This window comes from Leptosomus discolor, chromosome 1 (assembly GCF_034619465.1).
Source record: "Leptosomus discolor isolate bLepDis1 chromosome 1, bLepDis1.hap2, whole genome shotgun sequence".
Classification (NCBI taxonomy): Eukaryota; Metazoa; Chordata; class Aves; order Leptosomiformes; family Leptosomidae; genus Leptosomus; species Leptosomus discolor.
Genome location: NC_141391.1, coordinates 3,605,558 through 3,666,505, shown reverse-complemented (window position 1 = coordinate 3,666,505; position 60,948 = coordinate 3,605,558). Strand labels below are relative to the sequence as shown.

The following is a 60,948-nucleotide window of genomic DNA, read 5'->3' as shown; positions in this document are numbered from 1 at the left end:
TAATGGGACAGAGATGAATTCAAAGCTGAACTAGCACACACTTAAGGTAATTGTCAACCTGTAGTGTAAATGGGACATGGGGAGTAAAAAGTAGGGATAGAAAAGGGAGGCATGTAAATAATAAGTATAAAAAAATTAAAAAGTGCTTCTTGTGTTTATACAGTCACCCTGCGGTCTCCTGATGGATCACTGGCCAAACAAACTAGGAATTCACTTTCCACACACAAACAAGAACTCCTATAATGCTTCAGCATCTTAAGTGTCTTCTGCCAGTCACACCCTAGAACATCCTCCACGATGCACCTCCGTTGGACTAAAGAGAGAATGGAAGCTTGGTACAAAACGAACTAAATGGCACAGGTATCCCAAGCGTTTTGCTTCAAATAAAAATTGCAAAGGAGGCTGTGGAAAAGCAAGATAGAATAAAGCCCGAAATCAATCGTTACGTACTTTGTTAATTGTATAAAAGTGCAAGATTAAAGTAGTTCAGGTTAAGCATTCAGTTCACTATAGGCCACACAGACGCTTAGCTTGGCCATCGATGGCCTGGTTTTGTCATTCAGTTACTAACATTAGTTTAAACCACAGAAAGAACAACTGAATGAAAAACATAGGCAATCCACTTCAAAAACGGTTAGTTTTCTGTGACCAGCACGAAATATTAGTATCAACAGCTATACAGTATATACATAAAAATATTGTGTCTTATTCTTTAACAACTCAGAATAAAGCTGTACTAAACGTTATTTCCCTTAGTGTGTCAACTCTCTGCTCTGTTCCGGCCGGCCTAGTCACACAGAGAAGTCCTTTCATAGCAACGGTACTTGAATTGACCCATAACTTTTGACACTTCAGCCATAGTCACCGTTGAATCGCTTTATTCAGCCAGGCTAGGTGATTGCCATGTGACTGCCTAGGTGCCAGTCAAAGCTTCTTGGGTGGCTCCACAAGGAGAACAGGCCATATTCCAAAAATAAACTGTTAAAAAGAGAAATAGGAAGAGGGGAAAAATTTCCTGGAATATTACGTGTCTTAGAACAGAAACCAAACACTGTTAATCATCATTTCAACTGCATTTCCTGGGAGGTACGCAGAAATCAAAGCTAGCACCCTAACGGGCATAGTCAGTGAGCCCCAATGCAAGTTCAAAGCACAAGACATCTGAATGTTGCAGTGCATTGGACACAAAATGGGACACAAAATATTGCTGCCTTACCTTCACCTTTGGCCTGTGTTTCAGGAAAAGTGTCCTTGTGTATAAACTGAGGAAAAGGAGAAAAGTGTGCTTAAAAAATTTCACGTATAAGACAGCATAGGAAAGAATAATGACGTAGTAATCCCAGTTTTATTTTCCAACTAGAAAAGAATTGCTACTGTGATTGCACAGCTACCTATTCTGCCTAGATTTATGCAAAATAGGGGACGTTGGCCTACAGTCAATACCTCTATACTAGACTATCATTAACAAACTAATCTACCCTATCACCTACGTGGGGAGAAAGAGAGAAACCCAGAGAATTAAATTCTCTCTCCGCTACGGAAAAGACTAAACAGGGACTAGAGCGTGCCATTTGGAAGGATGAAATCAAATCAGTGTACCACAAAATGTATCAGATGTTAAGGGAGGGTGAGGAAGCCGCATAGCTCGATTCTGTATCTCATTGTTGTTCTTACACACACTCTCCCCTCTGTAGGTGTTCTACTGTGCGTGACCTCACTTTTTTTAAGCGGACATAGGTGATGCCAGTGTGTGGCTGAGAAAATACTTGGGAAACTACTGCAGGGAAAGCACGTGGTTCGTTGGGGTAAGACAGACAGATCAGGCATCTGCACATTCCCCAAGGGCTAAAGGATGCAAACCCAAATTATTTTCTCTGTGCAGCACGCTGGAAAAACCTTGCCTATGCTACCCAAACTGCCTGCATCAGCTTGCTTTCTGTAAGGAATGTTCTTCAAAAGACCATTGCAAGCCGTTTAGGGCAGCAGACAACGTGTCAGCCAAAAGGGAGCAGCTGACTTCCACACCCCATGACATGTTTTATATATGCTCAGAGAGGTACATAGAGATACACATGGATATATGTACATATAGGTACATATAAAAAAGCCATCAGAATAGCTACTGGAAATGCACTTATTATGTCAGATGTAGGAAAACTGATATGTAACCCAGTTTTCTCAGCTACATAGAATGTACCTGTTAAAGAGACATTCTCTTATGGTTAAGTGGTAAAACATTATTTCATCACATAATGAACTACAGAAATTCTTCCAGCTCCAGCTTAAAATCTGCTTTTGTTCCTGGTTCCACTAGATGGTGTTATAGAGCAAAAACAGAGACAAAAACCTGCCGGCTGCAGACCCGCTAACTTAGGTTCTCCTTCTAAACCTAATATCCTGCGCTTCTGGGAACAGCTCTGCTCCAAGCACTTCAGCCATCACCCTTCTGCTCTACAGCATGATACCTGCTAGTTTTCAGGAGAGGCAGAGCCTATCAAAAAGATTAGTTATGCTTCTAAAATTAAACATGTACTTCAGGATTGCTGCTCAAGAACAGAAAGGTTACGTTTTGAAACGAATACACCGCCAAATAGGTTTGCAGTTTAACCGCTACAGAGCTCCCACTTCTGAACTGCATTCTCCTGAAGAACCACGACTATTAAGAGATCAATGATTACATTTTGGAGAATAGAAATTTACAGAGGTTTTAGACCAGTTGCAAAGAGGAAAGAAAAACCCCCACCAGTTTAGTAAGAAGTAAATTTCCGGCTCTTCTGTCCGATACAGCATTGTGAAGTAAATCTGAACCTGGGAAAGCTCCTAAGACCGGTTTTATGAACCTATAGTTTAGAAAACATTTCCTACCTTAGCAGGATATGAAGGTACGAGCCCAGGCCTGTGAGAATATGCCACCATGCATGAAACTGTGTCACAGCTCCCACCACAGGAGGCATCTTCGCTCGTAGTGATCTGTAAGAAAGAAACGCCATGCAATGTTTTGGGTGGGTTTTTTTCAAGCTAAGCAATTTCAAATCACAGTGCTTGATTGCCACGCCACACATCACTGTTTCTGTATCTCAGGAATGTGCTTCATGAATGAGGTTTCACGCCGTCAGGCTTTCAGCAGGTGAGGAACAGCAGTTACATCTTATACTGCCAGTGTAGAAAGATACCAGCAAACTGGCTTTCTTACACACTTAAAGAAAGCGCACACTTCCTCATACAATGAGTGACCAGTTACTTCTGGACTCAAATCTCAGGAAATAATAGCATCCCCCAGTCCCAAATGATCATTCTGCTCCCCAAAACCCTGTGAACTACTGTCTGTAGGATGAAATGCTGAGTCTGAGAGAGAGGAAATAGGATCCATCAGACATCACCACTTTACAGCCGGCACTTGCACCACCTATTCTCCAGATCCATGGAAGCTTAGTTTGTCTTTCTCTGTAGTGCTCTGAAACACGGACAATATCAGTGTTTAGTGAGGAAGCAATGAAAGTAGAGGGTCTGAAATACTCTATCAATATGCTTTGTATTTTGCACAGCTACGAGGTGAGCTATTTGGGAAGAGGATGGAGATAAGGGAAAGAAAGGGAAGGAACTACATTGCCCTGATTTCTCCTGCTCACTAGGCTTCTGCAGGTAACGCCTATTTCGGTTGACGGTGAAGCAAATGTTTGCATCTGCTTGTCTTCTTTTTTGACTTTCATTTCACATTCAGGCAAAACAAAAAACGGAAAACAATGATTGCAGGTGTTAAGGAAGAAAAATCTGCAGCTTCTGGAATATTCATTTAATGCTTGATGTTGCAGTGTTCAGTCCCCCTGACGAAACGCTAATCCCTGAGCTACTGCTTAAGTTTCCAGAGCTGCTCAGTGACAAATATGAACACAGAGCTTTGATTCAGTCAGCCTGGGAAACGACATAGCGGAACATACAGAGCGCACCCCGGCACAGCCTCCGAGCCTCTGCACGGCAGAAAAATCTCAAAGCTCAAATTCGAAACTACATGGATCCAACCAGGGAAGCTGAGTGCTATAGATGGTTTTTTAAGTGCTTTTTGTTGTTGGGTTTTTTTTATTTTAAACAAGCTGCAGACTTAATGCAAAATGGAAAACCAAAGCCTGAACCAAAATACAATTTTGAACATTAAAACAAAAAAGAGCAGGTAGGTGGATGACTCACAAGTCAGGCCTTCAGAGAACAAAAAATTGCAAGGAACTGGAATATATTTTCTCCAAAGGCTTCAGTTACAATACCATCTGAAGAAATTCAAGGCTCTGCAGACATCTGATTAAAGCTAGTAAACAAGTGTATGCATTTTTTTCCAGCACCATAACGGAACAAGCACCACATGAAGTATGCTATCTTTTTTTTTTTCCCCTTTACAAAATAAGGGTGGGGAAAAAAGTACTTAGTCTAGGAACGAGCTCAAAAGCCCCACGGACCTGCAGCACTCAGCAGGCTTGGTGAACTGGGGGTTATGATCTCACCGGGGATGTGATGCAGCTGCAAAAATCAACCCTGATGCCAATAGTTGCAAAGTCACTGTCTACCCACCCACCTGTGTTGGCAAATAACTTTTCTACCCCATCTGTATCAAGCATGTTTTAGGGCTGAGGCACCACGTATTCTTTCAGTACACTTCTATTTTTTAAAAAAAGTTTCAAGAAAACTCTGTTGGAGTTAACTTTTAGTTGGCCTAACCGAATGCAGGGACTACAGAGCCAAAAGGGACAGCTGGGAAACACTAGACTCCTTTACAGCACACTGTGCTCTGATCCTGACAAAGCCACCTGCTAGGAGAACTCTGTATACGACAGATTCAGCGGCATAAGTGCATCAGACAGTCAAGAATGGATTTTGGGATGCTGGCATCAATCTTTCCATCTATTCCAGCTTGTGATGGAGCACAAGCATCACAAGGAAGCCAAGGAAAGGTGCCATGATGCAGCTGTCCAGTCCCAGAGGAACACCTATTAAGAGGACCACCTGCTGGACTGGTGTTCCTTCTGGCACAGACAGGGTATCTAGCCATATGATGAGATGGTGTGTTCCTACAAGCTTTGCCTGGAAGCCTTTTTTACCCCATTTGGCAACACATTAAACAGAGAGGAAGTCTTTCCTGGCCGCCTCTACAAGTGCTAAGCCAGAAGACTTCAGGCTAATAATGACAGCCAAGCACGGGGTATTGGCTCACAGCTACTGTTCTTTCTGAGACACTCAAGCAGCTGTTGTTTCTTGGTGACAGATACATTGCAATAGAGATTTCTTTAACCTGCAGAACTACTGCTTTTGACATTTTCCTGGGAAATGGCAAGAGCAGAAACAAACAAACAAACAAAAGGCAGGATGAAAAAAACCTCATTCAGATGAAATCAAGTGTGAATATCAGGCTTTAGTAAGCCACAGATCCTCAAAATTACTCCAGTGACATTACTTTCTCTCAATTTAAACTGAAGTTAAAGAGAAATATCAACTGTTTGAAAAAATAAATCTACTCATGGATAAAAAAACGTTAAAAAAAAACCCTATTGAGTCCTGAACCTAGTCATGAGCAAACTGGATAAAACCCTTGTGAACGTTTCGTAGGCAACATACCATACATACCATGAGATGGACTGAATATACACCACAGAAAAACAAAGCTTTATGCTGAAAGACTATTAAGAACTACCCAGGCAAAATGAAAGAACTCACCTCAATCTATCGCAGAAAATGTTGTCCACATTCCAGAGAAAAAATCCCATTAAAAATACAGTTAAAGATGTATAGCCTAGACCTCTAAGCCATGGGTATACCCTAGGGAGAGAGAGAAATAACGCAAAGTTTAGTTCAAGATTCCTCAAAGGCAGCTTGTAACATACATAAATACTATTACACACAAATAAACAGCTGCTTTTTTTTTTTTTTTTTTCCCCAAAAGGAAAAATATCAACTTCAAATCTCATCTATTTAAGTATTGTATTTTACCTCCTCCCCTCTCTCCTAAATTCACAGTCTCCGAGACTGGTCTTTTACATGTTTCACTTCTCTATTTTTACTGTTCCCCTAAATACTGGGAAACCTGAGGATGGCTAAAAGGTACTAATTCTTCAGCCCCATGTAAAAATCTTTCAGTTAAAAAATAGCCATGTTACAAATTAGAACTCTCCCAAAAGAGGCGTCTCTTTTCCAATACATGATGTCCCTATACTAGGAGACTTGTTTAAAGAAGGTCTTTCAAAACAACTGTAGTCTTTTGAGAACACAGACCACCGTGTCCAACAACTAACCAAATGAATGGGTTTAGAAAGTGGTAATTTCATGTTGGATTTTATCGTTGAGTTCTACTGGGGATAGAAAAACGCCCATTTCATTTTGAGAGGGACAAAAAAAATCCTTTTTAGGATATGGGAAATTCTTGCATCTGATTCTCAGTGTAAGTGCCTCATTAATAAGTTTACCCTCACTTTCTGCATTCAGGTTGGACCATGGAATTGTAAACTTCCTACAGGGAAGTTCATGGTGTTTGGTCTTTTCCCACTAATAAGTCCAAAAGCAAACCCAATTCCAACCCTAAAAGCCTGCCATGACACACTGTTCAAGTTATTTTTAAGCATTATGGAGGCACAGTTTAAATCCTGGGTTAAAATACGTTCCTGAGCTGCTGCTTCTCCACAGTGGATGTTTCAGAGCCATGAGCACTGGCAACCAAAATGTGCAAAACACGAAAGGTAGAGCTTCTTCCACGGGGCAAGCTAACCAGATGGAAGTTGTTAACAACAAGAGCACTGCCAATATAAACTAACACAATGATTATTTGTTTAGTCTAATAAATGCACGGAGCACCACGCAGTTCATGGCAGAGACTACACTGTAATATTCCCAAGTCAGTGCTCTAGAGACATAAGCAAGCCCAGGACATGAAAGAGCACTAAATGGTACATTACACATGCTGGTAATTAGGTAATTATAGCTAGAATTGTTCAGGGAATAAATGGTGCTGGTTTGTGAAGGAATGAGAGAGAGGCTGGCATCACTTATTCATAGGGAACATGTTTTGTGAACAGAGAACAACAATTGCCAAATTGTAATCTTGGGAAGGAAGCACACCCAAGGAAGAGATTAAAAGTGTGGGGGAAACAGGCAGGAACAGGAACCAATTATGAGGGTAGGAGGAGATACCAGCCTGGAAGGGATAACATGCTGTTCTTTGAGATTTTTTACTCTAAGCTCAGAGTGACTTCAAGCCCCGCACTAAGAAATATGAGTGACAGGAACCTAATATATATTAAGGAAGTAAGAAACAAACTAAGCAGAAATCAGGGTTGATACGTAAGTTGAAACAGGCTTGGACAAAAGCTAGCACTAGCAATGGAAAGACAGGAATATGTTTTAGCAATGCAGAGAAAGTAAATCCAAAAGTGTATTTGGGGGTGACTTCTACAGAAAAGAAAGGGTACCTTCAGTTTGGCACAGCTTCTCTAGCAGAATTAATTTAAAATTAGTAGTAGTTCAGTTAAAAGTTTAAACCTACTTCTCTCCCCATCCCAACGTTCTAACCAGTTTGCTTAACACAACCAAAAAGGGAAGCAAGGCTTTGTAGGGTTATGTTGCAATGATGTGATCCAGCTAATTAAGAAAATACACTCCAAAGCCCTAAAAAAAAATGAAGCAAAAAAGTAGGTGGAACTTCAGAGACAGGCTGTGCTGGAGGAAAATAATGAATGATACCCTGGGAGGGAGGATGGTGCCGTTATTGATAGTGACAGAAGACAATGAAATGCTTCAGAGCTAATGAGAATGCACAAGTGTGTGGAATCTGCAGAACTGGAAAGTTAGCAGCCCAAGGGTTTGTCGAGACAGAGAGAAAGAAATTTAATCTAAGGGACTAGAACTGTGCTAAATCCTTGTACAATAATGAAATCAAAGTGACCTGAACTTGATTCAACTTAGTTTCCCTTGGAAGTGAGTTAAGGTAACACCACCTAAGATCTCTAGGCTAGGATTAAAATTTCCATGTTCATGGGTTTGAAAAGTGCCTTTAAACTGATGATTGCTTCTAAAGCTGCACGCAACATGCTATCAGTTTTGAGTTCTTCTTGCTCAATAAAAGTCTGTGAACATGTACACTTGGTTTGTGAGGATTTCTTGGGGAAAGTCAAACCAAACTAACTGAAATTGCAACTGGAAGGTGATTCAATGACGCTACTTTAAATTCACACCTTTGTTAAAGTCTTCTTTGTGTTCCCGAACAGATACATGTGTAACTTGAAACAGTTTAACAAAAAGTATGTTTAGAATGAAGACAATAAAGGGAAATCAGTAATTTTCAGGGGCAATCCCCAAACACACCAGAACACCAACTACTCACATGAGAGAGACAGAAGAGGCAACCGCCTGAGACCCTGAGAGCTAAAGGTGTGTTTTACTCCAATACTGATTCAATCCCTTTTTCTTCACTTTTACCCACCAAGTACGTGCCCTGATGATTCTAATGCTTCTCAATGTCTCCTAACATTCCTAATACCCTTTTGTTTGTTATAAACAGTTTCTATTTGAATTTCCATAATGTATACCTAACTTTAACCAGTCAAAACTGTACGGAAAACTATCATTTAACCTTCTGTGTTACTATCTTTTACACCTGAATTTGAGATACTTGAGCAGGGAAGAGGAAAGGAAAATATTAACCAATGGTTCAGCCCTGCAGTCTTACTCTCACTTCTCTCCAAGTACCACCATTAGTTTGGACACTGGCAATAGATTTCACACGTTGCCCAGCGATATGAAGACAGAAATTCCATTCCCTTTGAAATCCCAGGCCAGCAGCTGAAGTCACTAGCAGAACACCTGGCAGTGAACACTGACTATAAGTGTAGAGATCTCAGTTTTGGTTTATGTTATTCCAGTGGCTTCAAAAAAAAACCACAAGGAGCGGAGCCGTTCCCTTTCAACCAAGCAGAGCACATCAGCTAGCGTTATGTACCTAGTTAAAGACATTTTGCTATTGCCAGTTTCTCATGTTAAGTCCACCGGAAAAAAAAGATGCAAATGCTAAGTTATAATCTTACTATGCTGAATTAAATGGTTACTTACCATAATACTATATAAACAGACCGTAGAACTATAATGGAAACTAGTGTTCCATACATGACCTGGAAGTAAAAACAGAGATAAAATTCAGCAGTTGGATTCGAGAGACTTTATAAAACACTACAGGATTAAAAAAAATTTGAAGCCTCTGTTGATTTTTATTTCTTAGTCTCAGGAAAATAGTATCCCCTCTAACGTCCTCTTCAGAAAGTCTTCTGTAAAAGTTTCAAATAAAAGTATGGTTATAAACCCTGCCCTTTATGCAGTTACAGGAAAAGTCAGTCATGTAAAACCGCTGTTTCACTTTTTTGAATGGGAAAGCAAACGCTAGATGGCACTCAGTCGGCATCCTGAAATCAAAATGGTAACTAACTCCTATCATCTCTTCTGTATCTGTGCATTTTAGCCCAGGATTGCGTAAGCATCAGCTAAAACTGTTTTTGAAAGCTATACTTCCAACACTGATTTAGTATTTTTTCCTGAAAGCAAACACGTGAATAGACTATGCACTATGCCCACACTGAGCACCAGTATAGAAGAAACTTTCCAGGAAGCATTTAAAACCAACTATTAACAGATTGTTGGGATTCAATCTAATTATACAGTGGGAAGGCTGAATGCTCTGAAAAGATCCATGAGCAAAATCTAGCTCACTGTAGGCTTGATGAATTTGAACGCAATCACCTGACTTACATAAAAAGTCAAAGCAACCATTTATTTTCTGCCTCGATCTTTAAACCACTCTTCCTTTTTTTTACTCACAAACTTAGGATCCACATAACACCATCTCCGAGACGCACAGACTAAAGAGGAGAAGAAATGTGGCGAGCCATGCCTGAAAAGCGATGCCTAAGCCACTGCAGCAGGATTTTCAGACACTGGTGGCACTAAATCACTCTCCGTGCTTTTTATTCTGAACGCTGTTTTCCTCCTGCCAAAAGGCAGTTTGTTCCAAGCAGTTGTGCCTCGCCCTTTGCCTCTCTCCAGTGGCCCACAAGCCCCTTACTGTTTTTTGCTTCCTTGTTCACTGACTTTCCTTTATCATTTTGCTTTTAGTTAAGTCCTATCTAATGCTGCCTTGTTTTACATGAAACAGAAAAAAGATAAACCTTTGCTGCCTGTTCTTAAAAACCACTAAACCTCACAGAGGTGTGTTTACAAACCAGCGTGCTTACCATGTTCTACTGACCGACTCATACCTCTCCTTATTTTAGACTACACTGTCTTCAAGGCAAGGACTACCTCCTACTCTGCTGTAACCATCCTGCAAGCATATGCATGTGTTTAGCTGTCTGACATAAAACAGATTGCTGTAATAAGGCAAAGTGAAACCTACCTTTCAAAAGTCCATAAAGGCAAATTTTCAAACTCCTTTTAGCTCTGAGGATGAGGTTAGTAGCACACACCACGTTATCAGTGCACGTACGCAGAGCAAGACAGACAACAGAGCCCTTATGTTTGGCAACAGGTAAAAGTAAGCTCCAATATTGACTATGCAAAGCCATTCAGCACAGCAGCTCTTTATTTGCATTCAGAGTGAGATCAAATAGCTGCAGTAACTAAACTACTACTACTGTGTGTTCTGCTCTGTAAAGCTAAACAAAGCAAAACTATTTGAAAGGCTAATTGGTTCTGGCTGGTACTTTATTCAAAACTGTTAGCTAATTCCTGTCCCCTTGCTGTGGTACAGCACATAAATCGGGGGAAAAACCAACAACAAAACAACCCACTAGACACAGCCTGAGTATCAAGTACTTAGCAGTCCCAAGGCAAAGGGGACTGCTCAGATGTGCTAGGTGCTTCATGCTGGTACAGTTCTTCATCACCGATGTTTTGCCTAAGAAGACCCCACCATATAACAAAGGCAGACTAAATTTAAAAGGTAGATGCCATTTTACTTCATCAGTGTCATTTAAAACAGTCTGTTTCATTTTCCTAATCAAATCCAGTCATTTGTTCTAAGAAAGAGATAGCACAGAGGCAGAAACTTATAGAAAGGCTCCTCTGGAACTCAAATCACAGTTTGATGCCCTTCCTTTGCTGATCTCCTCCTTCCTACAATTTCCATTGCTAAAATGCTGTTCTGCAGCAGAGACACAGGAAAAACCTACCCACGAAGAGAAAAGTCTATCGTACTCGTTAGGGCTGTGACAACCTTCACGCTTTCATCCAGTTTGCTCTTGGGTCCTTTGTACATGGAGTTAAATAGTGTCAGACTGTGCCTGGAGAAACATGGCTTACAGGCAGCCCAAAGCCCAGGTAAAACACAGGGTAAAAATGCTATTTTTTTTTGCAGTAGCTGCTAAAAGCAGGAAAGAGCAAAAGCTAAGGAAAGCTTTCTTTGAAGAGCCTCTGGCTTGGTATCTCCTAGTGAGCTGCTTAATGGCTTGCAGAAGAGGACAGTCTTAATGCAGGGAGGGAGAGGAAAAAAAAAAAAAATAAAAAGAACCTTGCAGTGACTAAAGAAAAATATGCCCACAGCTGACACTTCAATTTCTTGCCTTTTCCGCTCCCCCACACGAACAGGTTGTTAGCAGTAAAACACATTCGTGTTTAAAAGCCTGTGAAAAACTGGAACAACAAACTGTTCTGCTCTGCATGCTCCAGTCCTCCTCTTCACACGGAAGCATCGAGGAGGTATTGCTGTGATCTGCAGAGACTGTAGCTGCACGGCTCGCTACAGCTGTTTCTTACTAGAGGTCTATAAACTGAGCTACACAACTTAGTTTATGCTTCAGGAAGCAGCGCTTACTTTTACCCACTTACCACCCAGGGATTTACTATTTCATCATGCTAAAAATTTGTCAGGTACCCAAAGAAGGATAAAGTATAAAATAAATTTTTTAAAAAAAAATCTATCTTATTCAAGCAGACTCACATTTTCAGTTCCTTTAGCTCCCTTTGTTCTTAACTAACACATCACTTGAGTGACAGATGAAAACCCAAGCAAGTTTTGTGCTATTTTGTCTCACAGTGCCTTTAAATTGTAAGTCAAAGAACACCCTTGCACTACAATTGAAACAAAAGGAAACAGCAGAATCTCATCATCTTTTGTTATCACCAGACAGTTGTCTCTTTGCTGTTTAAGATGCAAATAACGCTACATGTATTTCAGCTTTGGAGCCCATATCTTTGCAATGAGGAAAAACCCAAAGTCTTATTAATACACAGTGGATTACCTGCTAAGAAGGCCAAATATGAAGAACAGCCTTCTAATTAACAAGTGGGAAGTAAGCTTTTCAGGGCTCAGTGTTCGTCAGCGTTTTTGATGTGGAGGCAGTTAAGCAAATCATATAGATTCACTGCTTATGCAAGTCGGAGGCAACGTTGGTACCCCACGCTGGAGGGGAGCACACAAAACTGGTTCTTCACCTACCCTTCTAGTACAGAAAGCAGCAATAGCCTGTTATTTCCACTTCTCTCTTTCCTCTGCTCCTGGCCTTCTGCCCATCCTTGGTTAATAAAGTCAATTTATCAGCTTCAAATATTAGTGTACACATTGGGAACCGCACTGAGAGAGCTTGGGTTCTTGGCAACCACTGCTTATCTATTAATATACCATCAGCTGTCAAAAGATAGTTAGCCTAAGTACTTAAAGTTGGAAACTGTGTTTGTAATTTACAACAAAGAAAAAGGACGGCTACATCTTCTTGGATTTCTGTAAAATAAAAATCTGAGCAGAGAGAAAAGAGAAGGACAATCCCCACGATGACACTGAAACACCGAGTAACTCAGCGTAGTTACGGCTGTTTAGTACTACACGCTGCCCTGAAAGCTCCTGAATGAACTAGTTCAGATTCGCTTGGTTTGGTCCTGATGGCAAAGAGACACCCAAGTCACTCTGCTGCTGCATGGCACTGAGCAGCTCTCCAGAGCTCCTGGGACACTGTCTGCAGCCGTAAACTGAGCTTCCCCTCAGCTTCCCCTTCAATGACTTGTAGAGCTGATCCTTTGGAGGGTCTGAACATCCTTCCACACTCCCTAAGCTATTGTGCAGGCAGAATTACTAGCCAGAATGAAAGCTGCACTCACTTTCTGAAAGACATCCCTGACCAAGCTGTGTAAGAGGGAAATGTCACTCAGATTAGTTTTATACGTGGTCTTCAGCAGGACAATGCCCAAGCAGAAAACGCTCTGTGGAGACGGCATGCCCTGAAATGGTCATTTTTAACAGACTGCCTGGCAACCTGAACATGCAGAAAGTAAGAACACATGCCACTAAAAAGGGACAATACATTAAGCCACAAGCCCACAACTAACTATTGCCTTCGCAGCAGGAGGGACTCGAGAGCTGAGGGACTCTGGGGAGTCCTGAAATTTTGAACAGGTTGTGCCTTGACATAACATAATTCTTCGTGCAGTTTCAGGCTCCCATATGTACTTCTACGTACACATTTCACTTCCTTCTTTCCATTTGTATATTTAAACCATCTGTGGAGAACAATTTTATTAATTTTTTCATTGAGGCAAATGAAATACATTTTCCTGCCAAGCTCACTCACTCCATCTTACCCAAAGTCACCTTAATTGGTAAATCCAATACTTGTATTTTACTTCTATCACTGTTCCAGAAAAAACTCACTGCTCACACTATTACCCTGTGAACAGCAAACATATCCAGGCACTCCCTCCCTCTTTTGGTGATCTGTGTGCAGTTTAGAACAAGAATAGTTGGTATTTACCCATCAGCGCATGGTCTTCCCTTTTAAATCATTTGTCATCCAAGTCCTCATGGTCTCCCACTTACCCCTTTATCTCCTCCTGTGTACTCAGTGATGCCTCTGAACTTTGTATCATCACAAACATCACCAGTACAGTCTGAGAAAGTCCAGACTGACTGCCTTTCATCACCTCTTTTAGCCATCTTCCATTAGTCACTTCCTTACCCTATTCGCAATTCTCATACTGATCTATTTCTCCAGCTTGCTTAGTTTCTCATGGGACACCATAACAACACTTCTGTTACATCTATACAGAAGACATTTTTAAAATCACCTTTCCTAATGTAGAAGAAACAGCTATTTAATCTAATTTTCTATTTACCTTTCAATTATTTGTTTGCTCAAAAGTTGCTTCAAAGTCTTGCAGCAGATGACTAGGCAAATAAAACAGCTTTTTCGATCTGTTCCATTATTCACATAACTCGGCCCGCCAGCTGAACGAGGTTTTTGATCACTACAAACGTATAGTCACCATATGGTGTGTAGCAAGTAAACAAATCAGGATGGAAAACAACACTTTGTAGGTGACAGCTTTCTAGGCCATATCGTATTAGAAAGAAGGGGACTTGTAAGACTTGAGTCGAACTGCCGGGGTAATTTCTTCTACTTCTAGGGCTGTCTTATATTTGCGTGTGGATCACTCCACACCAGCAGCCAGTCTTCCCCCACCCCCTTCTTTGTATAAGCACAAATATACACGTGGGATGCGCAGCTACTCTGATTTAAGACTAATTCTGAGGAGAGTTTTAACCTGTTGAGCTCCCCAATCAAATTCACATCAGAGAGCAAATTTGTGTGCCAGATGGGAAAGAACGGAGAGGCATAGCTGTTTTCTTTGACAGTGACGCTGGCTTAAAAACAACCAGGGAACTGGGATGTAGGGCTGTTTAGCACCGTGGAAATTAGGTAATAACAGTGCTCTAGCCCAAGAGAGTTTGACATAAGCAAGACAATACATCCTTGTAAAGGCCACTGCTATCTTTCAGTTAATTGAGGCGGCAAAAAATACCAGAGCAGTTGTCAGGCAGGGAAGTGGGGTTTTCCTCCTAATGATGTGTAGCCTCCAACTGACCAAAACGCGCATCTCATCCCTCTTATTGTTAAAGCACTAAGACCCTTAAAGATCTGCAATACTGGATGGAGAAAAAGAAGATGGTATCTGTTGCCACTGTGCCATGAATAACGACCTGAAATCCCCTTCATGCCCTGCTGGCCATAAGGAAGTTATGAGCCTAAGTTGGGAAGGCATGTAGAAAGTAATTCACTGAAAATTGAGGCTTGGATCCTGGCTACTAAATATAACAGGATCCTTTTCCATTCCTATTGTGCTCCTTTCAGGGGACAAAACCCCCCACACTGAAGCAACGAACAATATAAAGCTGTCCATGAAGTTATTCCCCTTTTTGCAAGGCAGACAAATGATGATGACAGGCAAATACCTAGAGGACTCAAACGCTGCTTTATGTCCTGATGCTGCTTTCCAATACACTTAGGGATCGAGACTGTGATTTAAACTACGATTGTGCGAGCATATTGAACTTCACTTCAAGTCTATGTGACCCATTCAGTTGGACAACACTTACTGGAATTATATTGAGATTATTTTTTGGGGGGAAACACTAAAATAAAGGACAAGTATTAAGAAAATAACCTTGCTTAGCTGTGCAGTCAGAGAAATGTTTCCTCTGGATTTACAATGTATTTGGCAAAGATTGTGAAAAAAACGAGTGCAGTACTTGAATGTTTGGAATTTGGCCATAACTGTACACTCTCCATAAAAATCAATTTGGAAAGAGTTGTTGTAAAAAGTCCAGCACTTTTATGGGCCTAAATCTTTTCTATATTGATTCCTCATGTATAAATTATAACAGGGAATTCATATTCTGAACCTAAGAGAAACCAGATGCAAAAAAAAATAAAATAAAATTAAAGGTCTGGGGCAAGTTTCCCTATTTCCCTCTTTCCTGACAAGTCGTAGTTATCTGTTGTCTTTGTTTGTGACATGGGACAATACCTATGCCAATGCATCAAACTGGAATACAGTGAAGCTGTGATGGATTTGCTGCAACAACTGTAGGTTGAGTACATAACTGACTGAAGAAATAAAAGTCCAATATCAGTAATAAATTCTGCCGCTGTTGTTAACAAAATTACTTTAAGTCACTTCATTCAAAACCAGTTATAACCAGCTCAGTAAAAGCATCAGAAATTGCCGCTTTCACCCCAGCCAGTATCTTCCTGCCGCAAATGTAAGTAGGGGGAAAAAAAGAAAGGATTTAATTAACATTATCAAAACCACCCTGCAAGTTTCTCCTTTTATCTATAGGTAGAATAACAATTCATATTTCTAGGAGAGATTATTTGGAGCAGCTAAGAATGTATTTATTCATCAGTGCTTTTCTAATCCACCACCAAGAATCACCTATCATTTTTACAACTGCTGATGCAGCAGGCACATTTTGACAAGCGATGGCACTACCAATTTCAGCAATTAAGGCTTTAAAGCTCTGTCCTGCAAAGAGCTCAGTGCTTTTGCTTAGCAATTTTTCAGCTGTTATCCCTAATCAAAAAATCATAAATGAGGGAAAACTACTTAAGGCATACATAAACAGGCATGATTTCTAACCTCCTGTGGAGAGGCAAGTGATACAAGTCCTATCCCCACAGGCAGTGGATGCTTATTAATATTCTTTGGCTGCTACAAAAGGAACGTGTAACAAATATGCCTGTAAGACCATAACAACCAATCTGCTACATAACCCTAGAAGACACTCTGTGTTCAAATTCAGCTTGAATTCACAGAAAGGAAAATTGAGTAGTTAAAAAAAAAAGAAACCAAACAAACTAATATGTTAAATTGGAGAGAAGAACACGGTGCTGTCACCCAAGCCACGTTACGATGTCAGGTCATAGTTTCATAGTTTTCTTTCAGGTAAAGAAGTGGACAAGGACTCATTAAGCCCTCCACCTTAGCCCATAGCCATGTTAAAACCCAGTTAACAGCTTGGGACACTTGGGCAGCAGTGCAAATCTCAACAAATAACAAGTTGTTGACAGTCCATCCTTATCGCTGATAAACAAAAAGTCCTTCAAAACCAGCTAACACCAGTCAACGTGGACAAGAACTGTAGTAAACAAGGCAGTGAGCCAGCTCATGGCCATATAAGAAAGAAAGTCGGAAAGTTCAAACAGAGCTTAAGAAAACTTTCCTGAAAACCACCAGAGACCACTACAGACCACCTAACACCTCCATGGAAGCCCCTCAGAGACTTAAACTGCGTGTGTACTAACTATATAAATATATTCATTAGTTCCAGGAAATAGAATGAACAAGTATAATCATTCTGGGGAATTTAACACATATGCGTACTACAGTACGATATAAACTTTAGCTGATGTAACACATGGGGGACACGATTGGTGGAGGGATCGCCCATGTCCCCAGCACCGAATAAAGTCACGCCTGCTCTTTAATACATCAAGGATTAAGGAGTTTCATTCCTGATTTCAGTGACAATTTTGGTGACCCAGATGGGACCCTGCTTCTGAATCTCGACGGATCCCACAGGATCGCAGGACCGCCAGTCAGCACCGAGGGATTCTCGGGGAGCTCCTCTGATCTTCGGACCCGAGAGCTCTGAGCAAGACCCCTGGGAAGGTAAAAAGGCATCCTTTTCCCTAAAGAACATGAAATTAAAGGCTGCCTGCCCGTCAGGCGAGGCGAAAGCCTCACAGGGTTGGGCTATAAAGGTACCTAAGGGAAGGAACCTATCGGACAAAAGTCTGTAGGACACCCGGGTGAACTGGTATAGGGGTTCAAGCTCCAACTTCAAGTGGTACAGGGGTTTGAGTCCCCAGTGCCTTGTTATTTAGGAAATGCTTTCCCACAGGATTGGGTTACAAGGGAAGTAAGGGTGGACAGGGGATAAAAGGGCTTGTTTGCACGTGGGGTGCTCGCCCGGGTAACCAAAGGCACCCAGGTATTGATTACTGTTGAGTTGGTATGTTTTGGTTTTGTTAGCAGTGTTTGTGTGTGATTTGTTTGTTTTGTTTTAATACGGGGTCTGGTCAAGCCTCTAAGGGATTCAGAGGGTGGTGTTTTAAAGCAGTCACCTCTGAGGTGTATAATAAAACATTGGAAAGATGTAAAAAGTGATCCCCTCACCAGGAAACAATTAATTGAATATTGTAATCATTGGTGGCTGATGTATATTTTGGAGGATCAAGAAAAGTGGACAAAAACCGGGACCTTAAAGTATAATACCATTCTGCAATTAATGTTGTTTTGTCAGCAGGAAGGAAAATGGGATGCAGTCCCTCATGTTGATTTGTTCTTTTTGCTGCGGAATCATTCAGAATGGCAGAAAGATTGTGGTATGATACCTACAGATCCTCTGGTTTACCTTTAGAAAAGGATCAGGGAAGGAAATCAAAAAGGTGGTGTTCGGTATGTAGTATTGGAAAGCGTTGTGTTAAGTACTGAAAGCTGCAGGAAGAGGATGTGGATTTATTAGTGGCCCCGAGTCGGGGGAGGCAGGAGTTGCCGAGGCAGCGGAGGCTGGGGAGAGAAAAAGAAAACGATTCAAGTTCTGATGAAGGAGAAGTTTGGAATTTTGTAATGTGGAAAGGGGGGAGGTATTGCAAGCCCCTCTCAGGCAATGGGTTGGGAATAATGGATCAGTAACGGTTACGTGCCCGCCTCGATAACAGATTTAAGGTCCTGTAAGGGAACAGCGGATGTTTATAGGGAGGACCCAGAAAGGCTGGCTAAAGTGTCTGAAACTATAATCAGGACCCAAGATCCTGATTGGAATGATTTACAGGTAATACGAGATACATTGCTAGATGGTGCTGAAAAAAAGATGGTGCTAAGCACAGCTCGCAAACAGGTGGAAGGGGCACATGCTACTGGGGACTTGCAGGGAATGATAGATCAGAATTTTCCTGCTGCAGACCCAGGGTGGGATCCCAACCAGCCGGGACCCCAGGGGCTTTTAACAAAATACCAGAGATGGATACTATTTGGCATGAGGCCTGCCATGCCAAAAGCGATCAATTGGTCCAAATTACATGAGGTTAAACAAGAACCAAATGAATCTCCATCCGCCTCCATGGAGCAGCTAAAAGCCACCACCAGAAAACATACTAATCTGGACCCTGAAAAACCAGAAGAGGCTGCTCAATTGGCTTCTGTCTTTATGGGACAATCGGCCCCAGATATAAGAAAGAAACTTCAAAAATTACAAGGGGCAGACTCAAGGGATTTGGGAAGGATGTTAGAAGTGGTGTGGGTGGTTTATAGTAATAGAGAGAAGGAAAAAAGAGACACAACACGTTCGAAGGAAGAACCTAAGAGAGGGGAGATTGATTACTGCTTTAGCAGGGGCTCCTGGGGGAGCCTATAGGGGAAGGGAGGGCGCAGGAAGGGGTTACCGAGGGAGGGGAGGGAGTAGGGGAAGAGGAAAGTCACCTCCTTTTGTGCAACTGTCTTGCAGAAGATCAGTGTGCTAGCTGTAGGGAAAGAGGACATGAAACAGGAATGTCCAAAAAGAGGGGCGGTTGGGGGTGTGGTGGATGCTTTCCCAAACAAACTGGGAAATTAATGACTCTGGATGAGGCACGAAGGGGACTGGATGAATCATTCCCAGCTGAGCCCCTGGTTACCCTGACACTGGGGAATGGGAAAGTAGATTTTCTAGTAGACACTGCAGCTGCATACTCTGTCTTAAACACTTGTAAAGGAGCTTTTAGTCCAGACACTGTGAATGTAGTTGGTGCCACTGGGAAGGGGAAGAATTGGCCATTTTTCCAACCCCTGAAATTTAAATTAAGCAAAAAGTGGTTGACACATCAATTTCTATACATGTCAGAGTGTCTGATGCCTCTATTAGGTAGGGACATACTAAGCAAATTGAATGCTCAAATAACTTTTGATAATGGACAAATACGGGTGCATATACCAGAGAGTAAAGCTCTGGAGGCCCAAGTTTTTATGTTACAGCAGAGGGAGGTGGAGGAAAAGATACCAGTGGAAGTGGGAAATGCAGTCATGCCATTAGTCTGGACCACCAATATTCCAGGGAAGATCAAAAGCAGCAGAGCCAGTAAGAATACAGCTGAAACCTAACGCCCAACCGGAAAGACAAAAGAAATATCCTTTAAAATTAGAAGGAGGGGATTGGAGAATTGAATCAGTAAGTTTATGCAATATAAATTGCTGGTAGAGTGTCAATCAATTTACTATACTGCCATTTTACCAGTAAAGAAACCTCATTGGGATGAGTGCAGATTAGTGCAAGATCTTAGAGCTATTAACCAGATAGTGCAGGATATACACCCAGTGGTAGCTAACCCTTATATCCTATTAACAACGATCAAAGAAAATGATATATGGTTCGCAGAATTGGATTTAAAGGATGCTTTCTTCTGCATCCCTCTGGAGCTGGACAGTCGAGCACTTTTTGCATTTGAATGGGAAAGTCCAGGACAGAAAACACAACTTTCTTGGACTGTGTTACCACAAGGGTTCAAAAATAGCCCTACCTTCTGGGGAAACCGACTGGCAAAGGAGCTGGAAATATGGAGAAAGGAAAATGAGAAAACAACTCTCCTTCAATACGTGGATGACATTCTGATAGCTGCTCCTTCGCAGAATGAGAGTGTTCCAGTAACTATTAGCCTCTTAAATCTGCCAGGACAAGCCGGCTACTATCCCAGCAGGCGGCGCAGACAGCAAAGACCCAGGTACCGTACGTGGGGTTCACCATTTCACAGGGACAGGGGAGCAGAGCAGAAAGAAGCAATTTGCCCAAACCAGAACCACGATCGTGCGGGAGCTACGTGCCTTCCTGGGAATGGTCGGGTGGTGTCATCTGTGGATTCCTAATTACAGCCTAATTGTAAAGCCCGTGTATGAGACGCTCAAGGAATCAAAGGAAGTACTGCATTGGAGTCCCGAGCGCAGGTCTGCCTTTCAAACCCTCAAGAAGGCTTTGATGACTGCCCCAGCCTCAGGCTCGCCTGATTTAAACTAAACCCTTTGAACTTTTTGTACACGAGAGACTCCATCAAGCTCTGGGAGCGCTAACGAAAAGACTGGGATCCTGGAAAAGAGCTGCAGCATACGTAAAACATATATAACAATGTAAAACATTCCACTAAAACAGCATAGTTTGAAAACAAGATTAGCTTCTCCAACAGAGCAAGATTTACCTGATGGAATACAGGCTCTTTCAAATTTAAGTAAACCTGGAAAGATTAAAAACAAAAGAGAAATAATTTGCAACACAGAACGATCATAACAGTATTCATCTAAACAGACTCGTCCCGTTAGAGTAAAGACAAGAGTGCCTATCCATGCACCATTAAAGTTGATTAAACGTTTAAAGTTTCCTCTGGCAAAACCTGAGGTTTTAACTGCGGACTTATTTTAAATTAAGCAGCAAGAATAGAGACATTAACATCTAGAGTCTCCTCATTTAGTAGAGACGCAACACACACAAAACCAATGAAGATGCAGAAATTACTAGACACATTCTCGATATGCATTGCAAGAAGAAAGTGTACTCTACTTTGATTTGCTATTATTAATGTTTTTGACAATGCTTTAACATTTCAATTCACTTAACAACAGGAAGAACCACTAGCTTTTTGTAAATGCAGTTCACTTAATTTCTGCTTTTGAAGAGAGATGGGCACTAGACCTTTAGGCATACCATGCCACAAGTGTAAAAAATTCTAGGAGGTGCAGAAGAGGCAAGTATTTTGAAGGCAGAAGATGACCTGTAATACTTCTTTTTTTTTTTAAGAAATGGTTGTCAATAAAAACAATGAAGAAGATTCCATCTGTGCTTGACATCCAGCACAAACCTCATTTTATTCATCAAGTTAGCCATGACACCGTTAAAACTCTTCTAATTTTTTTTTAACAGCCAAGTTCCTTTCTTAGTCTGGCTGTTGTTTTAAAATACCAATCCCTATCTGGGCTGTACCTTACAGTTCAGTTTTTGCAGTCTGTTGAATAGGATTATTCTCACTTCTGTAGACGAATTAAAGCCAGGGAAGATGAGGAATGCAGCTTGTCCAAGGTCTCATAACTAGTCAACGGTGACCGTTTTTCTCGCATTCCTATTCTAGCAACTGGATTGCTGCTTTTCTTCATTTATTCTAGACGCTGGTTTAGATAGAAAGGTTGCAGGTTTCTCTGGCCAGCACATAATTTTCCCAGCAAAGGAATAATCTGTCCTTCTCGACTGGAAGTGAGAGAGACTCAGTACTGCCTGTGTAACATTCCTTCACTGGCAGGAAAACTGTCGATCTACAGGTGAAAATGCCGTATTAGAAAAAGTTACTTACTATGCTGACTACGAAGCTGTATGTTATTAACACGAAAAGCAGTGGATAATTGACTGTGTTCTTGTACTTGAAACATTCATACCTGGAACAAAACATAAAGGAGAGCGATAACATTCATCACTTGCCATATAAAGGACACATTTTTCAAGGTACATTATCACAAAATTTGTGAGAAAATTGATCCAAATGAGTCTTAGGCCCTTCAAGACATTGTAGCTCCTCCAATAAAAATGTGTCATTTTAATAGAAAAATTCACACTTTTACTGATAAATGTTCTTTAAAAAGTCTAGTGCAAAAAAACCAGTAAGCTCATGCATATAGAGGAAATAACCCAGTCAGTGGAAAGAGTTTGGGAAGCAGGAGCATTTTCAGAAGGTGCTTAAGGGGTGATAATGGATGGCAAATTAGAAATGAGCTTAAAATGCAATACAGCTGCCAAAAAACATTACATCTGTGAGCTAAAGGCAGCATGGGAAAGGGACTGCCTTACAAAACAGTGAACTCTAGAGATCTGCTAAAATGCAGGTTGTTTATAGCTTAACTACAGTCACAGCGCAGTAAATTTGCTAGATTGGGTACAGGTAGAAGTGGAAGGTAAAAACAGCTAATTGCTCCCAGTATGTAAACCAACTCATTAAAATTAGCTTCACAGTTTCTACACTACGCTTCAGTCACAGTTGTGATGGAATTACACATGTACATCCCAGGCCATATTTCCATCAGGAAAAAAGGTCCAAAAAACCCAACCAAATGAACTTTGAGAAGCACAAAATCGTCAGGGCTAGAGGAAGCTGTCTATATAACTTCACGTTACATCTGCCTAGTTTATTTGTTTATAAATGTTTGGAAATGGATACCATCACGGATGAATAAAAGGAAACAAAGCCAAAACATGTAGGAATATCTGGGCAAAAAAAATCTACAGGAGAGCAGAGCGTGCTGCACCGCAAAATGCCTTGCCAAAGCAGTTACACAGCTTGAGAGCCAGTAGGATTGAATGATGTATCAGGGAACGTCCTGTGCAGAACCACCCCGCCACCTACCTTCAAGAAAACCAAAATGATTATTAAAGGCCTCCAAAACTAAACATCAGCTCATTCTTCAGAACATTTTAATTACCACTGTACATACGTACACAGAATTTTATTAGATCTATAAATGCAGTGGCAGACTTCAGTGCTTTTGAAGCTAATGGGGTAACCATTGCCCAAAATAAGCAAGATTATTTTTTCAAACAGATTTTTATAGCCACTTCTCATCCTTTTCCCCAATCACATTCAAATCAGACAAAAAAAAAAAATGCAAAGGCAATTTCAAGCAGATAGGAAGCTACAATGGAAATATTTCCGCTAACAGAGGCATTATGATTCTGGTCCTGAGTTTGCATAAATAATAGTATGTACGAATCACAAACTGATGGTAATTTCCACAGACGTGGGTTTAGTCCTACAGCATCCCATTTCCATTGCAAGCTACCAGTAATCTTCAAAGATATTCCAGTTTTCAATGGCTGAACAGTTGATATATTCAAAAGCAAAAGGACAATTTTTTTGTCTGCAACAAGTTGATTTAGCATTTGGATTTTCCAAAAGACAGAATCACGTTAATCATGTTAAATAAATCCAGGCCTTGCAGCAACAGGCAAGAAAAAGTCAACTTACGGTATCTTTACAGTTGCCAAATGCTACATTGCTCCCGACATTACAAGGGAGAAAACATCCTGGCATGGCATTAACCTGTCATACATGTTCCAGGACACTCTCCACAAAATATGCACTCAACTCTTCATAAAATCTTTCTTCTTTATTTTTCCAGATGGGTAGAAAGCAGGTTTAACTAGAAATCTGAAATTTGCATTTGAAGTCAGACTACATCATAGAAATACAGCTCAAATAAATTACAACGTTGATAAGTTTTGCAGGAGTTACTCAAGTTGATTTTTTTATGTCTGCCATTTACATACCAAGTAACACTGAGCTCTGGTTGTATGCTACATAAAGTCTTTCACAAGAGTTATTTTTCTTCCTGCTAAACAAACACTGGTAAAAACATCTCTAAACTAGCAAAAACTAGGACTAAAGCCAGCCTGGTGCTCCAATGGCAAAGTCATACTGTGTAACGTTCCTTCCCTTTAACTGCTAGCAAAACTGAGGTCTCACTGACAGAAACTTCAGTGTCAGCCTCACTACCAGCTTCACAGATTCTACATTTCAAAAGTTAGTATTTCATTAATATTCAGAAAAAAAAAAACATTTAACAAATACTTACAGGCAGTAGACAAACACACAACAACTGTATATCATTGGCAGTTCATCCAACAGCTACAAAAAGCAGAGACATCAAAACATGAAAACTACTTTTAACTCACACACTTGTGTAAGTTAATTAAGGAGAGATAAGTCTTAAGAAAAACAGGAGGGTTTAAGTCATTTGGATATCCACCTTCTTGACTGTACTTCAGTACGCAGCACTGTCAAATCCTATTCAACCAGTGGAAGCTCGCTGCATTAATAAACTTATTACTCTGAAAGTTTTGAATATCATGTTTCATAAAAGCCTGTGCCTTCAAAGAATCACGCCATTTTTTGCTGTTCACACTTCTTGAAACATTTATAAGAATTAGTTTTCTAAAGTCGGATTGAATAAGACCACTCCATTCATAGCCTGCTCAGTACAGCCAGTAGCATTTTCCTACTTCTGTGCAAACGTCACAGAGTAACTGAAATAATTTTTTGCCATAACATAAAGTAGAACTTTAGCTCATTGGGAAGTATCTTGTGATGTGCTTGCATGTTTACTTCCTAAATTTGGAAACTTCTTACGTTGTTTTAATTCAGAGATGGGGTTTTATTTGTTTGTTGGTTGTGGGGTTCTTGGGTTTTTCCCCCCCCCCAAATTATGACTGCCATATAATGATTTATTGTCTTAAATACTGTGGGAGAAGACTGGTGTATTACAGGTAAAACAGTTATTTCTCCAGGAACTTGCCACCTTAATGGAGATTGAATTAAAATAGTAATCACAAGAGAGGTGATTCCTCAAGAGCAAATATGCTCGAAATTGCCATTTAGTTATCATTAGAGGGGAAAAAATAAAAATCATAGCATCATTTTCTTCTAAAACTTTTCTCACCAAAGAACAGTAACAAATTTCTGCTCATAAATCCATCGTTAAACTTACCTGCTCTTATGAAGGACTGAAAACCATGAAAATGCAAAATGCAAACAGATCAATGAAGATTCACTGCCTCTGATTTCGAATATATTAAGCAAATGTTAATAGTTCGGCATCTTAGAATTGTTACACCAGGTTTGACCCTTTCCTAAGAAAACCAAGAACTGGACGCAAACAAGATTTTGATCTTTTCCCGTCACCTGAAAGTTGTTGATGGGCATGCCTGGACAGAAATTACCTTCCAACTACTGGGACAGGGTGTTTTTCTGAATAATGAGACACATTAAGAGCAACAGCAGCTTACACAAACCTTTTTATAAAGCCAGCCTGATTCCGCTTGGTTTGGGAGAATTTTTCTAACTGCACAGGCAAAATCTTTAGTTTTGAAATCTCATATTGAGGGGAAAAAAAAAAAAAAAGGCGATCTAGCTCTTCACAGAAGGAGAGAGATGTATTATCCTGAGCGTGAACTATTAGCTTCTTGTGCGTTTGGCCATAGAAACGTCAGGAAATGTTTCGTAATACTGCTCAACAGCTCTACTGACCAGCTGCCACTGAATGGGCAGGTTTTGCTTCTTCACCCTCACTCCCACTGCTTCTCTCGAGTGAGGCAGGCATGCTCGTCTGACCCACCGTCAGCCAGTTCTAACAGCTGATCCAGCACACAACTAACCTGGCAGAAAAAGGTTTAAATACCTGAATCCATGCATTATAGGTAGCACAAAGAAAGTAACAGGAACATAGATGGCAGCGAAGCTAACGGGCGTGTTAGGTAGCACCTTGTTTTTCTTTGCTGTGATGCCTTAGAGAGGAAAAATTAGAAGCAATAGCTGAATTGAGCTTTATACTAACAGTTATTGTTTGCAAGTTCAGCGATATGCTTTACCAAGTCTGATAGGAATTAGCTGCAGGATTAATTAATGCAGCTCTTTAAGAGTGTGACTCATTTAGGGCTTCATAAAAAAAAGGGGGGGGGGGAGAATAAGAAATATGATACAGCAGAATTTTTTTAATTTGGACAGCTGATCGCACTCTGAAGTTCTTATGCTGGCAGCCTCTCAGGGACATAATGGAAACATCAAAGAGCCTCTCAAAAGACCCTAGTTCGAATTTGCTTGCAGAAGACAATGGCTTCTGTATCCACAGGAATTAATGGTTCCAGAAACACTGTCAGCAGCGTGTCTGAACAAGTCTGAACAATGAGGAAACACGGCTAGAAGGAAACTCGGTGAGCTGATTTCACTGGTTAAATAAGCGTTTTGGATTCTTGAGGAATGCACAATCAAGCAGATTCCCACGAAAATAAGAGAAAAAGAGAGGTGATCACTTCAGAAGTATTCTAAATAACTACTTTCAAGAACAGAAGCTTTCACATTTCTCTTAATCAAGCAATCCAAATTGACCATTCATAGTATTAAGACTCCGAAACAAATGTAAAAAATAAAAAAATAAAATAAAAAAGTTCTTTTCAAACAGCTATCAAAGATGACTTTTAATCATAACGAGAAAAAGTGAACGGGAAAACATTATTACTGGTTGAAATGTTTCCTCTATGGTGATGCCTGAGCCAGCAATCAGAGTAATTATGGGCCACCAGCGGATTTCACTTGGCTGCCAAAATAATAAGTGTACTTGCTCTGCCTCACACGAAGCCTTTTACACCAGTTGGAAAGATGATGCAAGACGTTCCCGCTCCGCTGTCATCTGCTTCTGCCCATTCTTTACTTACCAGAGTTCATAGGTCCCTTAGTTGTTGTGATGCAACACCAGAACTACACGGTAAGTAGCGTCAAAGTGACTTGGATTAAAATAGCCTCGACACACAAGAAAACCCCAAACCCAAACATAAGAATGTTTTAAGCCTGGGTCACTTTAACGACCTGGGTTTCAGGGTGGTCTTGCTCACCTCTGCATCAGTGTAAGAAACACTGGCAGGGTTAGGAACAAGCAGCTGAGCAAAGAGAAATGAAAATGTGGAAATACAAGGTAGTTTCACCACCGAAGAGAACACAGGTAAATCACACCTCACTTTGGGAGGGAGCGGTGAAATGGATCTAGAAACCACCTTTATCATGCCAAGAAAAGCACCAAATATCCTTACATGGTGGCAACAGTAGGCTCTGTGGAGGCTGACAGTCTCCAGCACATGTCAGAGACACAAAACAGAGCATTATGGAGGCAAACATCACTACAGATTGTAATTCAGTTCAAGTTTAAGACACGCAGCTTTTGGTGTCCACAATGCAGTGTCTCAGCTCCCCTTACGATCCGCAGAAACCCAGGACTTACTTCAGCTGCCACAGCATAGTCACCTAATGCCACCTGACCTAATGCTCTGTCATCCCCAATACACCCACCCAAGACTGGTAGATGTGACGGGGGGGTCTAAGAGATTTGCACCTTTGTGGGATGGCAGCTGGAGGCCAGACAGAACACTCACAGGGTCTAAAATGACACTAAACACCTATATTCAGACAAACGAACATTATTCAATACCAGGTGGGGTCTGGAGAACGATTCAGCCCAGCTGGCTGGCGCTCTGAACTCCACTGACATAACTGTACGTCCACTGACTGCAGTGGGAGCACAGACTGGCAGCACACACTTTTAAATGCAGGTTTCTTAATTTTGAACTGAATCCCACTTCACCCTGACTTTGAGTCCAAGATGAATTTCCTTAATCTTCTCAGACCTGGAACAGGACAACAGGACAAGACTCTTTGTGTCTCTCTTGAAAACTGGAAATGCCAGGACCAAATCCTTATACCCAGTGATTTATTACAGAATGCCTTCTACTTGAGAATAAGAGAGAAGGAGAGAGAAGACGACAACTGTTGCTACTCAGAAGTATCTGGATTCAGTATTAATGCTACAGCTACATCTAGGTAAAGAGAAAACTTTAAGATTTGAAAAAAGGATACAGTAAGTAACAATAACTCTAGTCTATACTGCTTGCTATTATGCCAAAGCTGTAGGAATTTTTAAATGACAACTTGAGTAAATAGTATGATTTCCCAACTGAAAGGGTTGTCAGGCATTGGAACAGCCTGCCCAGGGAAGCGGTGGACTTACCATCCCTGAAGGTGTTTAAGAGACGGGCAGATGTTGTACTTAGGGACCTGGTTTAGTGGTGTTGGCAGAGCTAGGACAAAGGTTGGACTCAATGATCTTGAAGGTCTCTTCCAACCGAAACTGCTCTATGATTCTATTCTACTAACGTACGCAATTGATTATAGCTTTTATTTGAGATGCAGGTATATATTCCTGTGCATCTGTCGGTGGAAAATATCTAGTGAATCAAGATCTGCACTACTCTCTTGTTGAGAGCAGAAGCCATGTACAACGATACTTCAGGTAGATTAACTCATGTTATACAAGTTCCATCTAGCCAAGACATGGCAACATGACTATATTGTGAGATACACGCATAAAATGATTCACAGCTACTTATCAATACTTACCTGCATTTCATACTTCAGGGTCATGTGGAAGCACCAAGATCCCAATCCCACAGCTGAAAACAAATCAAAACTATGGTTAGCATGAAAGTCTACATGTAAAACTTCCATGTACATTAAGTTAAATGCATGAACTTTACTGGGAAAAAATTTAGAACATCAGCATTCAGGGACAAAACCCTAATTTTCCACAGCCTTATATTTTCACTTTAGTCATCAGTGATGTCCTTGAATTTATGATTTTTGGGGGTGGGGATCCTCTTTCCCTCCTCTCAGTACTGTCTCCTATGAACTGGTGAAATCTCAATGAGGACAAGAGTAGAGGGAACCCAGAATGAATGGAACATTATAATTTTATTTTTCTTTTAAGTTCATTAAGATTTACCTGTCTCAGTCTTTCTGTAGCACAAAGGATCATTCAACTGCTGATACTCCTGAAAGCCTGTGACTTCTGCTATTGTCCAGTTTTAAAAGCTAAATTTTACAAGGGGATTTTTGTCAGCTCTAGATGCAGAAATGAACCGCTGCTAGAACTCAGAACTAGAAATTCAGGGTAAACAAACAAAACTCACACAGTCTGGATTTGTTCTGTGAAACAAGATCACCATTTCTGAGCCACCTTCTTGGAAGCTCATCTTTCTATGTAATGATTTTTATTTATTTGAAATACTTTATTTTTAAACTCTGAATTTATTCTGAAATTAATTTATGAGAGAAAAAGCTGTGTGTAGGAAACGTATACGAGTTAGACAAGGACAATGTTTCTTGGAAGTTCGATTTCACTGTTCAGAGCAAAGCTGGGAGAGGTTTTAATGTATCATTCATTACTTTGAAATGTTCTCAGATAAACACTCTCATTAAGCACCAGCTCATTTTTATTTTGCAAGAACAAGTACCTTAATGCCAAGCCTTGCCTTCCTTCAAGAAATTTTATTTTACCTCAGACTCTCACTTCAGAGAACGCCAAGTAATCTGCACTCAAGCCTTGATCACGGCGTAGTGCTGCTGTGCTTTGCTGCAAGTGTGACCTCTCCTACACACAACAGCTAGATTTCACTGATGCATGAACAGACCTCCATCTAACAAACTGATTCCCCGAGACAGCTGATAGACGTGGAATCACAGAATACCAGGTTGGAGGGGACCTCAAGGATCATCTGGTCCAACCTGTCTGGAGAGGTTTCTTTAGACACTATTAGATTAGAATTGTGATTATTACAGGTACTCAACAAAATGAGACACCGGAGCATGTAATTTTACTGAAACATAAAACTGTAATACAGTTACATTTAAAAATGCATTGCCAAACATTTTAATGTCATTAATTCTCTGGGAAAATTAAGCATGGCTGTCTACCAGAACATAAACAAGCATACGCACTTCCCTAAATTCTGATTAAATTGTTTTGCTTCTGAGAAATCTTTTCAAACAATAAACAATAACAGTTTTTCACCTTCACTGCGATTTTAATGAGAAGTTCTCATAGCCATTTTTCCATGTATACAGAATATATTACAACTACTGTTCATTCTGAAGGAAAAAAATCAGCATTAAGATCCTCATTAAAACAGTACCATCCATCATCCTGGCTGTCACATGATTTAGTATCTTCATGATGCAAACTCTGACAATTTGTAACAAGTGTAATTTTCAAATATGGGCTAAATCATTGCATAAGAAATTTCAACTGATTTTAAATTAACAAAATACGTTATTAGGGGGCTTTGGGGTGGGTTTTTTTTTTTTGTTACGTTATTGAGGTTAGTAAAATCTCAACAATCAGCTACTGAACTCTCCGCCTTCTTCCTATAGGATTAGAAGCAGTTATTTCTAGGTTATTTTTCCTCTCCAGTCTTTGCAAAAATCAAGAATGCTGCAGATAATAGAGCTCCAGCTCATTAATCCCACGACTACAATTAATTTCTAAAAATAATAAAAACCCTCTTGCTTCTGCGTAATGGTCACACTTGGAGTTTCTTTCATTATGGAATTTTACTATGCGTTGGAGAGCAATGCTTTAGCTATATTGTGTAGCAATAAAATAGTTATTTGATACAGGAAAAGTTTACAGGGACTCATCATACAGTCCTTCCTAAAATAAAAACCCTTACTGGAAATGGGTGTATTACTGCTTGCTGCAATCTCTAGAGAGCTCACGAACACAGTCAAGTCTGTTTGGTATTTAAGTGCATTCAGCAGATAATCCAGGATGTTACATGACTAGAAATTATACGACCAGATTATTCATCAGATGACACTCTCCCTCTCCAGACTGCACAGATAACATTTCCTCAAACACTGTTGGGGCAACTATGCACAATAGCATCTTTTTGAAGAAATGGTTTAAATGAAGGCTAAAGAATGAAACATGATTCTTTATGTATCCCATTTATTCCTGCTTATTGCAGAGGTATAACGTTAAAAAAAGTATATTTTACAGTGCAGAGGGATAACTTAAAAGCGTTTTACATACAATGTTAGACATTGAATGAGCTCAGAACCAAGTTTCTCACTTGCTACCTTTGGCGTACGTTACATCTTAACCTAGAATGGTGCAAAAAGCTTCACGATCTGAAGAGAGAAACGGAGAAAGAAGGAAACTGCACTAAGAGATGATGAAGTGAACTGCAGCCACTGAAGCCTACGTCATACTCCGCTTCACTAACATCACGATATAACTGGTAAACTTCAGCGAAAGGGAACTAATATCTAACACTGCACTGAGCCCAGAGCTGCGCTAGTCAGAGCTGCAGTCCCGTGGCTTAACGCAGGGTTAGTGTTTGGTGCTCAAAACATTGCAATGTAAAAAGAGGAAATACCTATCACGTGCCAGGAATCACAAGGAAATCTTTACTTCCTCTGCCGTGCCCAGAGCACACGACCTTTTTGTCACACTTAAAGTCTAGCTTCTAAGTTACAAAGGGCTTGACGTGTATTTGTCTCCAGTAAATAGTGGTTTAATCCTTAAACTCAAATGTCTTCACGTGTAGCTTCTACCTGCAGTTCTACAGGAATGCAGCTACCTTTAGATATACTTCTCATCAGGATCAAGACATTTCTAAGGAATATTTACTTCACAAATACCACCATTGCAACGAGACAATTTTCCCAGCTTTGTACTTTTCCAAATCGGAGCGAACACTATCACTGCAATTACACCAATATTCAACAGAAGCAACTTCCCCATACAGCCATTGACAAACTGCGCAACACATTTGGTCCTTATCTTGCACGTGGGGGTTACGCTTTTCAGTTTAGATGTTTCCTTTCGCAAAGGAGCTTAACTCACTAAAAGCTGCATATCGGTTGGGAAGTTTTAACGCCATCTGAAGCAATACTATTTCCTCTCTACTGTAACTCACTTTTCGTAGATACTACAAGTCACTCAGCATTTTTACATCAACAAACATTTCAAGTTACAGGGGATATACATAAATCGTGTATTAATCACAGAATACACATTAAGTCACAATATTATGAGATCAGAATAGCACTTAAAAAGACTGGAAATGCAAAGTCAGGTTAGCTGCTATGTGTAGACTGCCACGGCTTTTTTTGTCCTGCAGCAAACACGACGTGTGGTTACAGCCAGCTGATAAAATAGTTGTGTTAGTGATGATGTAAAAGCAATGCATCTGCAAGCTTTATTTCCTACACAGTGATTTCGCTGTGCTTCAACACCGTCAACGACTTCAAGGCAGTACCCCTGCTGGAAATAATCTGACATTATACACGAGATCCATTTCCATGTATAAACCATAAAAACTCTCAGGATTAGAACCCTAGAGGGTCACAAATATCCCCTGCAAATTTTTCAATAGTTTTAGGAAGAATCAGAAGTATCATATAATCAGTGATAACTTATTTTGATATAAGACTATACATAAGCAATAAAAACTCTCATCATAAGCCTAAAGCCTTTGTAGAAAACATTGTTTATTAGGATTTCATAGACATGGTTTGAATTCAAACTGTACAGGCACTCTGTGAAAACATTCTGAAGGAAGGCTGCTCCAGATGCAAACACCTTTCTTTAGGTATCTACACACGGATTAGATGTCAAAGCTTCCACTAAAGAGAATGCCATTGTAAAGAGTAATTCAGGTGGCCAAATATAAGGGCATAGTTTAGGATGAGCCAAATGATTCTCTAGGCTTTACTGACTGCAGTGGGAGACAGACCCCTCTGCATAGGTATACCACATGTTTAGGTCTTTGAAACTGGAGCTGACTTTTTACCGAATTATTTCATTTTGTAATGGTTTCCCTCCACAGCGTAAGAGACAGCAGAGACCGTGGTTACTCCAAGGGTACAGCTCTACAAGTGAACTCAAGCACGGCTGGGACTGTTCCCAGACACTGCAATGCTATCGTCTGCGCTAGCCAGTTGTTAGAACAGCCTGTGGTGTGAATCCGGCCTGTGCCAACTAGCACTTTCCCCCAGCAGCTCCCAGGCACAGCCCAGCAGCCACAAGAGTCCAGGGCCCATGCCCAGCAGGGAATTTGTATGCAGTCACCTTGTTTTGGAGGCTAAGAGGAACAGACACGGGCTGTTCCACGCTGCTTGGCTCCAGCACTCGGGAATGGTCCCGAGCACATTTGGTTTACTAACATCAACATGGCCTAAGCACCGTCTCTACGGCTGTTAGGTAAGAATAAGGGAATTAACTTTGACCGAAGGGCTTCTAACAACTATTTTCACAGGCACAATGTTTCACTGGAAATTAAGTTTAGTAGGTTGTTTACGAGTTCCTATGGCTATGTCCAACACAGAAAAGCTTTTGCATCTTTTTCTTTTCCTCCACTTTGGCACAACTTGAATGACTGAGCCCTATTAAACAGCCCAACGAAATACAAAAGGGAACAAACCTTCCAAATGTCAAGTAAAGCATCTAATAAAGTACATAACTCCACTGATTGCTTTTTCTTATTTTCTTAGGTCCAAAACAGTTACACTCTCTTTTTTTTATATATATATATATATATATATACACAATTTTTTTAAATCAAGACCCTTCTAGGTTATGAACCATTTGGGAATCATAGTTTCCCAGGACACAGGAGGAGATGACATATGGTAGAATCTGACACAACACCACAGCATCATAAGGAACCATCCAAAACCGACTGCTTATCTTCAGAGGTAGTGACAGTCTGATGATTTGTTCCACCTACTCCATGGGATGCAACATGCTGAAGTAATTGCTTAAGATTATTCTTCACAATTTATAGGTTGATAAAAGAGTTCTCTAAAGCTTAAAAATTGTATCCAGTTCCTATTGAGTTCGTTGACAAGATGCCCTTTCAGCTGAAAGGCAGCAGAAAGGAGGGCTGAGAAGAGTGTGCTGTATCTTAAAGAGCTTGCTGAAAAGTGCAACTCGGTCTCAGCACCCGTATGAGCAAGAAATTTATTTGACCAGTTATTTAGAAATCCCCCTTCTTGTCCTGCCAACTTTGGATCTTAGCATGTATGTGACGTGAACAGTGCTTCCCTAATGCAAACTGCATCTGGTTCAAAGGCAAAATAAACGTCAACACCAGAAATTGTGGGATATAACGTGAGGTTCTGAACATGGCATGGTAAAACACAAAGGGACTGACAATCAGCTAAATGTCTGGAAGCATCCAAAAGAAACAGCTGATTTGGATCAAAACAATATCTAGAAACAACACTTCTTACGTTCTCAAATGCGAACAGATTTAATTTTAATGTCCGCTTTGACAGCTGTCTTTTAACACCTCGTAAAATCTCAGTAGTGATTCAAAGTCATTAAAACTTAACTAAAGTGCCCTCCCTTCCACCCCCATCTTCATAGTTAAAGAATTTCTACTTTAACAAAACAACCCTTAGACACTACTAGTTAGTTAGAAGCTCTGCTAGATCATCTTTAATGAAGCATGGTGCCTGAAGTGAAACCAGAAGTTTGTGTTAAATTCACTATCCCTTTACAGGTTAAGTCTATGCCTGTTTGTTAGAGTGAAATCTGTTAATAAATAAAATTACTGTAAGGGAAAGAATTCTTTCTGGTACTTCCTCACAAAAAGAAGTTTCTCTACACTTACTCTATCTCCACTTCAGCATGCTTCTCGTTCACTCACATGCACAGCAAGAATGCCAATGTTCCTGGCACATCTCAAGTATATTTAAAATTCTGTCATTTGCTGCTTGTATTCTGTAGCAGAACAGATGTTAAGAGGCTCGTGATTCCAAACCATCCCGTTCCTGTTTTTCACTGAGAAACTATAAAGCCTTCTATATTCCTTTACATCTTTTGCCTGCTGTAAAACAGTCCAGCATTACGAATACTGAAGCAGAGACAAAACAGAACAGAAACGGTTTGGGGAGTGACCTTTAATGTTAGGTTGCAACATACGAGATAAAAATCAAGCCATGCAAGCATTTATCACTTTAGACAGGAGTCAAAGGCATCCCACTCACAGATGAGCAGAGCCCAGCTGGAACTCAGGACTGCCCTCCAGCACTGCTGTCAAATACTAAGGCTGAGCTCCCCTTCATGAACACCAGGAACAGTATAAAACTGAAGTCCATGGTACTTATTGTGATCAAAGACAGACCTTTTTTTCTTTCTTTTTTTTTTTCTTTTCTTTTCTTTTAAACATTAAACAGTATCTGAGAAATGCCCACTCAGGGCAGTCTCGGCATGCCAGCCTGACATTCTGGTCAGATAGTGGCACACTTTGTCCACCATGAAGTGTCACTGGCAGAGGTAGCGCCAAGATATGGTGAAGACTGAGTCTCAAACACAGAGTTTTACTATTAATTTTTTTTTAAGTTTAGAAAGAACGGCAGTATAGCATATTTTCATTCAGGAACATACAAAGAGTCAACTTTGGCAAACGCTTAACACGCTGTTTCTTTCCCTGGCTTTTTAAAAGGAAACCCTGACCTTCAAGAATTCCTTCTGCCAAACTATTTTATACTGAGACAAAAATGAGTAATTACACAAGCCACGAAAAGCCTACAAATGGCCATTTGGAAAGCGTTCAGACAACATCCCAAGCTGTACATTGTTGCTGCTTATCTTTCACACATATCAGCAATGCTGACATAACTGAAAAACCATTAAGTTGTACCTAGCAATGTTACAGTTTAATTGGCATCTAGAATACATTTAGCATATGGATATGTGGCTTTTGACAATGTTTGTCTAATTACGTAAGTATGCTAATCTTAAAAGTAATATTTACAATAAACCAATCTCTTACCACTGAGAAGACTGGGAAAAATAGCCTCCACAGAGACCCGAGCTATAGCAAACGTAGAATATGAATATAGCAAACATAGAGGGGGAGGGACTCTTTTATAAGGGAGTGTAGTGAGAGGACAAGGGGTAACGGTTTCAAACTGAGAGAAGATTGAGATTAAATATTAGGCAGAAATTATTTCCTGTGAGGGTGGTGAGACACTGACACAGGTTGCCCAGGGAAGCTGTGGCTGCCCCCTCCCTGGCAGTGCTCAAGGCCAGGTTGGATGGGGCTGGGAGCGACCTGGTCTGGTGGAATGTGTCCCTGCCCACGGCAGGGGGTCGGACTGGATGGTCTTTAAGGTGCCTTCCAACCCAAACCGTTCTGTGATTCTATGAAATCTTGTGAAACACAGAAGTTCTGTGCAATCTACTTCTGAGACTCAACTGCCAAATCTGAACCATCTTCAAACATCTTATTTTCTCATAAGGAACACGACTTCTACTTGCATAATTAATGTTTTAAAGGAAGTTGTTTCTTTTCTGGATTTTGCTATTTTAGAAAAAACAGATTGCCTTTAAGTTCACCTATGCACGGATGTCACATTGTCTTCCATCCTTGCAAAACTTCCCAGATAGGATGGCAGTTAGGTGGTCAGGTGATATATGCCAAAAAAGGAACCAAAACCAGATTCAAACTCATGAAAGAATGCTTTTCCAGTTCCTTCAATCTTGGCCATTTCTTGTATTACTGTTCCATACAAATGTCACAAAAATATTAATATAGTGTGAAACTGTTTGGAAGTAGGGCACACAAGACATCTTCTGTAAATCATCATAGAAGGACACAATAAGCTAAGATGCACTGAGCAGGACTTAAAAGCCAGAAAAGGATCACTTTAAAATCTCATAAAGTTATTCAGTGGATTTTAGCTTCACGTTGTTCCAACAAATACCCATTTTTCTATAAACATTAACAAGAATAACATATTGAGGTTTACGTTTCACACACATAGTATTTGGACTTAACCACTTGGTTAAATCTGAGCTCTCTTTATAATGAAAGAGCAAATTAAGTTTTACACATACCTGTAAGACACAAATATGCAGCTAAATACCGTTTTTCAAGGCCATCTTTATAGGTCTGAATCGCACCGTAGATTGGAGGTAGAATGAAAATCAGGTTACTCACTGTGTTCCCTGTGGGACAGAAACCAAAAGCAGAGATTTAGAATTGGGTAGTAACCACATTAAATAAATAAAGCTGCATTCACTCATTAGAAACAGGTTCAACAGTTTTAATCTGGGAAGCGACAACTTTTTGGTCCTTTCACACATAATCCTAAATGAAATCCTAAATACGACACAGTTAACTACTTGGAGGCTAAGAACATTTTAACTCTCTTGTCTTTTTTCACATGTATGGGTAGTAATAAAATACTAATTTAACTAAAAAGTTCGACTTAGATGGTGCTTACTTTCTTGGCAGGAGGCAGCAAAATAGGGTTACTGTTTACCTTGATTGCACAGCTCATGAATTAAAACCTGATTCCTTAAGGAGATATAAGCCCCAAATAGTTCAAGCCTGGTATTTTCAAAAAGCTGTTTGGTTTCTTCTTTTCTTAAGAAAAACCTTTCTTTTCTTAAACCTATTCTTGGAACGCTCTCCTCCACACTCCCTTCAGATACTTTAAGGTCACCAAGGGACTCGTTCCCAAATGAAACCAGTTCAGTCTTTACTATTAGTGTGCCAATCCCTGTGCACGCACAGAACGAGCCAGATGGGATGCTACGCCACAGGTCACAACGTAAGGCTAAGGAACAGCAAAAAGTCACTACTGATCAGCATGGCAGGCAAGTGTGAAAGCTTATCAAGAGCCTGAACTTCAGCAAGACACCACTACTCTCCATCCCTCCTCCTGAAGCTGAGATGAAACACAAAGAAAGGAGATGTGTCGCAGAGATCAGAGAACGTAAGAACAAGCCAAGAGCCCAGCTCTTGTACCAGGGGGCGTGATGACTCGTCTAGCACAGGTAAGATGAAGGCACCTTTCTTTTGGCTTTGTTTAAGACTATTCTCCTAGACTGATTTAGACGATTTTGGGTGGGTTTTTTTTTTCAAACTGTCCTGGCCTATGCAAAAAAGTGCAATGAAAGATTGAGAAGTTTAAGTGAAGCATAAGGAAATGGTACATTTCTCAGCAAAAGGGATGCAGATTCAGCTTTTTAGCCTAACCACAAACTATAATTTTGAGAATACAGGTTGTGTAATGGGAATAAAAGGAATTTGGGAAAAAGAGCGAATCTGTTAAAAAAGGCAGAATGTTGCTTACATAAATCAAACTGCACGCTTGCACACGCCACAAACATATGTAAAATTGAAACTGTAATTTCCAAGTATCTCAATGAAAAGTATAACGTATGAGACCATGGAGAGACCAAAACCCCCCCTATTTCTGGCTTTTTTTATTCAGCAAAAAATTTCAGAAGACTTTCACTTTCTAAAACAAAGAGTGAGCAGGCCATGCCTGAATCACTCCCCTAATTCAAGCACCTATTTTTTCAGGAGTCCTACTTCCCAAGATCCATCCCAAAGAAAAGTGCAAGCTATCAAACTATGGTCATACAACCCCACAGTATTAGAGCACCTCTAGGAACAAAAATCCATACTTTACAGGTTTACAGAAAATACAAACGCAAATGGAGAAAAGGTTATTTCAGAACACCTGAGGCAGAAATGTACCCAGTTAACAAGTTAGCTCTTCTATTTTCTCACAAAGTAGATTCAAATCTGTTTGACACAGTCTTCTCTACCTGGATAAAAATCACACCTGATTTTTATCAGGCCTTCTTTAAATTATTTCCTTATTGATTTAATATCATCTCCTGCACAACCATGAAGTTCACCAAGTTACAACAAGCAAAACAGAGATGTGCCAGAGATCTTACTCTTCTAGTCAGCTCTGTACTAAGTTCTTCCACGTAAAAGAAGCCCAGCTGACATCAAAACAGCTCTGCAAAGACATACAAGTTTATATCAATATAAAAGGCCTTTTTCATGCTTAAATTCTTTGGGGAATCATTAACCTTTTACCACATTCCCGCAGTGTTGCAACGGGCAGTGATTCACTTTCAGGAGAGACCAGGTTTGGAAGAAATCCACTAAAACTCAGTATTGTGTGCCCCACTGACCATTATCACGTCCTCCCACAAATCATGCAAAGATGTCATCCAGTCTTGAAAAGCTGAGCAAAGGCTATGTAGTCTGGATAGCGAAGCTTCTGCTTTCTAAAGCAGTTCTCAACGGCTCTCAACTATGCCCATTTTCAAGAGAAGTTATTAGACGTTATATAAATATCACTGTTCAAGGTCGCTTCGTTATGAAACTGTCAAAAACCTGGCAAAAAGTCAAATACTAAAACGCTGAACAGAAGAAATACCATAATGTTTATCCACAACCGGGAAGGCACATGACTTCAGAAGAGAGTTGCTGTAGGATAACAAACTTTGATGGACGCAAGAATGCAGAAAAGAGATTCTTCTGTAGGACAGCGAAGGTTTCAACACTTCCTGTAAAGCTATAATTATGTTAAATTATTGAAAATTTATGAGTGTTTCATCTAGGACCATGTTGCTTAGAGAGGAAATACCATGGACCTAATCTAGCTGTAAATTCCTGCCACTCCTTCTCTGCGCTTTTTGGCCCATATTATTCAGAACATTTATAGCACGGATTAGGCAAGCCTATTTGCAAAACATACTTATTGAAAGTTGTGCAAATCTTTTAAAAAGGGAAATGGGGGTAGGGGAACAATGAAGTCCTCTGGCATGCTGCTAGCAAAATTACTTCTTTCAAGAACAAAAGCTACAAGTCCTCTTTCAAACCCAAGGTGCCTAGGAGGGCGTATTTCAGAAAAGTCTAGCTAGTCTTTACAGGATTATCCTCACATAGAATAGTAAAAATCCCTTTTAATGAATTTATAAGCTAATTCCATCGAAAAACGGCAGTGGGATATGCAGAGAGATTAGCAAACAATAGCAAGAAAGAAGAAAAAGGTGACACAACTACAGACCCGCAACTCTAAAGTTAATTAACAAATAAGGAAGTGAAACAAGTTTTGAAGGAAATAAGAGATGGAAGCTGAAAATGGAGAAAAAGTTAAACTATCAAGAAACGTAATCTTTCTCTTTTTCACCAGATTTTCTTTTTTAAAAAAATGCAGCTGACCTCATTGGGAAAACCAGAGATTTGAGAATTTGCAACTACGGCATGAGGTATGCAAAGTAATTAAAGAAGATGTTATTGGTTATGCCTGTAAGAAATATAATATATCAGAAATCAAATGAATGCATATGGATGGACCTGGGCTTAACTCTGTACAGCATTCTTATAATTCAGTACTGGATTCCTTGAATACTGGTCCAGGGAGTGATCTAATTTTTCTTTAGTGACCAAAGACTGCTTCTCAGCATTTCATCTTCAGCACGTCTGTCAACAGAAAGGAGGACTAGATTCTCAGAGGGAGAAATGAACGGACTCGGACCGAAATGTCAGGAACGGGATTAAATATGATGGCCAAGAACACGCCTTTCAATGCAAATACGGATCCTTATTCCAAATGTAGGATTAATCTATTTGAAGAGGCAGAAAAGTGAATTAAGATCTCATGGTGACTGACCATAAACCATCACTGTAGGCACCAAACCCCCTAAAATTTATCTTCAGTAGAGGCATGGAAAATAATAATGTCCTCATGCAAGCCAACAGTATAATACACTTTCTCTAGTTATCAATAAAAGAAAAGAGAATTCACATCAGGTGCAGAGAAGCATCTCTCAGATGGGAGTGATGAATGGGAGCTTACAACATCAGAAGGGACAAAAATTGCTTAGCTCGCCTAGCCTAACAAAACAACGGCTGCAGGGAATAAAAGTGCACTCTGTAAAGGCCAAGGACAGAAGGGAGCTATCTGAACTAAAGGATAATACTGACCAAATGATATAAACTAAGCCTAAATAAACGTGGGCCAGAATTAAAAGGAAAACTTCTCACTGAAGAAGAGGTATTTACAACTGCTTCCCAACAGAAACGGGCAGCATGATGAACATACCTGCTCTCAGGATCAAGCTCAGGAAGCTCAAAAGCCAGATTACATGATGCGGTAGCCTGGCACAGTAGTAAAACAGACTATGTCCACAAAGATTACACATGGTACTAGTTAAAGTGCTAAATTAATGTCTAATCATGATACACGCTGACTGTGTGACTGGCCTTCCAAATGCTCATAAAAGTCTTTCAAGACTGTTTTAAAGAAAACCATTCTTTCAAAATACTGTTTATTCATCAGGAGAATGCCATATGGTACCAGAACAAAATCAAATTTATGCAAAACCATTTCAACAGGCCTCTGTCTACGGGGAGGACAGCTGTAGGAGTGTTAATCCACACCTGTGTATGTGTTCCAGAAATACAACAGCAAAACCTGACAAGTCTTTTTTACAACACACGTACATCCAGAGTCATCTTCAGGTCCTAAAATACAGGCATATTCTCATAAATGCACAAAGATCTGTACAATGACTGACCACCTCAAAGACAAAAAAAAATTATAAAGAGGAAATAGTATTTACAGGCAAACACAGGCATAATATACTGCTTACTGTTACACAGACAGCTTGGTACAGTCAGAGAGTACACAAATTTGAAGGACGTTACTTTCATAAAGTTTCCATTTTCCCAAATATGTAGTTAACTCTACATTAGAAAGTAATATCTACAATAAATTTGGATGAGGAGTCAAAAGGATAAAACTAGTAAAGTTGTACGTCAAGTTGTAACAGAACATGGTCATAAAGAAATAATATGTAGGATGTAAAAACATCAGGAGCAGAACCCTAGGAGTTAGAATATAGGTGATGTTTCCAGTGAGGGTGGAAAAGTGCTATTATAGAAAAGAAGCAAAAATCATTATCTTCGGCTTTGGGCAAGGTGACACATGTGATTCACACAGCGCTAAGAGATCCTTTCTCCTATATGTGTACACAGAAAGACTACAAGATTTACCAACTGCAAGGATCTTTTCAAAGTGCTGTTTCTCTCTCTGTCAAACAAAGGAAGACTTTTCACTCTGCTACGGTTTCTACAAGACTCAAAACCAATAGAAATAGATGTTACCCTCAGAGAGTAAAGAAGAAAATTTTTGCAGTTTAAAAAGCTGACTATACATAAAAAGATCATTTAAAATCAGGACTAACAAATGGAATTCATACAGGCTTTCACTCTCCCCTTAAGGGCAACTGCACCTCACTGAGATACAGAAGAAAGGAAAGCGGCTGCTGTTTTCTAAAAGAGATACCTGAGTTGCAATAAAGTCAAAGTGTCCTTTTAAGTAAAACAAGCAAGGAAACAAACAAGATTTTGAGGCTGAAAACATCCATTTCATTGCCTGGATATCCTGGTGCTCTGCACAGTCAGTTTTAGTGCACTTCCTGGAGCACGTAGCTTTTCCTTTTTCCATCATCGCATGAAGAAAATAAAGATAATTATAAAAAAAACAAAGCTCGTCTGATGGCATCAGGCAAAACTTGAGTCATCCTTCTGACTGCTTTCAGATATAGAGAATTCTATCTCATGGCTTTTCTGGAATCATCTCAAGCAGCTCCGGTGCAAACAACAGCTCACTGCAAGAGGGTTTACCAAATTTACACAAATTGCAAAGCAACATAATTCAGGCACATTTGAGAGCATAACCCCCCACCATTAGGTACCCTCTCTTTTAAAGCAAGGTTCTTCTCTTGGAAGGATCCCTAGCGATATGAAACCAAAGGTTAACACACACACAGGGAGTAAGAGCAAAATAACGGCGTAAAAAGGGTAGTCCTGTGGCCCAGCAGCACCAGGTAAGGTGAAACAATGAAAGACAAAGGAGTCTTTTGAAATTAGATTTGAACTGGAGAAGTAGGCAGCCTAAAAGCTTAAAGGCTAAGAAGGAATATAGAGTATTTCCTTATAAGAATAAGAAACTCATTCAAATCCAGTATGGGGGTCCTTGCTAAGATACAAGTACTTCATAGCTCACATATCACAGCACTGTAAGGGTCAGAGGAATTAATTTGAGTAAAATCCAACAAGTTTCCATATAGCGTATGGTACATATTATCAGTCAATAATAACTAAGCCACAGCCCAGAGGAGGATTACATGACTGACCTTTCAAAATACAGGCATTTCATGACTGTTCAGAAGACCCAACTACACAGAACCAGCTGGTTTGGCCACCAACGTTCATCTTGTGCCGTTTCCGCCTACAGCTTATCACCAGGAGGGCAGCATAGCAATTAGATTTTCACTTCCACCAGCCATTTTTAATATCTTCCACTTCAAAGTCTACAATAACTGCACTTCAGAGTGTCAGGAAATGAAAACTCCTGTCTCCATTTGATAGTTCGGAAGAACCTCAAGGGGAGAAAACAGTCATCCCAACGGGAATTTTGCCCATATGTAATTACTAAACTCTGTACTTGCTCACGTGCATGAAGGATCAATATAAACTTCCTGTTACTCAGTGCAACACAACAGTGTTACTCCAGGACCAACGCTGACCAAAAAAAACCAATAAAAACTCGGGGCAGGGGGTATTTAACATGTTTATTTTTAAGCGACAAGATCCTTTTCTTACCTCCTGTAATACGCCTTTCCAAATACTCAGCAAGCTTTGATTTTGTTTACCTGGGCATTAATTGAAGTTGCAACTTCAGCAGTTCAGCTGCAACTTGTATTAGCCACCACATTTCTAATAAAGAAATGGGAAAAATACTGAAGGCAACAAATAGTGATGCAATTACTGAACTGCATAGGCTATGTATGAAAGCTTCCTGAAGAACTATAAAAACAGGTACAGGAAAATAACACTTCAAACTAATGGGTTATTAGAGGGACTTTTAGATCTCCCTAAGTATTTAAAATAAAATCAGAATGCTAAAGAGGAATTTTATATAGATCATAGGAAACATAAAATTAAAAGACAGATAAAACACCACAGGAAAATGGGATAAAGCGAGTACATTACAAAGGAATGCTACATTAATCCAGCTCTGTATAGATGCTGGCATACTACTGTGAGAAAAACTGTAAGGGACAAATGAGAGGGAGGGGTCAGATACAGCAAGCAGGAGTCAGGAGTACTACAAAGGAAAAGAAAGATCTCCCAAAAAAGAACAGCTACCTAAATCTTGGCCAGGCTACCAGAAAGCAAAGCAGAATCCAACAGATTGACATGGGGGAAGGACTGAAAAAAAAAAAAATAATAAAATGTTTGTATTACTAAAGAGGAGCATCCTGATGAGCACTAGCAGACTGAAACAAGGAAAAGGGAAGTTTAGGTGGAACAGCTAGAGAAACCAAGTTCATCTGGCAGCAGCAACATCTCCCCAAAGAAACCATGAATCCTGGAACAGTTCCAAACACGAGCGGGCAACATGTTGCAGACACACGCAGAAAACAATCCACCACGGGCAAAGGAAGGAAGCAAACAAGGCAGGAGCACAGCCTCCTCTTCAGCCCAACACCACACAGATGCCTACCACCACTGTGAGCACACCGCGTTCCAGTCGCACACGACTCAGCCCCAGCCGCAACAGAGCCCCGCTTCCAGTAAGTCAACGTGCTGGGACGAGGCCAAAAAAACTAAAGGCAGCATCGCCGCTGCAGAGCTGGTGGCCAACTGGGAGGTTTCAGTGTTTAAAGTCAGCTGCAGGGCAGTGCTTCTAGACCTTCTAGGCTGCTTCTCCCTTGCTGGGCCTCTGTTTCTCTCCCCATAGGTAAATGTACGCTGATATCCTTCTGAAGAGGTAAACCATTCAGTGATTTACTGGATTGGGGAGGGGTAATGAGGTACTTTTAGGGGAAAAAAAAAAAAAATTAATTCTTAACAACACAATTTGAGTTTTATTCCCAGTGCTTATTTATGAGCGGTTCCAACATGCTGTGTCAAGTGATACCTTCCGATTTACGGCCTTACACACTTCACATTCCAGCTGCAGAACTCATTCCCTTGGCATTCATCATACTAGTTCAGCTAATATTTTTGTAATGTTTTTACTCTGATCACAGAATTTCATGTTACATTTGTGTTCTTCAAAACAATCAAAAGGTAATTAGAAGAAAAAGCTCTTGACACGTCTGACTAACAAAGCACACACAAGAAAGCTCAGTTCAAACCTGTAAAGCGTGGGTTTATTTTCTAATGCACAAGCCTCTCTTTGGTATACGCGTCTTACAAAAGCACTTATTATTAAACTGCTTCTGAATTGCCCTAGGTACAATCAAGCTATCCCTTTCTTTACCCTCACCTCTCTGCAAAGTGCTTTGCTACTGCGTAGTAAAGACACTAGAAAATGAGAACCTAAGAGGAGACTGTACTAACGCTGACCTTGCTTCTTATTACTAAATATAAATGAGTGAAAGCTAATGCTACACAAATCCAAATTTTAAAGCTCCACATCTTTCTTCATAAGAAACCAACACCCTTGCAATCCCAGAAATCCAACACTTGTGTTCACAACGCAGGTTTAAACTTAGATGGTGAAACATTCATTGCTGGGCTAAGGGCTAAGAAGTTTTTACTCTTTCCCCACAAATCTAAAACATATTGGTTACCTATTTAGTCTCCATTACTGCAGTGTCTGAGCAACCCAAGTCTTCTGTGTACTTAGCCTCAATATTCTTGCAAGAGGAGGAACCGGCTAGCAGAGGGTGCCTGAGTCACAAAGAAACCTTCATAAAACTGAAGCCAGGACTTTCAAACACCAAACTGCTCCTCTAGCCACTAGCCACTCCTTACCTGCCACAATAAAAATGAACGAGTTCACCACTACACCTCTCAAAAATGAAGCTTCAAAGTAGAAAGTACATCAGAGTAAGAGCTGGGTACTTTCCAGAAACAACATTGTTCTTACCAATTCTTATGTTCAGCCTAATGGAGTCTTCCTCCTCCTACTGGAATTCTTAAAGGCTATCACAAATGAAGAAAAAGTGTCTAAAGACCCAAGACTTGGACTTTTTTGAGGAAGGATGACTGATTTTATTGGTTTTTTTTCAGAGGGATCTGCCTTGAGGCCTTTTGTGAGTGAAGTCAGAGATCTGTATGAGATGCTGTTCCTCAGAAGAGGGTTAATAGGGCAGATTACAAAACGTGGAGGATCAACCGTGAAATTTAACAGATAATTATGAAAGCAATTGCAAGGAAAATATTCTGAGGTGACAGGCCAGAATATAGTGGCTACCACAGCTAAATCAAAAGCTATATTCCTCACTTTTGAAGCCAGTTTTGCTAATTAGCTTACTGTGGCTTTAACCATGTCTATCACAAGTGCAGGGCATTAATAAATGGGGTTTGGGTTTTGAAAGGACCATTAAACAAAAATAACAGTATTTAAGGATGTAGCAAAAGTGCCAGAATCTATCCTTAGCTATTTTTTGAGATTGTAGGATGTAGCCTGGACAAATGTGATAGTACACAGTTCACAGGACATTTTATTCCCAATCCAAGATATCCACAATTAATGGGACTACAATGAATAAACTTACATTACAATTAGCTGATATGCCATCCTGTCGTAATTTAATGTTGCTTTTCTAGAGTAGGCGAAGCCTCATGGAAAAGAAAGCATCGTTTCCCTGATAAACATGCACCTAAGATGATTGCAAGTAGACCAATTACTTTGAAGTACACCTGGAAGGATTTTTTGCAAGTAAATTTAAAGTAAAAACAGTTGACATAAGCAGATCATTTGAAATATCAATCTAGAAAGCTCACTAAAAGCAAGTGCTTACAGCTGGAAAATGCAATCAAAGTCTGAAGAGATTAGGCTGAGATGATGTAAAGCTAGAATATTACATGCAATAAGCTTGTTGCCGAAGGGCAGCTTTGCTTCTATCACAGCCTTTACTGGAAAACAAAATAAAACGTATTTTAAATGTTATTTTAAGACAGGTTGATGATGTCAGCCTGGAAGGAAATAACTGAGATGGGGAAGCTTACCCTTCAGCCACCGCTAAAACTAAGCAGTGACCGATATGATGTTACAATGACCATCCATTTAATTTTCATCATACCTAACTCCTTCCAACCTTTCTTCTTCTGTGCTGGTGTCAGCATCCTGGCTCCGTGTTCAGTGCCTGCACCAACTCCTCTAAGCCTAAGGGTGTGTCCAGAGCAGAAAGCAGAGCTTTTGGCAGGTGACAGTTTTCAGCTACCAGAGTACATCCAGCCCAGCATCTGTCAGGCCTCCCCACCAATACAGGTACCAACTTGAGGCACAGTAAGCTGTGGGTATCATCTCAGAGGCTCTGGTAGGACTCCTCCAGGAGAGCTAAGCATTTGAGGAGCCCAATATGCTCACTGGATAGTGGATGGCAGAGAATAACGTGTGCCAGTGCTCTTTTCCAGATATTTGTAGCTTTAGGTTGAGCAGCCTTTCTTCAAAATCCAAACCATCTTGCCTTCCTCCCTTCCTTGCAATCAGCATGGATTTCCCCTGGGCATCCAGAACAATAAAGTCTTTCCTACTAATGACTCATGCCATTCTTTTGCATTTTGCCCTACTCAGATGGTAGGAAATTAAAAGGTGAGATGCTATGTGACAAATGTAAAACAGAGCACATGGGGATAATGAAACTAATCAGCAACCATTCAAACACTGATTGGCAACGTTCCCTCTCTTATCCACAGTACTAACAGAGAATCCCATCTGTAACTATCTTTTTTTGCAGGCCTGCCTTAAATGAAAAACCCTAAGGCTACCTGGAAGATGTGATAAAAAAGAAAGGCACCTGATCTCAGAAATGACTCAGACTCTTCTTCTTCACTCCTAAATACCCAACTTTATCTCTTTTAAGTATGTACTTTTTTCTCTAAAGTCTTCGTAACCTTTTCCCGTTAATATGACAACCTCCGGCAAGAACCTTCAATAGTATCCAATTAATTCACCAACCCAAGACTTGAACATGGTTGTTCCTGGTCTCCAGTTTCTAACTCCAACTCTATTCTTCAGCCACTGTCCAACTGTCATTTCAAGACAACTTGCTTGTTCGTTTCAAGACAACTTTCTTGTTCGTGTTTGAAAAATGAAAAGAAAAAAATTGGTAGTTGCCTATCCGCCTAAAAATCTTGGCAAAAGCTATTTATCTAGGGGGAAAATGAAGCTGCTTCTCCACAAAGACAGCGAGATCAAAGTCCAAATCTTAAATCTCTCACAATCTAAACCAAATACAGGAAAAGATATACAACACATTGAAGGTTTGAGCTGTAAACACTGTCTTTTTTGTTATAGATATAACTTAATATAGCACCTGCACAATAACAGTTCATATGGCGGGTGGCAAGCATTTGGGCAGAAGTCCATTTTACTGAATAATAAACAGTTGAAAACTGAACACAAAATCAACCAAGTTCCCAGCACAAATGGTGGCCCAAAGACTGGCAGAGGAAACTTGCAGAGGACAGATTTGAGACAAACATGGGAAAAATACCATAAAGCAGGAAGAAAAAAAAAAAAAAAAAAGTTAATACAAAAGCCATGTGGAAATCAGCACGGAAGAGTTTAAAGATGGGAAAATTAATTGAAGAGCTTCGAAGAGAACGTGTTTAGGAAAAGGAAATAGCTTTGAAATATTTCTATGCAGCCTATAGAAGAGAGAAAGAAGAAAAGGACAAGAAAAATTAAATTGGGGTGGAGTCAAGAGTTTTAACATTCGAGTACTGTGCTGATGCTAGACATGGTGCTGAAGACTGTATTCTGAGGGGCCTCAGGGGAAGATAAAACTTGGGCCCGGAAAGATTTAGCAGCCACCAAACCTCTGAGTGAAAAGCAACTGTGATATCACAGATCACAAAGCCATAGCAGTTTGTTTAAGTGAACGAAAACAACATCTGCTGTATGATTTCACTACCGCGGTGCACTTCTCTGCTGCTTTCCAAGGCATTTACACAATGCAATTGAGCTGATTCTTATTAGAGACTGCACTCACCAGCTCACGAGAGTGATACCAACTGACAACGCTCATCTGGTTTTCACTCTGCTACTTGTAAAAAAAGCCATGAACTTCCACACCACTGCTGCTGGCTGCAGCTTTATGGAGATGGCATTAAACTGTACCCATTTGCAGAAGCCAGATCTGCAGGTACAGGGCTCTGTGAACAAAAGTGCATTGCCAACTTTCTAAATTTCTGTTACTAAATCGAAAAACAAAACAAAACAAAAATAAAAAAAGAAAAAGAAAAATGTTTTGTTTTGCACTTTTCCAGTTTACTCATGCACTGGTCAACATGTTGCATACAGTTAGTTCTCTCTGCTTATATGGGTCATTTCCACAAATGTGAGAAGGACTTGGAAAAAAAGGAAAAACCCAAAGGGAAAACAATAAAAGATAAAGGCATCAGTTTTCATTCATCAGCAAAATATCACCTGGAGCAACCCCAAGTTTATCCATTTTGTATTTTTTTTCTTAAGTCTACAAGACTTAAAAGCTGAAAAAAAAATAAAAATCTGTGTCCTGTGGGAGGACTGCAGGGGATATCTGTAGAAATACACCCTGCAGCTCTGCTCCTGAGTGCAACAGCGCACAGAGCAGGCTCCGCAGCTTGCCTGCTGCAGTCTGGGGCCAGCGCTAGACCTGGCAGTGTCTGGCAGGAGGGCAGCACTGGGAACTCCCTCCAAGAGCAATCAAGTCTGTTAGGAGAATCACATAAACATACCCTTTCTTACACAGCAAACCTTGTTAAGTACTTGTAGAAGACAAATACATGCATTTTACCTAGAAAAAAAAAAAAGTGAATTGCACTCTGTGACAAGAAAACCAGTTCTTTGGGTATTTTAGCTCCCTGTTATAGTGACCCATTTGATTTCAGAGAAAGCCAGATCTGCAGATCCTATTTCTCAAAGACAAGTAATTTTTCAGGTATCCCTGGGTTTCCTCATTGTAAGGCCAAAACACCCATTAGAAGGGATCACAGTAGTGTGATTACCAGTTGTGAAGCAGGTCTCTGCCTGAACAAACAAATGGTGTTAACCCAGGAAGACGAAGAAAACCTGATGAACAAAGGACAGATCTAATACAGCAATACTCTGTCCCAAGACTGTCGGTGTCCAGACTGTTTTTAATGCTCAGCTATGCTACACAGCTCTACAGGACTTCTTTGACCTAACACTGCATCTGATTCCTAGATGCTGGCTCTTGCCCAAGTGAAAATTCCTTATCCAACTGGAATCAGCAATTACTAAAAATCCAGTCTACTGGGTGTTGTCCTGAAAAGCAGCATCTTTCACCTGGTATGCAAAGCCAATACGCACGCAGGGTTGAGGTATTTCTTTTAATTACCGGTTAGCACAAAGCTGGAAGGTAGGTGGTATTCCACAAAGCTAGCTTAACCGGGTACAGGAGCCACAGCCTATTTATCTTGATACACGCTTACAAAAAACACGCCCAATTTACAGACCCAGTTTGATCGGTTCTTGCTTCGCCCATCTCTGTTTAAAGCCACTGTACATGCTCAGAGAGGGATGGGCAATGGTGAGCAGCGGGTTTCAACCAGTCGGTGGTTGCGATCTCTCCCGGCCGCATTTACCTGCCCCTCCAGTTACCGCAGATTTTGCTGGCTCCATGCTGCTTTGATAATCATCCACCTTTCAGGCCTTCTGAGGCAGGATGTTCCCTTCTTATCAGTCTTTCAAGGATGCCGTTGCTGGTGAGGCACGCACTGTTTATACGAAGTAACTAGGCCTATACAATGGGACCACTTATCATGGGTAGTGGCATCTTGAGCTTCCGCTGCAAATAATGAGCTCATTAAAGCACGGTATAAATCAGAGAGCTTCCAGGGTCATGTTTTATCACCATAAAGCTGATACCTTGAAATCCTACTAGTTGGAACTCATACAAAACATACTCTGGTGTCCTGTGCTATCACCCACGACTCACAGAAAAGCAGATGTGAAGGAAGAAACTGAGGGAGAGGCACGGCTAGGATGAGTTACGTACACCGTTCTGGCTTCACTCACCTCGTGCTGTTAGGGAGAGGCAGATGTTCAGCTCACCCCCAACACCACCAACTCTGCTTGTCTGCTTCCCTGCCCAAAGACGACCAAGCCTTGCCTTCTCCTCAAACCTAAAAGTCAAGTCTCAAACTAGCATCCTGAACCTTGTCCAGCTGAATCAGCCCACGCTCTTGCCCCGTTCTCCAGCTCCTCTAGTTAGAGAGGAGAATCAGGGCAACGTTGCCTGGACGAGGCTGCAAGGGAAAATACCCTCCTGCTCACAAAGCCAGCTGGAGATCCCTTCAGAGGCACACATTCCGCACACACCATTCCAGGGTTGCTCCAAGGACACTGGATTCGGAAAACAAGTCCAGAGGAACCAAGGAATAATGCAAAACCAAATAAAATAAAACAAAGTCCCGGAACACAGCTGGGAAACAGATACGCTGCTGGACACTAATCTCAATTTCGAAATAAAGTTTGGAATTTCCCTCAGGAAAGTTCTGCAACGTAGAGGACAGGTTGAGTCACCAGTTGCTGGAAAGGCAACAAACTGGAGAGGAACCTCGTAAGGCTGGGGAGGGTGGGCACAAAGGGTGCGTCTCCCCGACAGGACTGACAGAGAGGGCTACCCCAGCCCCTGAACTCCAGACACGCTGAAGCACATACTCTGCCAAGGGTGATGGACCTTACTGTAAAGGAGATAAGTGATCCTGCAGATGCTGACTGCACTGATCACTTAGAAAATGCCAGTCAGTGATCACAGTGCATATGCAGCATATTTCTGCAAGGAAATTAATTTTTAAATACCGATAGAAAAAAATATCTTGGTCAGACACGTCAGGTTTTTGAGCTAGCACAAAAACCCAAAGTATTTTTACAGTTGCATTTTCAAGCGCACAAAAGGGTCTGTGTCTGAAACCCGAAATCTAAACGCGCCCACAAAAATCACTGGGGTTCTACCCGGAGCTTGCATATATGGGGATATTCAGATCAATCAATGGTAAAAGAGCAACACTAAAGCAGTGCTGCTCTGGGGTTTTTTGAGTTGTGACATTCTCTAGAAACTTCTCTCTTCTCAACACCTTCCTTCCTTCTTTGTAGTACTTCCAAAACCACAGAATAACCAGGCACCTTTAACTCATGCAGCAGCTCAGCTTCTCTGCTAAGGGACTGAAAAATGGCTCTAAAGACTGAGGCAGCTGTAAAAAGCCCTGCACCTAGAAAACTCAAGGCAATCAAAGATACATAGCTTTTCCCTGATAACCACTTGTAAGTGGGTTCCCTTCAGGCATTATAAATTTAATTTGTGATACATACTTATGAATTAAAAGAACTCTTCACATTTTCTTAACCTTTCATGATCCATGAACCTTTCCATGATCCTCTTTAGGCTTTTGAGATAGCCAGAGAAACAGTCAAGTGTGCTAGCACTTGCATGCCTTGCAAGATAAAACAACCATATACTGCTGAGCTGTTGGGGCTGGAGACAACTCCCAGAGATCCTGTGAACATTTTCGCAGCAATTATTAAATCTTTCTTTCGTTTAAAGAAGCATCTTCCCCACTGATCTGTGAAAGGCTCCAGCAAATATGGAAAATGCATTACATAAACAGCAGTTTCACACACACACAAAGACACAACAAACCCCAGACTAAAGACATTTTCGTCTTTCAGTTATGACAACAGTCATTTTTATCTGTGACTAAAGGCTCATTTAAAGGCACTTAAAAGTCAGCAGTGTTCCTTTACCATAATTTATTCTACATTAATCTTCCTCTTCCTAGCTACAAATATGTATTCTGCAAATTCGTATCATGCAGTTCATTAACCTGTTTGCCTTAGTTTGCACATAAGCAAAATTAAATTGTACAAATACCACCGCTCTGTTACCATTTGGAGTGGCAGATGTCCAATTGCCAGCTGTACGAGTACGGAATACGAAGCACTAATTACAGAGCAATCAAAAGCTTTGTTAAACCATATTTAAGAATTTTATTGTCACTTAACTACACGAGTATTAGTAGATAAACACACATGTGGTCCATTACCACAGCAACTGTCAAGTTTTAAGCATATCCGTAATATGATGGATAAACGAGGTTGATCGGACAAATGTAGACTGTTCAAAAACCTTTGACCCTGTCTTTCAAGAAAAGCTCTTGGGAAAACAGAAAATTAACCTGTCATCAGGCAAAAGGCAGAGTTGCAGCATGGATTAGAAAGTGGCAAAGAGACCAAAAAAAAAAAAAAAAAAGAAATAATTTAAAAAAATATATATAAATCATTAGTTGTGGCAAAATGCATCAAAACAGGGCCAGAAGATTATCTTCAAGCTTAAGTCAAATATATACATTTACAACCTGGGAAGGGAAATAAATTAATGCAATGGTATTTGCCACTGACTCAAAATCACTTAAAATCATTAAAGAAATAAGAAAGCATGACAGCAGAGACCATCCATCTCGCTTATGAGTCTACTTCCACTATATTATTCTTTGAAGGAAGGAAGGAAGGAACCCCTCTTTCAAATTCTCTTTGTCCGCAGCACACAAAGCAAGCTAGAGATGTTCATCTTAAAAAGCATCCCACAGCTGAGCACTGTTCTATACACTTCACTTGAATTTATCACCACCATCGATTAGTTTAATGCTCCCTTTACCTTTTTGTCCTGCCCTGCCCCCTAAGTTGAGGGAGCTCCCTCAAGGAGCCTGATAAAGAGGAAACCTGTGAAGTGGTTTCCTGCAATTAGGTCATTAAGAGTTACACACTCCAATCCCTTTCAGGCTGTGAGATCGTCTTCTCTTAAATCACACTTTAGAACTCATCTGTGTCGTGATGTCTTTAAATAATTCAGCCGCAGCCAGGCAGTGGGGCTGATCACACCCAGTTAATCCTGATGAGTCTTCCTTCACCTGCCACTTCATTATTGAAAGAACAGACAGAGCTCTTGAAGCCAGACAGAGTCGGCTTTATTTTATTTGTTTAACTCACTCAGGTAGTACCTAGCCCAACTGCCTGCCTTCCAAAGCCTCTGGCAAAAGCGGCCAAATACAGCAGGACACCCAAGAGGAACAGGTGACAGTACATATGGAGCAGCTGAAATTCAATATTAATGTACTTACTTTAGAACTTAACAACTTGCAAAATTTATTTAGAGTTAGAATAATGATCCCCATGCAAAACAGAGATCTGTGCATCTTTGACAGCTGTCTTTTTGGAGCAAAGCTTAAAAAAAAAAAAAAACAACCAGTGTTTTTGTGTCACTGTTCACAGTGTAGGGAACGCTTGGATGGCAGTCTATGCCTTAATTAGGTTTCTCACATCTAACAACACTGGTAACAGGCATCTCAATCTCTTATCTCCTGTCTGAAGCAAAAATAGGAAGGATTTAAGGAAGAGCAGAAAAGGGGCTAGAAACATGGGCAGATTCTCATGATCTGGTTTTGGGTTTTTTTCCTAAATAAGGGTCCCCTAAGGAAAGCAGTTACAAATATTTGTTTACCAGATCTCTATTGAAAACAAAAAGCAACGGATTTAACTCTGGTAATAAAAAAATAGAATCTTTTCTTATATGAAGGTAGCAGAACACACTGAGACAGGACCAGAGCCAAGCAAGAAACGATTGCACCAACTCCTTGAGAAGCCCGAAGCTATATTCCAGACGCTCGCTGCTGTAAATGCCAACATAAGGATATACTATCTCAAAAGCAGTCATGTCATAGATGATGCATATTACTCACGGACAATGATAGCTCAAAGCAATATTTCACGTACCTGGAATCATCACTCAAGTTTGATCCAAGCCGAAACGCAGGACTGAGTTGATAACAACAACAAGTTCACCCCCATAATTCTCCTGACTGAGCGCCACACAGGGCTCCTTTGAATTTAAAGTATTTGTTTAAATTGATACTACTCTCCATGTTTTCAGTAAAGGAAATCTACGAAGATTAGTACATCCACTCCTCATACTCTACAAGACAAACCCTTCTTACAGGGGTGACAGTGAATGCAAGAAGGGTAAGGCACTTGTTGTACAGGCATTCACATCAAAGCAGACCCCCAAACCTCAACACTTCATGGGCTAAACTGGCCCGAAACACCAACCCTGCCAAAATAAGGAGTAAACTGTAACATTTAAGCACTTAGTGTAACAGAATAGCACTTACATTTCGCCTTACTCTGCCTGCTTGGGTGGGAGGATGCTGGGTTTTTCCTTTATTATTATTTTGCTTAAGTTGGGGTACAAAAGCTTGGGTAATTCAGCATATAAGCTCTGGGAGCTGGGAAAGGTTACATAAAAAAAGAAAAAGCAACTCTACTACTTGCCCTCTAGCACACAGGAGTCAATCCAAAACTCCTGAGAAACCCTGAAGAAGGAATTACTACACCGTACAATAGATTTGATCAGTGAGGGATGTAAGAGTCATTTTAGCGTTTAACATAGTTACGCTGGCAAAATAATTCTTTTCAACTGGTTTTCCATTTCAATTGGTTTAATATTCTACAGAAGGGCGCAGAGCAGTTAGTCATCCACCTCCACAAGGGAGGAAAACTGGCTAGGTGCAGACTCAGAAAGGCAAGAAAAAGCATTTTTCGTTGTTAAAAAAATGAGTCTTTGATTACAGGTCGTTGTGTTTGGGGTACACCAAGAGAATGCAAATATGAAGTGCTACAAAACACCTCACCTCGCCTTCACAGCCCTGAATACCTACAACTGATGAGCTGCCATCATTGACACTAGCTCTTTAAGGAGTGAATAGCAAAGAACTACGTGTAGGCTCCTGGAACACAATGCAGCAACTTGTACTAAAATTAGCATATTAAAAACAAATTGCTAAATGGCACAAAGACCTAATTTGCACAACAAGCTTTCAGTTTGGCTCTTCAGCCTCCAACCTAAGGAAAATAATATTTGATTTGGACCTGCCAGTGTCCTTCAAGCTTTGGGCCTCCAATAGTTTCTTGGAAATTATTTATAACAAACATTTGACGCAAAATTTTTGAATACCATCAGCTTAACTGAGGGGTGCCAAGACAGTGAGAAGTCAGAAACCGATTTTCACTCTTTTGTAAGGTAACACTTAAACTAATACAGGCTGTGTGTGAGTTTTAAAAACAGTATCCGCAACATCAAAAATGACCACAAGGAGAACTCTCAGAGAGATGAGAAAAATATTTCTGTACTTTCTGGTTTGTTTGCTCTCTGAATTTGAATTTTTGATAGAGTAAGGAGGCCATAAATGCACAGCAACCGACAGAAGACCACCGGGCCACCCAGACCCTGACCATACTCTCAGGTCTTCTGCTAAAGCAACTAGATGTCAGGGTAACGTCTCTCTGATCTTCCAAAGTAATTAGCTTCACATTAAGTATCTCAGAGAACGTTGGGAAAGAGCCTTTAGTTGTTTTATGAAAGATATATTGCCAACCAACTTTTGCTGGCTAAGATTTAAATGCAGTGGGTTCATATAAGAAAAAAAAAATTATTTCCTCTTACCCTGAAAGTTACAGAATTATTGCTAAAGAAAATCTAAACCATCTTGACATCTCTACTGAAATTACCTACTGTTAAGCCAAGCCTAAAGTAAAGTGGGCTTATTTACTGTTTTGCTTTTTAAACTTGGACTATTTAAATGCTTTAATTTACAGCACAGCCCTTCCATGCTTTTTTTTTTCAGCGCAACTCACAGACCAACAAACTGTGGTCCCAAACACGAAAACTGTAAGGGGGGGACCAGACCTTCTATAATTAGTCCCTTTTTCTTCAAAACACACACCTTTCCACCTCCCATCATTAATTTCATCCTCATCTTCCTGCATAATCCAGAAGCGGATGAAAACTATCAGTTCACAAGGCCAACAATGAGATGATTATTTTAAAAATTTACATACCAGTCAAATTTATTTTTACAGGGGTGAAGCAACAGAGCTTCCTCTTCCCTATGCGGATTATCTCACAAATTACTTTTTACCACGAGCAAAATGCAGAAATACATACTCTTCAAAAGCCTCATTCTATTTAAAAACTTCTAAGTTTGTCCCATTTTAAGAGTGTTTAATTTTGTTCCCTCTTCAGCCGTACTGCCTCTTCTCAGTCATAAATCTACACACCAACTTCCTTTTTCCTCCGAGTTTCTATGCCGCCTCTGCTACTGTTACGCAGCTCCTGTACTCCTTCCCATTCCCACACTCTGAAACCTCTTTCACAACTATTCATTTTGATCCTTCACCCACGTCAGTGTTTGTAACCAGGAGTCACAGCCTGGCATGGACGCCCAAAACCTTCCACCTCCCGCATGCCAAGCTCCTCCAAAGCACTGCTGAAGCATCCCAGCTATGCGAAAGGCCTCCTCAGATTGCCCACTCCAAGCACTTCAGAGTAGGTGAGCCTGTTGTAACGGGTTTGCGTGGCAAGGTTTTGGTAGCAGGGGGGGTTACAGGGGTGGCTTCTGTAAGAAGCTGCTACAAGTTTCCCCCATGACACAGCCAACACCAGCTGGCTCCAGGACAGACCTGCTGCTGGCCGAGGCCGAGCCCATCAGTGACGGTGGAAGCGCCTCTGGGATAATGTATTTAAGAAAGGGGAAAAAAACCTTACGTGCAGCAGCAATTGAAGCCAGAGAGAGGCGTGAGAATATGTGAGAGAAACAACTCTGCAGACACCAAGGTCAGTGCAGAAGGAGGGGGAGGAGGAGCTGCAGGCACCAGAGCAGATTCCCTTGTGGCCTGTGGTGAAGACCATGGTGAGGCAGGCTGTCCCCCTGCAGCCCACGGAGGTTAACGGTGGAGCAGATATCTGCCTACACCCCGTGGAGGACCCCACGCCAGAGCAAGTGGATGCCCAAAGGAGGCTGTGACCCTGCGGGAAGTCCACGCTGGAGCAGGCTCCTGGCAGGACCTGTGGACCCACAGAAAGAGGAGCCCGCGCTGGAGCAGGTTTGCTGGCAGGAGTTGTGACCCCATGGAAAGGACCCACGCTGGAGCAGTTTGTGAAGAACTGCAGCCTGTTTTGAAGGACTCACGTTGGAAAAGCCTTGGAGGACTGTCTCCCGTGAGAGGGACCCCACACTGGAGCAGGGGAAGAGTGTGAGGAGTCCTTCCCCTGAGGAGGAAGGAGCGGCAGAGACAGCATGTGATGAACTGACCCCAACCCCCATTCCCTGGCTCCCTGCACTGCTCAGGGGGAGGAGGTAGAGAAACTGGGAACAAAGTTAAGCCCAGGAAGAAGGGAGGGGTGGAGGGAAGGTGTTTTTAGATTTGGATTTATTTCTCTTCACTCTTCTCTGATTTGATTGGTAATGAATTATGGTTTTCCCCAAGTCAAGTCTGTTTTGTCCGTGACAGTAACTGCTGAGTGATCCCCCTTTCCTTACCTCAACCCAGGAGCCTGTCATTATATTTTATCTCCCCTGTCCAGTTGAGGAGGGGAGGGAGAGAGCTGCTTTGGTGAGCACCTGGCATCCAGTCAGGGTCAACCCACCACACCTGTTCACTTTAGTACTGATTTCCTAGGCTCTTAACACTTCAAAAGCAGCCACCTGTCTTACACGTGTGCAAGCTTTTTGTAGGACAGGACATCTGTCAGGTGGCAGCACGAAACTACAACTATTACACCCTTTAAGCCACTGCCCAGGATAAAAAAACCATACAATTTTTAAGCAAAACATCAGTGACAGAGGGCTTTGATCCTTTACCAGCTACTGCAATATACTCCCTTCTCAAGCACCTGCTAGATGACCCTGTAGTCAAAGCACCTTCTTCTTTCCCTAAAACGTGCTTGAATATATCCAAATTCCTGACTGCCTCTGAATAACAGAATTTGGAGGTCAAAACAATGGCCTGCTCTCTTGCCGTTGCTCTGAACTATCCTAAATACCCACCACTTACAACAGAGCGACCACCGGAGTTATTCTAACTCCCACCACCTGCAACAGAGCAACCTGATGATGGTTAGGACCCACCAACAACCAGCTGGCCGAAGGTGCCTCTCTTGGAAGAAGCTGTCCCTTCCGTACCAAGGTACCTTCTCCCTCCCTGCTCTCCCTGAAGTTTTTGCTCGGTTTGACCAGCTGTGGCTGGGCAGATGCTCCCATCTCCTCTCAAGGGGAACAGACAACCCTGCAGATCCGCGCGGCTTTACGGCACGGCACGATTTTCAGTGAAAACTCCCCTCTTTGGCCATCCACCTAGTGCCACACAACCACCCCTGCTCCACTGCCGAGCCCCCCCTCACCCAGCCACCCCACCTCAGCTGCCCCCCGATGCCTCCCCAAGCCCCCGGACACCCTCCTCCTACCCTGCCGTCACTTCGGACACAGGCCAAAGAGACAGAGTTGGGATGGGGGGGGGGGGGGCGCAAACCACACGCTGGGTAGAAAGAGGGCTACACCACCCCCTCCTTAAGACATGGATTTGGGGGGGGAAGGAGACAGGAAAACACCCATTCCCACCCGCCGGGGCTGGCTGAGGGGCAGGGGCCCCGTTACTCCGCCTCAGGAAAGAGGGGCCATGGGGGGGGGGGGGATTCCCCTGTCGTGGGGCCTAGTCAGTGGGGTGAGGGCATTGAGGGCTTGGGGCGGCCGGGGAGGGGGGGGGGGGTGTGGGGTGGTGACTGAGGCGACGGTGGGACGCGGCCCCCGGGGCAGGGGCCGGGGCGGCCACTTACAGAACTCGGCGATGTAGTAGGAGACGGCGTAGTTCTCTTCGCACCACTCCAAGGTGGAGGTCGGCGGGCCCCAGTAACCCTCCCGGTCGGCGGCCGGAGCCATCGCGGCGCCCGCTTCAGGCCAGAGCGGAGCAAGGGGAAGGAGGAGGAGGAGGAGGGAGAAGGGCACCGGGCCCGGAGCGCGGCAGCGGCAGCAGCGGCGGCGGGCGGGGACCGACGCTGGGCCCGCCCGGCCTGGGGAGGAGCCGCCGCGGCGGGAGCCGGGCCCGCCGGTTGCCGTGGCGACAGGCTGCGGCCTGCGGGCGCGGGAAGGCTGGGCCGGGCCGGGCCGGTTCGGGCGGTGTCGGCCTCCTCTGAGGCGGGGAACTTGGAGGGGAGAAAAATGTTGAGGTGGAAGAGGCAGATTGAGGGGAAATCCTAGGGGGAAAGGCCGTCTGGGAGCACGTTTGGTTCAGAGGGCGCCTGCGGAGAGGAGGCAGGACGGGCACCATCACGGCCTTGCTGCGGCCTCTCTATCCTCACCCGCTTTTCAAGGCTCCCCTGGGTCTGTTTGGTGGCACTGAGGTGGTTTCCCCTCTCTTTTTTTTTCCTTGTAGACTGCAGGGAGGGTTTGTAATGTGAGGGAGGCAGCGCGCTGGCTTCATGTTTTTAAATGAAGAGGCAAGTGTTTCTCGTACTCGTGGGCTGGGAGGAGGAAGGAAGCTTTTTATAGCACTGCCTACTACACGGGGGTTTTCTCTCATCTGATGCCTTATTTAGTTTCCTCAGTGCTTACTACGCGTACTATACTTACACCCATAATATGCAAAGTGCTTTTCAAGCGGAGTTGGTATCCAAAGGCAAGTAGAGTCTAAAAAGGGAAAGACTTGAAACACATGGGAAGAGAATAAAAGGCACAAGTAAAGGGCTAATAATATCTCCTGGTTTCTATGTTTCAGATAAAGGTCCAAAGACTTGCTGAGATGCTTCAGGCAGACCCTGAGGGCGGTACACAGTGCTTACACCCTGCTGGTCAGCAGAATTTATTATACCTGTATATAAACACACAAATTTCATTTTCCACATCTTACTTGTCCTCACGTCCCCTTCTGTAAGTTAAAAAACTCCAAGCTAAACACAGACCTTTCCTAGTGTAAATCCTGATGTTTCATAATGTATACATGTAACATGAAGAACATGAACATTCTGTGGTTCAACTTGTATATAGTTGCTTTCAGCATCAGGCAGAGCTGTATTTAATGTTTTTCATAG

At 41.3% G+C, this 60,948-nt stretch overlaps 1 protein-coding gene across 1 annotated transcript; it reads right to left on the bottom strand.

The window, feature by feature from the left end:
* Nucleotides 1-924: 924 nt before the first annotated feature.
* ACER3 (alkaline ceramidase 3) lies at nucleotides 925-59,800 on the bottom strand. The gene is made up of 11 exons (XM_086481642.1): nucleotides 59,698-59,800; nucleotides 37,081-37,191; nucleotides 28,791-28,843; nucleotides 24,424-24,476; nucleotides 22,155-22,236; nucleotides 21,012-21,047; nucleotides 9,082-9,140; nucleotides 5,701-5,802; nucleotides 2,866-2,970; nucleotides 1,217-1,262; nucleotides 925-978 (listed from the first exon to the last, which is right to left on the bottom strand). Exons 1-11 carry the CDS (start codon nucleotides 59,798-59,800, stop codon nucleotides 925-927), a joined length of 804 nt encoding a protein of 267 aa, XP_086337768.1.
* Between the last annotated feature and the right edge of the window lie 1,148 nt (nucleotides 59,801-60,948).

What these genes read in the sequence shown, in the direction of transcription:
- ACER3 (XM_086481642.1), bottom strand. Translation starts at nt 59,800, where the DNA reads ATGGCTCCGGCCGCCGACCGGGAGGGTTACTGGGGCCCGCCGACCTCC. An exon ending in AAGAGCCTGTATTCCATCAG is followed by an intron (nt 9,141 to 21,011) that starts GTAAATCTTGCT and finishes TTTTACTTCCAG; the next exon opens with GTCATGTATGGAACACTAGT. An exon ending in ATTTTCTGCGATAGATTGAG is followed by an intron (nt 2,971 to 5,700) that starts GTGAGTTCTTTC and finishes TCTTTCTTACAG; the next exon opens with ATCACTACGAGCGAAGATGC.